We start from the raw sequence: 72,089 nt of genomic DNA, 5'->3' as shown, positions 1-72,089 counted from the left end.
ACTGAATAGACAACTTTTTTTTTTTACACCTAGAACATTATTTGATGATATACCTTGTAAAGGATCCTACAATAAAGTAGGAAAATATAATGGGTTCTATAAAATTTTGAGGTGGTTACACAACTGGCTGATGAGTGGTTGAGATAATGGTTTTCAGTGAATCAGTGTCAGTCTAGGAAGACATAATAAATAGTCCTTGCCAGGGTCATTTCTGGATTCAATGTTACTAATATTTTCATTTATGCACCAATGGAAAGATTAGTGAAGAAAAATCTCATTAGATTTCCAGATGATACAAGATATATAGGTAGGAGGAATCCTGGAAAACAGGATCAGCATAAAAAATAGTTACAGTGCTGTCTTGGGCTGGATTCTCTAGAGAAGCAAAACCAGTGAAGCGTGTATACACACACACACACATACATATGGAGCCCTGGTGGCGCAGTGGTTAAGAGCTATGGCTGCTAACCAAAAGGTTGGCAGTTCGAATCCATCAGTCGCTCCTTGGAAACTCTATGGGGCGGCTGTACTCTGTCTTATAGGGTCACTATGAGTTGGAATCAACTTTATGACAATGGGTTTGGTTTTGGTTTGGTATATGTATATATACAGAGAGAGAGAGAGAGAGAGAGAGAGATTTATATCAAGGAAATGGTTGATGTGGTTGTAGAGGCTGGAAAATCACAAGTCCATGGGTGGTGGCCTCTCCTGACTCTCGTAGCTGCAGGGGCTGGCAAAGTCAAGATTGGCAGGCCAGACAGCAGGCCTCCAGCTCACAGGCTCCAGAGGCCAATGAATCCCAACATCAGCAGTTAAGCTTCTAGCTCAAGTCCCAAGAACCAGAGGTCAGAGGAACCAGAGCCAGATGAAGGATCACGAGATAGCAAAAGCCCACGAGCTTTGACAGAAAGTCCACCTATATTGGATGCAGGTTACATTCCCAAAGAAACTGCCTTTCAACTGACTGGCTGATCATAACAGAGCTCACCATGGAGATGATTACATTACATCAGATCTCATTATGGAGGTGATTACATAATTACATAGCTGCCAAACTACATCATAACTGAGAATCATGATCCCTCCAAGTTGACACACAACCTTAACCATCATGAGTATATAAGAGAGGTATTCTGGAACAAAGAGAATAAAATTTAGGTAATATAAATATTAGAACATATATAGAGATGGCAGAGCAGAGGAACTATATATGCAAATTCAAGGTGAATGAATGGATCACGTATATGTAAGTAATATGATCCAAGGGTCACAATGAACACAAGGTGATGATAAAGAAAACTGAGCATAATTAATTGCATACATTAGAGTGGAACACAGAAATTACATAAGAAAACCATTCTCTTATGATTAGCAATAGTCAGAGCTTTAAAGAAGTTCTAGATCTAATTCTGGAGAGCAAAACTACAAGTTAAAACACTGAAAATGGAGCCATAAAGGCAACTAAGTAGTTATAAAAAACAAAAACCCGCTGCCGTTGATTCCGACTCATAGTGACCCTATAGGACAGAGTAGAACTGCCCCATAGGGTTTCCAAGGAGCACCTGGTGGATTTGAACTGCCGACCCTTTGGTTAGCAGCTGTAGTACTAAACCACTACAGTAAAGGTTAATTAAAAGAACTATGGTTATTTAATCTGGAGAAGAGAGGTCTGAGGGATGGTTTACTGATCTTACAAAGCGGGAAGGGAAGGGGAGGGGAGGGGAGGGGAGGGGAGGGGAGGGGAGGGGAGGGGAGGGGAGGGGAGGGGAGGGGAGGGGAGGGGAGGGTAGTAAAAAGAGCATAGCTTCTGGAATCATTCATTCATTCATCAAAAACTGATCTCAATAAATATCTGTCTTCTAGTGGTTATTTTGTTACCATCTCTTTCTCTATTTCCTCACCTATAAATAGAGATATTAGTATGTATCCTTTCATGTTATTAGGATAAAATGAAATAAGATATGAAAAGTGGCCAACACAGTATTGCCTCAAGTAGGCCATGAGTTACACCTTCAAATACTACAGTACCCAAGAAAATACCATAAATAAGGAGTACAAACTTGGTATAATATAATAGGAAACCGCAGGAATTGTGGCAAACTAAAGAACCCATGCTCCGTTCTTAAGGGGGCAGGCATTATTCCAATGGATTGTTGCCATGTAAGATTCCAGTGCTTCCAGTTATCCTGATTTTGCAAAAGGAGCTAGATATCCAGAGGTGGATGAAGATTTTCCTCATTTATAAATTTTGACAACTAACTATGAGTAAAGGAGCCCTGGTGGTGCAGTGGTTAAGCACTTGGCTGCTAACCAAAAGGTCAGCTGTTCAAACCCACTAGCTGCTCCAATGGAAAAGATGTGGCAGTCTTTTGTAAAGATTACAGCCTTAGAAACCATATGGGGCAGATGAACCCTGTCCTATAAGGTCACTATAAGTCAGAATAGCTTTGATGGCAATGAGTTTTTGGGAATTATGGGTACGTGTGGCCAAGAGATTATCAAACTACAAATTCTGAAGTAGGCATTCTACACAAATCCACTGTGACTGGTCAAAATCTTCCAAAATCATTTGAAAATAGACTGGGTTTAGTCTATCTAGACTATTTGACCTATCTCGTATTTTCAATTAAAGCCTCATTCATATATGGGTTTTCATCAGCAAAGACCTTAAAGAATTTACTTCTCATTTTCCTACCTTAATAATCACCTTGAGTAAGGACAACTCCAGATTATCAAACTGTGTTCACCCTTTTCATTCTGCTGTGTTCCATGCTGATAAAAAAAAAGTATATACTAATTCAGGAACAGATTGGGGTCTAAAGTGATACGGAGCTATCATAAAATAATTATGTCTAACTCTACATTGTAGCTAAAGTTAGTGTCTAAGTAATGGCACACTCACTGAGAATATCATCTATGCCAGTTGAAACAAATATTAAACAATATTTTTTCTTTAATATGCTTTACTCTGATTTCCTTCTACACATACATTTAAGAAATCTCTTCCATTCCTTTCACTGGACACTGATTCCTTTATTTACTCTAGACTTCTAGAAAGGAAAATAGATTAGTATTTTTCTTCATTAAATTGCAAGGAATGGACAATAGAATCTTAATATTCTATTTGCATTGTTGGAAAATTAATTATAATATAGATTCTGCCAGACCCTGTCCTTAAACATTAATAACTCTAACAGACACAACTCCCCCAAGATTCTATTTTCCAACTTACAGTAAAATAATTAAGTTATGGGTTGAGTTTTTAGAGATAAAATGTTGTAAATCTCAACACAGAAGGCAGGTATATGCTCATGGCTATTTTACTTTCTGGCCACTGGTAGGCAAGAAAATGTCTTGTATTGAGGCTGTCCAGAGTCCTTGTAATTCCACTTCAATATTGTTACACTGGGAAAAGCTAGGTTTATTATGTAGCACAACATACTAATGGGTACAATATTCCTTCAAATGCTTTGGTCAACTAAAATAGATAATTTTCAGTACAGAAATTTTATACTTATCACCATCCCTTATGCTTGTATAGCACTTTACATATTTTTTTACAATGTTTTCACATACATAATCACATTCAATATTAACCCCCAAAACTATGTGGTGAGTAGAATAGTTATCATTCTCACCATCTCACAGAGGAGGCACCTAAGGGGGAAAAATGATTTAGTTGAATGATTTTTCTGAAATCAAACACTGAGTTAGTTTGTTCAAGAGTCAGGACCATGGTCTTAACTCGTGATTGACTGCTATTTCCACTGTAATGCCTGAAATTATTTGTAACAATCTACAGACCAGTGAAGGAACCCTGGTGGTACAATGGTTAAAGCACTTGGCTTCTAACCAAAAGGTCGGCAGTTTGAACTCACTAGCCACTCCAAGGGAGCAAGATGTGGCAGTCTGCTTCCGTAAATATTTACAGCCTCAGAAACCCTATGGGGCAGTTCAATTCTGTCCTATAGTGTTGCTATCAGTCAGAATCTATTTGATGGCAGTGGGTTTGGTTTTTTTGGTTTGGTACTAATCAGTGAATAATTTGGCAACTATTTATGTTTAGATTTTTCAAATCACTCTCTTAGATTGGTGAAGAACAGAACCAAGTCCTTTCCTTACCAATCAGTGAATAATTTGGCAACTATTTATGTTTAGATTTTTCAAATCACTCTCTTAGATTCGTGAAGAACAGAACAAAGTCCTTTCTCTGAAAGAGGTTAAATCTGGTTAACAAAGCAGTATCTCTACGTAAAAGATAATTAAAAATACAAAGTAGTGTGGAATTCTAGAAAGATGGCAGAATAAACAGACCATTGTTCTCACCCCTCCCCACAAATACAACAAGAAATACAACAAGGAAATAGTGCTTTGCCTTGAGGGACTCTGAACTGGGGAGCAGAGGACAGCAGAGGGGAACTGCAGATAGGCAAGAATGAAGGAATCAACAAGTTGCATATGGAAGGAAAATTGTTTCTCCCACAATCCCTGCCACTCCCCCAGCCATGCAGCTGCCAGCTGCTGAGAACTGAGGAAACAGCTGCAGCAAAAGAGCCTGCTTATCTAACCACCACACCTGACTGTACAAAGGCACAGAACCTCAAGCTTCTGCTCTGAAATCAACAAGGCAGACCTCCTCGAAAGTCCATTCAGAGCATGCCAGCACCTCCCCTACCTGGACACCTTCGGCTGCAAGACTGCTGTGAATTGCTACAGAAGGAACCTGAAGTGGAGTCGGCTACCATAGTTAACACTTGATCTGCCTCCCTTCACACCACACAGCTCAGGTCTCTGTAAAGAAAAGGGCAGAACTCTTTGCAGGTCAGTTTGGATCTGTCTGATCCCCCTTCCAGTTGGTGCTGAGGACTACTGACTGAGGCTGCTCTGTGTTAGGAAGCAGGCATCTTAAGTGGACACACAACACCCAAAACCAACATACTATAGGGTGGGGGACTGTGATAGCAACAAGGCAGAACTCCCTGGAGGTCTGTTCAGAATGTGACAACCCTTCGCCCACCTGGCAACTGTCAGCTGCTGGACTGATACACACTCCTACAAGAGGTTCCCTACAGTAGAGCCAGGAGGTGAGCTACGTATGTGGAAACAAGGCAGACCTCTTGGAGGCCCTTCTGGGGAGTGACAGCCCTTCCTCCTCCTGAAATGGAGGAAAGTCTGTGTGTGCTTTCCCTGAATTCCAGCTCAGACATAAACAGCCACACAGAGCAGGAAAGGAAGCCTCAGGCAAATACGGAGGCAATACCCAGCCTCAAAGAGGGCTCTCTGGGTATGTTTTCCAACTGAAAATGTGGTTGCAGAAACAGAGAAGGGAACAGGGTAATAATCAGACAGAGGGGACTGGGCTTCTGGTGGACAGATTGATTAGTATTCAATATCTTACCTGAGTGCCAGTGCTTGAGGGAGGATAACTTGACCACAGTGTGCTGTCTGGTGTGTTTGGGAGACAGTGAGAGTTGAAAACCATGATCTGTAACTTTTGAATTCTAATTAAATCAAAAGAGAGAAGAAGCTATCACAGAGAGGGAGAGGGAGCAGTAAACAAAGGCTGAAGGTTCTGCCCACCTAAGAGTTTTTTTTTTTTTTTTTTTTTGCAGAAAGTAGTGTGGGCAAAAACACCAAATACTGAGGAGAACTGAGAAAAGTTAATACCCTCAAAAACTTCAATACTCCCCCAAAACTCAGAAGATGCACAAAGAAAAGAGAAATGATGACCCATCCAAAGGGACATGATAAAGGGAGGAAAAGTCCATCTAGGGAAGACTGAATAATGAAAAGAATACAATACAACAATGTGAAACATAATTAAAGAGTTAAGGGAAAGCACAGACATAGTTCTAAATTAAATAAAGAAAACAATGCAAGAACAAAATGAGGATTTTGAAAAAGAGGTAAAAGGAAAACAAACAGAAATACTGCAACCGAAAGGGACAATAACTGAAAGGAGAAACACAATGGAATGATTTAACAATAGATTAATCAGGCAGAAGAAAGAATCAATGAATTAGATGATAAGATAGTCAAAATTTCAGAGGCTGAAGAGCAACAAGAATGGAGGCTTAAGAAGGTTGAGTATAGTTTAATGGAATTATAAGACAACATCAAGAGACCTAATATATGCATCATGGGAATTTCAGAAGGAGAGGAGATAGAAAGAATATTTGAAGAAATGACAGAAAATTTCCTTAATCTGACGAAAATCATGAATCTACAAATCAAAGAAGCTCAAAGAACCCTAAGCAGGATAAATCCAAAGAGATGTACACTGAGATGCATCATAGTCAAGCTCTCAAAATGTAAGGATAAAGAGAAAATCCTGAAAGTAGTGAGAAAGAAGCAAAGAGTCACATACAAAGAATCCCCAATAAGATTAAGTGCCAGTTTCTCCTCAGAAAATTTGGAGGCCATAAGGCAATAGAATGACATATATGAAGTGCAGAAAAAAACAAACAAAAAATTGTCAAACAAGAATATAATACCAAGTGAAACTGTCCTTCAAGAATAAGGATGAAATTAAAACATTCCCAGACAAGCAGACACTGAAAGAGTTCCTATCCACCAAACAGGTCCTACAAAAAATACTAATGGGAGTTCTGTAGATGAAAGGGAAAATACATCAGAAAAGTAATTCAAAAACATACATAAAAAGAAAGATCCCTAATAAAGTTAACTGTATGGACAAGTATAAGGGATAGTAATAAGGTATTCATGCTTGATAATTCTGTTTTGTCCTTCAAGCTTTTTAATAATGAATGTATGAAAAGCAAGGATAAAATTATGTTATAGGGCACATGAAATAAATATAAATTTGTTATTAGTGATAACAACAACAAAATGGTGGGAGGGGTAGTAACGGTACACGTATAGAATTTCTTGTATGTTACTGAAGTGAAATGTGCCCAATACGTCTCATTTTGTTTTATGGGCCTGTCTAATCTTTGGCTGAAGGGTGAACCTAAGGAGTGACTTCAGTACTGAGTTAAAAGGGTGCCAGGGGACATACTGTCAGAGTTTCTCCAGTCTCTGTCAGACCAGTAAAGTCTGGTTGTTTTTTGTGAGTTGGAATTTTGTTCTACATTTTTCTCCAGTGCTGTCTGGAAACCTATATTGTGATCCTGGTTAAAGCAGTCAATGATGGTAGCCGGGCACCATCCAGTTGTGACGGACTCAGTCTGGTGGAGGCTGTGGTAGTTGTGGTCTATTAGTCCTTGGGACTAATCTTGCCCTTGTGTCTTTGGTTTTCTTCATTCTTCCTTGCTCCAGATGGTGTGGGACCAGTGGAGTATCTTAGATGGCCCCTCACAAGCTTTTAAGACCCCAGATGCAACTCACCAAAGTAGGATGTAGAACAGTTTCTTTATAAACGATGTTATGCCAGTTGAGCTAGATGTCCCCCAAGACCATGGTACAGAGTCCTCAGCCCAGTAATTCAATCCCTCAGGGAGTTTGGATGTATCTATGAAGCTTCCATGACCTTGCTTTGGTCAAGTTGTGCTGACTCCCCAGTCTTGTGTAATGTCTTATACTTCGCAAAAGTTGTTGTTATTGTTAGGTACAGTGGAGTCAGTTCTCACTTACAGTGACCCTAGGTACAACAGAACAAAACACTGCCCAGTCCTCTGCCATCCTCACAATCATTGTTATGCTTGAGACCATTGTTGCAGCCACTGTGTCAATCCATCTCCTTGAGGGTCTTCCTCTTTTTTGCTGACCCTCTACTTTATCAAGCATGATGTCCTTCTCCGGGTACTGGTCCCTCCTGATAACAAGTCCAAAGTATGTGAGATGAAGTCTCGCCATCTTGTTTCTAAGGGATTTCTGGTGTACTTCCTCCAAGACAGATTTGTTCATTCTTTTGGCAATCCATGGTACAGTCAATATTCTTTGCCAACACCATAACTCAAACACATCAATTCTTCTTTAGTCTTCCTTATTCATTGTCCAGCTTTCACATGCATATGGGATGACTGAAAACACCATGGCTTTGGTCAGGTGCACCTTAGTCTTGGTTCCTATTTCTCCAGGATACATTCCTAGGAGTGGGATTGCTGGATCCAATAGTATTTGTATTTCTAGCTTTTTAAGGAAGCACTATATCATTTTCCAAATTGGTTGTGCCATTTTGCATTCCCACGAGCAGTACATAAGAATTCCAATTTCTCCACAGCCTCTCCAACATTTGTTATTTTCTGCTTTTTGCCAGTAATGTCGGGGTGAGATGGTACCTTATTGTAGTTTTGATCTGCATTTCTCTAATAGCTAGTGATCATGAGCATTACCCATGTGTCTGTTAGTCTTCTGAATATCTTCTTTGGTTAAGTGTCTGTTCATATCTTTTGCCCATTTTTTTTAATTGGATTATTTGCCTTTCTGTTGTAGTGGTGTTGGATTTTCCTGTAGATTTTAGAGATTCAACCTTTGTGGGATTTGTAATAGCCAATTTTTTTTTCCCCAGTCTATAGGTTCTCTTTTTACTCTTTAGCTGAAGTCTTTCAATGAGCATAAATGTTTAATTTTTAGAAGGCCCCAATTAACTAGCTTATCTTTTGGTTTTTGTGAATTGTTAGTTACGGTTTGTATCATATTTATGCTGTGTATTAGGGTCTCTAGCATTGATCCTATTTTTTCTTCTATGATCTCTATAGTTTTTTTGTTTTATTTTTAGGCCTTTGATTCATTCTGAATTAGTTTTTGTGTACAGTGTCAGGTATGGTTCCTGTTTTATTTTTTTGCAGATGGACATCCAGTTTTGCCAGCACCATTTGTAAATAAGACTGTCTTTTCCCCATTTAAGGGACTTCGGGCCTTTGTCAAAGATCAGGTGACCATACATGGATGGATTTACGTCTGGATTCTCGATTCTGTTCCATTGGTCAATGTGTCTGTCATTTTACCAGTACCAGGCTATTTTCACTCAAGCAGCTGTATAGTAGGTTCTGAGGTCAGGTAGTGTGAGTCCTCCTACTTTATTCTTCTTTAATAGCGCCTTACTTATCTTCCCTTTCCATATAAATTTAATGAATACTTTTACCATCTCTTTAAAGAATGCTGTTGGTATTTGGATCAGAATTGCATTGCATTTGTAGATTGCTTTGAGTAAAATTGACATTTTCACAATGTTCAGTCTACCTATCCTTGAGCATGGTATGTTTTTCTATTTATGTAGGTCTCTGGTTTCTTACAGTAGTGTTTTGTAGTTTTCTTTGTATAGGTCTTTTACATCCCTGGTTAGATTTATTTCTAAATATTTTTTAGGGGCTATTTTTATTGTAAGTGTTATTACTTTCCTGATTTCCTTTTCATAGTTCTCTTTATTGGTGTACAGGAATCCAAAAGATTTTTTGTATTTTTATCTTGCATCCTAGTACTCTGCTGAATCTTTCTATTGGTTCCAATAGTTTTCTTGTGGAGTCTTCTGGGTTCTCTATGTATAGTATCATATCATCAGCAAATTGGTATTGTTTTACTTCTTCCTTACCATTTTGGATGCTCTTTATTTCTTTTTCTTGCCTTGATGCTGTAGCTAGGACTTTCAACGCAGTGAACAAGAGTGGTGATAAAGGGCATCCTTCTCTTGTTGCTGTTCTCAAGGGGAATGTTTTCAGCTTCTGTCCTTTGAAAATGATGTTGCTCTGCTGGTTTTGTATATAAAAAAAAAAAAAAAGCAGGTTTTGTATAGATGCCCTTTATTCTGTTGAGTAATTTCCCTTCTATAACTACTTTATTGAGATTTTTATCAGGAATGGATATTGGACTTTATCAAATGCATTTTCTGCATTGAGATGATCATTAGATTCTTTTCTTATTTTTTTATTTATGTGGTGGATTATGTTGATTGATTTTCTAATGTTGAACCATCCTTGCATACCCAATATGAATCCCACTTGGTTGTAGTGTATTTTTTTTTGATATGATGCTGAATTTTATTGGCTAGAATTTCATCGAGAATTTTTGTATCTATATTCATGAGACCAATATGGTCTGTCATTTTCTTTTTTCATGGTGTCTTTGATTTTGGTTTCAGGATTATGCTGGCTTCATGGAATGAATTTGAAAGTATCCCTTCCTTTTCTATGCTCTGAAATAGTTTGAGTAGTACTGGTTCAAGCTCTTTTGTGAATGTTTGGTAGAATTCCCCAATGAAGCCATCCGGGCCAGGGCTTTTTTTTGATGGGGGAGGGTTTATTATCTTTTCAATCTCTACTCTTTTTATGGGTCTGTTCAGATTTTCAACCTCATTTTCTATTAGTTTAGGTAGGTAGTGTGTTTCTAGAAATTTGTTCATCTCCTCTATGTTTTCAAAATTGTTGGAGTATACTTTTGCATAATACTCTGTTATGATGCTTTTTATTTCAGTTGGATCTGTTGTAATGTTCCCTGTTTCAGCTCTTATGTAGGTTATTTGCATACTCTCCTGTTTTTCTTTTGTCAATTTGGCCAATGGTTTGTCGATTTTGTGGAGACTTTCAAAAAACCAACTTTTGGTTTTATCGATTCTTTCTATTGTTTTTCTATTCTTCGTTTCATTTATTTCTGCTCTGATCTTTATTATTTTCTTTCTTCTGGTGGCTATGGGCTTCCTTTGCTGTTCTCTTTCTATTTGTTTGAATTGTATAGCTAACATTTTGATTTTCTCCTTTTTTGATGTGTATCTATTGCTATAAATTGACGTCTAAGCACTGCCTTTGCTGTGTCCCAAAAGTTTTCATTCTTGTTTGATTCTAGCAAATTTTTGCTTTATCTCTGATTTCTTCTATTACCCAGTAGTCTTAAAGCAAAGCATTATTCAGTTTCCATGTATTTGGCTTTTTTCCTTGCTCTCTGTTATTAATTTCTACTTTGATGGTGTTGTGATCAGAGAAGATGCTTTGTATTACCTCAATGTTTTGGATTTTGTTGAAGGTTGCTTTGTGGCCTAAGATGTGGTCTATTTTGGAGAACATTCCACATGCATTGGAAAAGAATGTATACTTTCCTGTGTTGGATGGAGTGTTCTATATGTGTCTATGAGATCAAGTTGGTTGACTGTGTCCTTTAGATCTTCTGTATCTTTGTTGAGTTTCTTTCTAGATGTTCTGCCCTTTAATGATAGTGGTGTGTTGAAGTCTCCTAATATTATTGCGGAAGTGTCAATTTCTCTTTTCAGTACCATTAGTTTCTTTTATGTATTTTGGAACCATTTTTTATCATTGGGTACATAGATATTTACTATGGTTACGTCCTTATGGTGGATTGTCCTTTTAATCATTATATAATGTCCTTCCTTGTCTTTTATGGTGGTGGATTTTGTTCTAAAATCTATTTTATCTGTGATTAGTATTACCAGTCTTGCTCTTTTTTGTTTGCTGTTTACTTGATATATTTTTTCCCATTCTTTGATTTTTAATATATTTATTTCTTTGTTTCTAAGGTGTGCCTGTTGTAGACAGCATATTGATGGGTTCTTTTTTTTTTAATTCATTCTGTCACTCTCTGTCTCTTTATGGGTACATTTAAGCCATTTGTGTTCAGTGTGACTATTGATAGGTGTGAGTTTATTGCTGTCATTTTGTAGTGGTTTTTTTTTTTTTCGCTCTTACTCTCCTGTGCTGAATTCCTTTTGTTCGTGGATTTTTTGTTTATTTCATTTTTGTAGATTTTGCATTTATGAAGATGTTATGTTTTTCCTATTTTGATGAGTAGGTTTTGTAACTTTCTTTGCTTTTACCTTGAAGTTTACCCCAGTCTTCCTAAGTCTAGACTTTTTCTCCATTTGAAAGTTCTGTACTGACATCATTTATTCCCTCTTTTATTGTTCTGACATTGCTGTCATTTATAGATTGATCTCTCTGGTTCCCTGTTGTAAATATTTTAGTTTTTTTATTTATCCTTGCATTCATTACCTAGGTTGGTATCTGGCTGATGCTGTCCTGTATCCTAGATTCAGGCTGTTGTCTGTTTTCTAACCAAAGGTCTTTCTTCAATAGTTCTTGTAAGTTTTCTTTGGTTTTTACATAATCCCTTAATTTCTGTTTATCTGGAAATGTCTTAATTTTGCCAACATATTTGAGCAAGAGTTTTGCAGGTTATATTATTCTTGGTTGGGAATTTTTTTCTTCCAAGGTTTTATATATCTCATTCCATTGCCACCTTGCCTGCATGGTTTCTGCCTAGCAATCAGAGCTTAGTCTTATTGTTTCCTCTTTGTATGTACTTTTCATTTTTCTTGAGCTGCTCTCAGGGTTCTTTATTTTTGGTTTTAGCAAGTGTGATTATGATATGTCTTGGTTATTTTCTTTTGGGGTGTACCCTCTATGGGGTTCGCTGAACTTCTTGGATGGTCAGCTTTTCATATTTCATGATATTAGGGAAGTTTTCTGGCAGCATATCTTCAATGATCCTGTGTTTTCTGTTTTCTCGCCCATTCTGGAATTCTGATCACACATAAATTTTTGCTTTTGATCGATTCCCACATCGTTTTCTGGCCTTCTTCATTTGCTTCATTCTTTTCTCTGATTTTTCCTCAAACAAAGTAGTATCTAAGGATTTGTCTTCAATTTCACTGATCCTGTCTTCTGTTGTTTCAAATTTGCTCTTAAAACTTGCTATTGTACTGTCCATTTCTGAAATCTTGTTTGTCTTTTGAATTCCATATTGCTGTTTTTGTTTGATTTCTAGTTGTTTGTTTATTTTGACATTTTGCTTCTGTATTGTTTTCCTGAATTCTTTGATTGCTTTGTCTGTGTTATCCCTGATTTTGTTTATATTTTCTATGGTTTTGTCTATTATTTCCTTATTTTTATTTGTGTTTTCTTTCATCTCTTGGAGATCCCTGAATATTAGAGTTCTGAATTCCCTATCAGGTAGTTCCAGTGCCTTTTCTTTTACTGGAAGGTCAACTGGTGTTTAATTTGGTCACTTTTTGGAGCCATGCTGTCCTTTTTTAAAATATGTTTTGATATTGTCTGCTGTCTTTGGGACATTCAGGAATTATTTTCTTCATTTATTGATTGTTTATGTCCTGCTTTTTTGTTTTATTTGGTTATGTTTGGGCAGGCAGGCTGGGCGTATTTTGCTGCTTGCTTGTCTGTGGGCACTATATTTCTCACCACCTTGTCCAGGTCGGCAGGGCTGGTCTTTTGGCTATGGCACAACAGGCAGGCAGGTCCAGCAGTGGGGGGTGGTGAGGGGTGGGGATGGGTCATTGGAGGCATACTGGATTTGACAGGGTGGTGCTGGGGGCATCACAGGGCAGGGTCCAGTGGTCCGTGCTGGTGTCACTTGTGGGAACAGCTCTCAGCTTGCAGTGCAGATAGGCAGATGGGGAGGGGGAAGGAAAGGGGAAAAGGGGAAAAAACAAAAAATATAAAGTATGGCAATGAGGGAGCAGTCCTGTGGGTGTGGCAGAGATCTGAGGTGGCCATGTGCCAGAGGCTCTCTACACAGCACTGCCCATCGAGAAGGGTGGGGTGGTGGTGCACAGGGCTAGGTAGGTGGGAGAAGAAAAGGAAGGAGGGAGAGAGAGAGAAGAAGAAACAGCAAAAGAGGAAAAAAGCAAAAACAAAGAAAAACACAAAAAATGGCCTGCGGGAGCCTGCCAGTGGAGGAGGTGCAGACCCAAGGAGACTGTGTGCCGGTGGCTGTCTAGCCAAGTGGTATGGCACAGCCCATCAAGAAGGGGTGGGGATGGCACATGCGGCTAGCTGGGTGGGAGAAAGGAAAGGAAGGAAGGGAGAGAAAGAGAAGAAACAAAAAAAGCCCCCCCCCCAAAAAAATAACCAAAAAAATAGCCCTGAAGGAGCCAGCCAGTGGGGCAGGGCCAAATGAGGCAGCAGTGAGCTGGTGTCTCTCCAGCCAGGTGACCACAGTCTATTGGAAAATGGCAGAGGCTGTGTAGAGGGAAGAAGGGTGGGGGTTGGGAAAGCATGTATCCATGGTTACCAGGTGCTCTGCCTCCTGTTGGGAGTTCTGTGAAGTTGCCTTCCCATACTTCCTGTCCACTGTTCTTGGTGACTGAGGTCCAAGATGGTAAATCCATGCCACATTAGCTAGCAGGGGACCTCTACTCTTTAGCTCTCTCCTCATTCTCTGTTCTCTGTCATTTTCTTACTCCATTCAGTGCTTGATTGAGTTCTATATCCCTTCATTTGATCCTTAGGGTTCCAGGATTGACTTATATCTGTTTTACTTAGTTTTTCGGGTCTTTGCTGTAGAGGGACAGCATGGTGCTTCTGTCTATAGAGCCATGCTGGATCCGCCAAAAGGTAAAAATTTTTGTTCACCAAAAGGCTTTACCAAAAAAAATGAAAAGACAAGCTACAGACTGGGAGAATATCTGCAGAAGGATAAGAATCTAATAATCAATATATATATAAAGCTTCAACAACTTAACAACAAAAAGACAAATAACCCAATCATAAAATGAGCAAAGGACTTAAATAGGGATTTCAACAAAGAGGACATTCAAAAAGCCTCCAAACCAGAGCTTAGAACCAGTTCATTTTGGTTCAAACCCCTGTTGAGAATTTGCATTTCCACCTCAGATATACTGAATTAGAATCTACATTTTAACAAGATCTCCAGGTGATTTTTATGTATAATAAATTTTGAGAAACACTGCTCTACCAGTGGTTCTCAGGATTTGTCCCTAACCAACAGCATTAGCACCTCCTGTAAACTTGTTAGAAATGCAAATTCTCAGCAGAGGTTTGAAACGGAATGAACTGGTTTGAAGCCCTGCACCAAACATAAAAAGATGCTCAATGTCATTAGCCATCAGAGAGATGCAAATTGAAACCACAATGAGATACCATTTTGCTCCTGCTAGGATAGCTAAGATTAAAAAACAAACAACAACAACAAAAGATAAAGTAACAAATGTTGGCTAGGATGTGGTGATATTGGAACCTTTATTTATTGCTGGTGGGGATGCAAAATGGTACAGCTGTTGTGGAAAACAGTGGGGTGGTTCCCCAAAACACTAAAAATAGAACTACCATATGACCCAGAAATTCCACTCCTAGGTATATTCCCAAAAGACTTGAAAGCAGAGACTCAGAGACTTGTACACCTATATTCATTGCAGCACTATTCACAATAGCCAAAAGGTGGAAACAAACTAAATGTCCATTAACGGATGAATGGATAAACAAAATGATGTACATACATACAATGGATGACTACTCAGCCAGTAAGAGAAATAGAGTCTTGATACCCTATACAATATGGATGAAGCTTGAAGACATTATGCTGAGGGAAATAAGTCAATTACAAAAGGACAGATATTGTCTGACTTCTCTTATATATAAAGACAGAAAATGTGGAGATCAAAGTTTCTTAGTGGTAACTAGTGACAGGAGGAAAGGGGAAAGGGGGGTTACATTTAGGGTGATGGAAAATTTGCATTATTTAAGGGCAGAGTTGCACAGCTGATTAATGTAGAGGCTATCAATATGCTGCACACCTGTATAAAACTGAATTGGCAAGAGTTGTGTGACAGATATATTTACAGTGATGACAAAATAAAAAAAAAGGGTAGCTGCTAAGGCTGATTATGAATAACTAAACACCTCATGGGATTTGGTTCCTCAGTTTGGAGGTTTAGGGTCATGGTTTCATGGAATATCCCAGTTAAATGGCCTAACAACAGGTTCAGTGCTTCTGTTCTATCTCGTAGTTCATTGCATAGTGCCTGGGGTCTTAAAAGCTTACAACAGGCCATTCGAGGTACAACAATTGGTCTCTGTTTGCCTGGAGCAACAGAGAAGGGGAGTCAGGGATAGGAGGAGGAAATGGATGTGTGACTAATTGCCTCCATGAACAACTTCCTTCTCTGCCATGAGACCAGAAGAACTGGATGGTGTCTGACTACCATTACTGAACATTTGGTCAAATATTTTATATAAGAATCCTGATCAAAAGGGGAGAAATGCAGAGCAGAATTTCAAATTCTTATGGAATCCAGATTTTCCGTAGCAATGAAGACTGGTTGAATCCCTGAAACCACTGCCCTGAGATAATCTTTAAACCTTAAGCCTTAAACCAAAAATATCCCCTGAAGTCTTCTTAAAACCACATAATAATTTAGCTTAACTAGTAAAGGGAAACCCTGGTGACGTAGTGGTTAAGTGCTACGGCTGCTAACCAAGAGGTCAGCAGTTCAAATCTGCCAGGCGCTCCTTGGAAACTCTATAGGGCAGTTCTACTCTGTCCTTTAGGGTCGCTATGAGTCGGTTTTTTTTATGAGTCGGAATTGACTCGACGGCAGTGGGTTTGGTTTGGGTTTTGGTAACTAGTAAAGAATGTCTGCCTTGAATATTATTCTGTTTTAAGATCTATCTATACAGGATCAAAATGAGAAGAGAAACTAAAGGTTAGATAAGAAACTTAGCAGGCAGTGAGTTTAGGTTAATGGGGGAGAAAGAAAACAGAAAAGGAGGGTGAGAATGATTGCATAACTTAAAGAATGTAATCAACGTCACTGAATTGTACATGTACAAATTGTTTAATTGGTGTATGTTCTGGTATGCATATTCTCAGCAACAATAACAAAATAAAACAAATTATAAAAAAAGTAAAGTAGTATCCCTGGTGGTACAGTGATTAAGAGCTACAGCTGCTAGCCAAAAGGTCAGCAGTTCAAATCCACCAGCTGCTCCTTGGAAACCCTATGGGACAGTTCTATTCTTCTCTATAGGGTAGCTATGAGTCAGAATTGACTTGACGGCACACAACAACATAAAAACAAAGTTGTATGATAGTCTATACAGATCCTTGGTGACACAGTGGTTAAAAACTCGGCTGCTAACCAAAAGGTCTGCAGCTTGAATCCACCAGCCACTCCTTAAAAATCCTTTCGGATGGTTCTACTCTGTCCTATAGGATTGCTATGAGTCTCGATTGAGAGGAGGAGAAACAGAAAAATCGTCATGGAGAAGGAAGGGATCTATTTTGGAGGGTGAGCAAAATTCAGATGATCAGAGAGAAGACAGTTTGGCATTTTTCAAGAAAGAAATGATTTGAGCAAAGGCAGACAGCTGACAGCTAGGAATTTATATGGTGAATTCTGAGAGTAAGAAAACCAACAACAATGAAACTTGGTTTGCTAGCAAAGGCAGATTCACACTCAATGGAGAGTAGATTCTGAACGCTCAACTAAGCTATAATACCTAGCCCACTGCCGTTGAGTGGATTCCGACTCATAGTGACCCTATAGGACAGAGCCCCATAGACGATGTAAATTTGTCTTCAGAGTAAAAAAGACACATATATATATAGTAGGATTTATAGTTATTCTACCAACATATGGGCAAGAGAAATCTGTGAAAGTGTTGATGTTTAAAATAAAAACAAAACACTTGAGAATCATTGATTGTGTTTGGTAAGATGTCTTCTATCTTTCATGCTGTTTTTCAGCACCAGTAATGTTGCTTGTTATTTTTCTATGTAATTGAAAATTTATGCATTCATAAAGCAAAGACAGATTTTTCAATTAGCACTACAATGATGAATAATGATATACCCTAATAAAAAATTATGACAATTCTCTTATCAGGATGAAGTGCAAAGTGTAGTTAAGATTTCAAGGCCATTTTTTTCAGTGAAGAGACCATGCAACCTTTCTCAATTCAAATACTCTTAAAAATAGGCAATTAATATTTAACCACTATATTGCAATCATCCAAAAGTCTGACTAACTCTACCACGACCAATAACCCTACAGCCTCACTTTGTTTTAAGATAGTCCAATTTCTGTATGCCTTTCTGGAAAGAGAGGGGGAAACCGAGTAGAATTCTGTTTTGTAATGAGATCATTGTAACAGTTCTGTTGGCAGATACTAGGCAATATAGAAACAGTGTAGCATACTAAATAAGAGCATGAGCTCTGGGGTCAAATTGCCTCTCACTTGGTAACTATGTGACTTTGGACAGTTATTTAGACGCTATATAGTCAGTTTCCTCATTTGTAAAATGAAAAAAAAGTGATACAAGGATGGTACAAAGATTAAACAAATCAACACTTATAAAATGTGTAGCATAGTGTCTACAAAAAAAAAATTTTTTTAAGCCTATACTCCACTGACTGTTTACTGGCAAAAGCACCGATGACAGTCCATGTAACTACACTCAAAAGGTGTGTGAAATAGGGACTTTGACTATTTCTGAAAAATAATAATTTCTTCCATTGTTCTAGTGATAGACTTAGTGATTAGATCATTATTTCTCTTCATAAACTCTTAGGATTACATCTCCTGTGAAGATACTGTAAACAGACAATTGACTGAGGCATCATTATCCCACTTCCATGGGTTTTTTCCTTCATATGTCATATTTCAGTTCCTGGTACCCTGTATTTGAATGAAAGCGAGAAATTTCTGGATATCTTTCTGTGAAGTTATTGCTACTGAAGCAGCTAAATTATTTTATTTTTCCTGTGCTTATATATTGCTTGATAAAAATGTTTCCAAAATGGTTAAATGAGTATTCTGATCAGTGAATTCATATATTAAAGTGGGAAATTCACTTTGTGAATGTGGGAGAAGGGGTTGGAGGAATTTGATTACTTATCATCTGGGTAGAAGGACTAGGGGCATTGAAAGATGTAGTCCCTATGCCCTTGTCTCCTGGAAGAGTAAATGATGCCATCTTATTAGGAATGGACTCTGAAGTCCCCTTTCCTTGTTGATATAGATGAATAAAAACACCAGAACTCATTTTGCTTGGACTTTTGCTATCCTATTCTCTAAACCCAGTGGACAAAACAGTGCTTTTGTTTTACTCACACTGGTGTGTGGTTTTCTGGCATGGCCTCACTCTGGGACTTTGGTCATCAATCCATCCATCCAAACATTAATTTTCTGCTATGTACAAGTTACTATGTTATTTGCTGGAGTTGCAAAGATCAATAAGAAGACATGGCACTGACTGACTAGAACACTGTGCAATGAGTTATTTGACGGAATTATTTTCAATGTACTACATGACCATGAAGAATAAATTGATTAATTCTACCTGAAGGTGTCAGGGAAGACATCACAAAGGAAGTGACAATTAAGCTGAATATTGAAGAATGAGTAGGAATTACCCAAGCAGAGAAGAAAGGTGAGGAAAATCTAAGAACAGAGAAAAATATGAACAAAAGGAGCAGTCTGGTATGGCTAGTAGACTCAAGGACAGGGAGTCACATGAGATAAGGAAAATTTGTTGAGATCAAATTATTAAGGGCTGTGTATACCATGCTAGGAAATGAAAGTCAGTAAAAGAAACTAAGAATCAGAGAAGTTGGAAAAACAAATTTACAGAAAAAAAAATGTTATAGAAAGTTTCAAGGAAGGGTCAACGAGAGTGAATGTCAAAAATTAGCTAATGTCTACTTGGGAAGGATGAGCACAGGTAGTCATCAATAGTATTTAGCCTGTCTGAAACTGTCCTGGTGCCTAGTTTCTGAATCATACTGAGTGGAAGTAAGCTTGTTAATTCTTTACCCAAGTTTCAGACTACCTTATGATACTAATATGGTGCTTAATATATCAATTCCACTTTATTGATGATACTCACTTGCCTCTGGCAGACTGGTTTTCCACTTTGCTAACTCTGTGTTTCTTAGTTCTAGATCCTGGATAAAACCTTCTCCCTGATCTGGGTTTATTTGTTGGATTCCTATATTCAACTGTAAGTACCTTGAGGCTAGAAATCATTTCTTGTTCATCTTTATGTCCCCAGTATTAACTCACAGCCCGGCACAAAGTAGATGCTCAATCAATGTTTGTCCAAGAAATTATTGAATGAATGAATCTTCAAATATTATTGTAAAACTCCTGAAAGGGAAGCTTAACTATAGTCTATGGTAGCAGAATTCTATTTAAGTCCAAGTAATATTGTAAGGAAACAAATTCTATTTAGGTCCCTGAATTGAAGCTACAGTGGAACATTTCTTAAGTGGTGATGTTTACGTGTGTCTTCCCCAATAGTGAACATCTCAACGTTCACCATGGGGTAGTTCAACGTACTTACCATTGATGGACGTTGAGTTGGAGGAATATAGTCAGGTACGTATTCCATCGAAAAACTCTTTACTTCAGTTTCAGTGATAATTGGCTAAAAGTAAAATTGAAAAGCTCATTAAATATGGCAGTTGAAGTGCTAAAAAAAGGAAAGAATGATTGTTTATAAAAAGATCAGGCATCTTAATTAGCATTTAAATATTTTCATGAAAAATGTTAGATCACAAACCGTTCACATGCAAAATGGTGATTACGTAAATAGCTAGTATTTATTTAGTACCTCCTAGGCCAGGCATTATTCTAACAGCTTTACACACATTAATTCTTTTAATCCTCAAAACTAATTTATGAGCTAGGCACTATTATTATGCCCATTCATATATGGCAAAACTAAGGTCTAGAGAAGTGAATTAACTTGCACAAATGGGATTTGAATTCAAGTAGTCTGGAGATAGATTCCACACTTTTAATAACTAAACCAAACTAATAAATATTGTTTTAAAAAATCCAAAAACCAAATCCATTATTGTCAAGTTGATTCCAATTTATGGTGACCCCATGTGTTACAGAATACAATTGCTCCTTAGGGTTCTTGGCTATAATCTTTACAGAAGCATATTACCAGACATTTCTTCCCCAGCACCACTGGGTGGGTTTGAACTGCCAAGCTTTAGGTTAGTAATCAAGTGCAAACCATTTGTGTCATCCAGGGACCTTGTAGTAAATATTGAAGTCTAAATTTAGCTTTTATAATGATATGAGTGGATTTTCTTAATAATCTTTATATAGTAATTACTATATGCCAGACTTTGTTTTTAGTACTTCATAAATATCAATTCACTTTAATATGACTTAGTGCTATATTAATGTCAACTCAATTAATATGGACATTTGGAGAAATATACCATGCAAAAAATACACTGGGTCATCTTAAATTCCCTCAATTTCTGGAAAAAATGCAAGGTTAGTACATGTCAAGAAGGAGATATAAATAGAAGTAAGATTGTCAAATACGGTGTATTTATATGTGTGTGCTGTAAAAACCAACTGGAAGTTATAGAGTTTGATTAGATTATTTCTATTATTACTTCAAAGGTGAGTCTAAGATATCAGCACATGGCATTATATGAAAAACATTGACCTTAAAACAGTATATGTAGATCAGTTCATATCAGAACTAACAGCACTAGGAGCGATCAATGATATTATGAAGCAAGTGTTTCTCTCAAGTGCTTTCAAAGTAATTTTTTAATTCACTTTCTCCAGTACTAAGTTCCTATTTCTCTTAGCCTTCCTTAATGTCAATTCTACCACAACTGTGATTTCTTTCATGTCACAAAAAGTGATCTGATACATTTATTATTATGCTATATCTTCCAAGATGATTTTAAAAGGGATTTAATATAGGAACAGGGCATTGATTAAGCAAGTAAATACATTCTTAATAGTAGGGGAGATACTTTTATCGAGCCTACTTCACCTTCAGTCATAGAGAGCAAATAGGTGAGTGGATAGGAAAAATAGTTGCTCTTTGTTACAGAAATGTGAACCACTATTTTACTATCTGAGAGGCTGTTTGTATAATGGTTAACTGCACAGGATTTGGAGCCAGTAGTTTTGAATCCTAACTCTGACGTCTACAAGCTGTGTGCCTTCTCGGGAATTGGACTCCCTAGACCTCAGTTTCCTCATTGACAAAAACAGGGATACTATCAACATCTTCCTCACATGACTGTTGTGTAGATTGAATGAGATAATGTGAATAAAGAGTTTTCCACATATTAGGTACCACAAACTATTAGTTTGTCTGCAGAATATGAAAAATACCCAAATTAATGAATTTAAACATCAATTGTGATGGATATTTTTTCTTTAGGGAAGGCCATAAACATTTTGACAAATTCCATGCTATGAAGAATTATGATGGAATCCTCACTGTGAAAAATGAGGGGTAAAATTCAAACATGTTTTTGGGAACTCAAGTCTATTTTCCTTGATGGGTCAGTACCCATGACGTTAATTAGAGTATTTTGATTAAGATCAATGCAGTCTTAAGCCCCACAGAGTTTCCAAGGAGTGTCTGGTGGATTTGAACTGCCAACCTCTTGGTTAGCAGCCGTAGCTCTTAACCACTATGTCACCAGGGTTTCCGCAGTCTTAATATATGTGTAAAAAATAATTCATGATACTACCTAAGAACATTAGCTAGTATTGTGCTGTCTTTCAGCCTGTATATTAAAATTATTTTCACCAATTTAGCATAATTACAGTTAAATGCAGTCATACTTGTTGACTTTGACACTAACAGTGATTGGATATCACCTTTTCAGTTAGCATCAGGGTTTCTCAAGAGAAAGTCCAAGTTTTGATTAATTAGAGATAATTTGACAGGTAAAAAAAAAAAAAGCTCCCCTTTAATTAGCTGAAATTCAAAATGAGGGGTTATATCTTTTGACAGAGAGAGAATTTCACCTATTCCTTTATCAATTTTAATAAAAGGGAAAGAAAATTCATGAACTAATTACTTCACCAAAATATAGCGGAAGAGCTAAAAGAGCATTTACAACCTTAGTCTCTCACCTCCAAAGCCAAGTACTGAAGAGTACAAGTGAGACTGACCTTAAAGATGCAGGTGGATGCAATAAAGGAATGACACCTTTTAATGTTAGAGTGGGCAACATTCAACTTATTCCAGGTATGTACGAAAAGGTCTTTATGCCCTTTCCTTATTTTCCTAACTTATCTCATGCTGAAATAAATAATATGGCTTGAAATTAAATATCAGGTCTGTGAAAGAATTGTAAAAACTAAGGAAGGCTATGCACTAAATAGTTAACAGTGATTATATCTGTGGGAGAGAATTTCTTTTTTTACTTCATATAATTTAAACAATGTAGTGGTAATACAAATAAATCAATATATCAATGGGAAATAAACTACAGAAAATTTTATTTGAAAAAAATAATTAATATTCAGGCTGGAAATAAAACATTTTAAATCTTGTTTAGTGCACCATATATAACTGTATATTATTATATATTATGTGACTTTTTTTCCCCTTATATTAGCAGCACAATTTCAATAGTACACATTAGTGTTTAAAAGATTTACAGTTTTCACTTGGTTGGCTAAAAATTTTTCCTTTTTTAAAAAGATGTATAAACACTTTAAAAAAAAAGATTTTTTCTTTGTTTTAACATACTATGCTATCCATAACAAAATAGTCAACAGAATTCAGCAACTTTCTTTCTTAAAGGCTTGTCACAGGTTAGTTTCTGAAACTCTATAGACATGGATAAGGTAATCAGCTGCTTAAAAGAGACACTTAGGAAGCTAATTTGTATTGGATGATATATATCATAAATAAAGAGACAGTAAAATTTCTTAAAGGAATAAACAGTTTTTTGAGTTGAGGCACTGGCCAAGTTTCACAGACCAAACACTAATTAGATTTCCAGCACTTTGAGGGCAGAAATTGTGTCTTATTTATTTTTGTTCCATATTCCTAAAATATGGTAGGGGTTCCATAAATATTTGTTGAAATAAAGTGAATAAAAAAGTCAAAGAACTGAAGAAGCCTCCATGAGAAAACTACTGGAACTAATAGAAAGATTCAGCAGAGTAGCAGGACACAAGATAAACATACAAAACTCAGTTGGATTCCTATACACCAATAAAGAGAATGATGGAAAGGAAATCAGGAAAACAATAACATTTATAATAGGCCCCTAAAAAAAAATCCTGGTTAGGAATAAATCTAACCAGGGATGTTAAAGACCTACACAAAGGAAACCACAAAAAACTACTGCAAGAAGCCAAAAGAGAACTACATAAACAGATAGGTTTATGGATAGGTAGACTCAACATTGTGAAAATGACAATTGTATCCAAAAAAATCCACAAATATAATGCAATCCTGATCCAAATACCAACAACATTCTTCAAAGAGATGGAAAAACTAATCATTAACTTTATATGGAAAGAGAAGAGGCCCCGGATAAGTACGGCACTATTGAAGAAGAATAAAGCAGGAAGACTTCTACTACCTGACCTCAGAACCTACTATACAGCTACGGTAGTAAAAATAGACTGGTACTGGTACAATGACAAATACACTGACCAAGGGAACAGAATCGAGAACCCAGATGTAAATCCATTCACATATGGTCACCTGATCTTTGGCAAGGGCCCAAAGTCCCTCGAATGGGGAAAAGACAGTCTTTTTAACAAATGGTGATGGTAAAACTGGATGTCCACCTGCAAAATTATGAAACAGGAACCATACCTCACATCATACACAAAAACTAATTCAAAATGGATCAAAGACCTAAATATAAAGCCAAAAAATATAAAGATCATAGGGAAAAAAAAAGTAAAATCAACACTAGAGGCCCTAATACATGGCATTAACAGGATACAAGCCATAATTAACAACACACAAACTCCAGAAGATAAGCTAGATAACTGGGATCTTCTAAAAATTAAACACTTATGTTCATCAAAAGACTTCACCAAAAGAGTAAAAAGAGAACTCACAGACTGGGAAAAAATTTTGGCTAAGACAAATCCAACAAAGGTTTAATCTCTAAAATGTATAGGAAAATCCAACACCTCTACAACAAAAAGACAAAAAATTCAATTAAAAAATGGCCTAAGGAAATGAACAGACACTTCACCAAAGAAAACATGCAAGTGTCTAACAGACAAATGAAGAAATGCTTGTGATCACTAGCCATTGGAGAAATGCACATCAAAACTACAATGAGATACCATCACACCCAGGTATTACTGGCATGAATCAAAAAAACAGGCAATAACAAATGCAAAACAGTACAACCATTTTGGAAATGATATGGTGCTTCCTTAAAAAGCTAGAAATAGAAATACCACTCTTAGGAATATATCCTAGGGAAATAAGGGCTGTCACAAGAATAGATATATGCACATCCATGTTCATTGCAGCATTGTTCACAATAGCAAAAAGATGGAAACAACCTAAGTGCCCATCAACAGATGAATAGATAAGCAAACTACGGTACGTACACACAATGAAGTACTACACACTGATAAAGGTGAATCTGCGAAGCATCTCACAACATGGATGAATCTAGAGGGCATTATGCTGATTGAAATAAGTCAATCACAAAAGGCCAAACATTGTATGAGACCACTACTATAAAAACTCATGAGAAGGGTTACACTCAAAAAGAAACAATCTGATGGTCACAAGGGAGGGGAGGGGTGGGGATGGAAAAACACTAAATAGGCAATAGATAAGTGGTAACTTTGGGGGCACGGCAAGATAATACACAATACTGGAGAAGGCAGCACAACTAGTACAAGGCAAGGTCATAAAAGCTCCATGGACACATCCAAACTCCTTGACGGACTGAATTGCTGGGCTGAGGGCTGTAGAGACCATGGTCTCAGGGAACATCTAGCTCAATTGGCATAACATAGTCTATAAAGAAAATGTTCTACATTCTACTTTGGCAAGTAGCGTCTGGAGTCTTAAAAGCTTGTGAGTGGCCATTTAATATACTCCACTGGTCTCGCTCCTTCTGGAGCAAGTAAGAATGAAGAAAACTAAAGACAGAAGGGAAAGCTTAATTCAAAGAACTAATGGGTCACAACTATCCTGGTCTCCACCAGTCTGAGTTGAGTACAACTAGAGTTTCCCGGTACCACCACTGACTGCTCTAACAGGGATCACAATAGAGACAAAATTCTATCTAACTCATGAAAAAAAAAAAAAAAAAGACCAGACTTGCTGGCCTGACAGAGACTGGAGAAACCCTGAGAATATGGCCCTGGACACCCTTTCAGCTCAGTAATTAAGTCACTCCTGAGGTTCACCCTTCAGCCAAAGATTAGACAGGCCCATAAAATAAAATGAGACTAAAAGTGCACACCAGCCCAGGGGAAGGCAGGATGGAACAGGAAAGCTAGTAATAGGGAACCCAAGGTCAAGAAGGCAGAGTGCTGACATGTCATGTGGTTGTTAACCAGTGTCATAAAACAATATGTGTACTATATGTTTAATGAGAAGCTAGTTTGTTCTATAAACCTTCACCTAAAGTACAATAAAAAAAAGAAGTATAGGCTGGTCCAAAAGCTAGGGGTTTACTGTGTACATGGAGAGTGGGCATCCAGATATAAAGCTACTTCTAGAATAAAAAAAAAAAGAACTGAAGAAGCACCGATGTAGAAGAAATGCATCTTATGTTTCAGCAATACTGAAAGAAGTATGCTAATAAAGGGAACATAAAAAGAACTAATCCTTTAATAAAATTTTGAACAGGATGTTAGTGTTAGTTTCTCACATGCTATATGGGCCCACAGAAAGTACCACATTTTAGTATATATGAATACGACTACGAAGCCCCAGCAGCCCTGGTGGTGTAGTGGTTAAGAGCTCAGTTGCTAACCAGAAGGTTGGCAGCTCAAATCCACCAGCCGCTCCTTGGAAACCCTATGGGGCATTTCTACTCTACCCCAAAAGGTTGTTATGAGTCAGAATGGATTCGATGGTGAGTTTGGTTTTGGTTTGGATGAGACCCTAACCAAACTTAGGAGGTGGGAGACACTGGAGATGACATTGTAAATATTTCTCTGTGCAGATAAGAAGATTAAGACACAGATAGTAATCAAATCACTCCGGATCACGCAGTAAAATATATTACAGGGATAAATCTTTCGTTATTATATTTTCTGAACCAAATTGCAATATGATCTGCATGACAGTTAATTTTATGTGTCAGTGTGGCTAGGCTGTGGTGCTCAGTTTTTTGATTAAACACTAGTCTAGATGCTATGAAGGTATTTATATGTGATTAACATTTACAATCAGTTGATTTTAAGTAAAACAGATTACACTCCATATTGTGGGTGAACTTCATCCAGTTGACAGTCTTAAGAGCAATAACAGGCTTCCTGAAGGAGAAGGAATTGTTTCAAGACTGTAACATAGATATCCTGCAGGAGTGTCCAGTGTGCCTCCTAAACTACTGATTTCAGACTCAGGAATGCTGGGTTTCCAGCCTACCACCTGACCTACGGGTTTTGGACTTGTCAGTACTCATAACTGTATGAGTCAATTTCTTAAAATCAATCTCTCTCTCTCTCTGTATATATATTCTGTTTTTCTGGAGAACTTTGACTAATATAGATTTGGTACTTAAGAGTGGCTGAGGAGGATGACAATCTTAAGGATGAGTTCTCTGAATTGGTTCTGAGGTTTCAGAAATTGCTTCACCAATAGGATTAGATTTAAAGGCAGTAATGACTCTATTTCTAATAGTGAAGAGGGTATTGATAGTCCATAGTGTGATGTGACAATAGAGATATATAATATATCACCATTGGATAATATTATAAGAGACAAGATTCTTGGTGACCATGTACTTGATAACTTAGAACATTTCTGTCAAGTTGATGAGTATAATAAAGTTGACTGGTTGCTCCTAATTTTGCTGGACAAAGTGGGGAAAGAGAAAGATAAGCTCAGGGGTTCAAATTCCCGGCTAAAGTACTGCATAAAAGACCTAAAAATTTCTATGTGTTCCTTGAAAGAAAACCTTATCTCCTGTAGTCACACAGTTGAGATTACTGAAAACTAAACCCAAAGTCTCATCCTATGAATGAATGAATTACAGTGTAAATTTAATTCCTAACCTTGTAGAGTGTCTGCCTTTAAAGGGAGGGCATTGGTTAGGAAGTATTGGGATCATAAAAATTAGAATGGAGACATATGGGAAGATTCTGATGAAATTAGGGACACTTAACCTGAAATTCTTCTTAGTTTTCTTTGTCAGTAAAAGCAGCCCTTCCACCACCGTCTAAAGAGATAAACCCTATTCTGACTAGGGACCTTTAATGATCTAAGTTACTGTTAGGTAAGCACCTTATAAGACACTTATAATTCTCTTAGGACCCATCCCTACCACCTCTCTTTGCTTCTAGACCTATAACTAGACTTAAGTTCCAGCAGGTCCCACAAGGTGAGATAGAAGGTGTGACCCATAAGGAGGTATGATGCACTCCAAAAGCACTAATTTCCAAATTTACATAGATGGAAATCTGGGGAATATGTGTGGGAATGGATATTAAAAGTGTGGGAAAATGGTGAAAGAAACAAAAGTAGGATCAGGCCAAACTTACTGATATGGAGCCATTAAGCAGGAATTCTGGATTAATGTTATAACTTGAGGGGTTACAAAGTGCTCTACAAAAGGTGGCCTATACTAACTGAATTTGAAATGTATGAACTGTCATGCTATAGCATTAACAAACAGTTTGATTTATGCAAAGCAGATTACCATCCATAATGTGGATGGGTCTCTTTCAATGGCTAAAGGCCTTAAGAACAAAAACTGAGGCGTTCTGAAGAAGGAATTCTCCCTCAAGACTGTTACATAGATATCCTGCTAGAGTCTCTAGACAGCTTCCTGGCTTATGCATTTTGAACTCAGGAGTGCTGGAGTTTCCAGACACCAGGTCTATGGATTTCCAACTTGTTAGCCCCCACAATCATGTAACTGTGTTAGCCAATTCCTTCAAATATCTCTCTCTCCATATATATATATGTGGCCCTGGTGGTGCAGTGGTTAAGTGCTACCGCTGCTAACCAAAAGGTTGGCAGTTTGAATCTGCCAGCTGCTCCTTGGAAACCATATGGAGCAGTTTTACTCTGCCTACAGGGTCACTATGAGTTGGAATTGACTCGATGGCAACTGGTGGTATATGCATATCTCTATATATCTATATAGAGATATAGGTATATGGAATGGTGTCACATTCACCATCAAAAAGAACATTTCAAGATCTATCCTGAAGTACAATGCTGTCAGTGATAGGATAATATTCATATGCCTAACAAAAATTTTTTTTTTACTAGGAAGACGAGTTAGTACGACTATTATTCAAATTTACGCACCAACCACTAATGCCAAAGATAAAGAAATTGAAGATATTTACCAACTTCTGCAGTCTGAAATTGAATAAATAAGTAATCAAGATGCATTGATAATTACTAGTGATTGGAATGTGAAAGTTGGAAAGAAAGAAGAAGGATCGGTAGTTGAAAATATGTCCTTGGTAATAGAAATGACACTGGAGATCACGTGATAAAATTTTGCAATAGCAATGACTTATTCATTGCAAATCTATTTTCAAAACATAAATGTGAGTATACATGTGGACCTCACCAGATAGAATACACAGAAATCAAATCGACTACATCTGTGGAAAGAGATGATGGAGAAGCTCAATATCTTCAGTCAGAGGAAGGCCAGGGGCCGACTGCGGAACACACCATCAATTGCTCATACGCAAGTTCACATTGAAGATGAAGAAAATTAAAACAATTCCCCGAGAGCTGAAGTACGACTTTGAGTACATCCCACCTGAATTTAGAGACCATCTCAAGAACAGGTTTTATGCACTGAACACTAATGAACGAAGACCAGATGAGTCATAGGATGACATCAAAAACATCATACATACATAAACAAAAGGTCATGAGAAAGACAGGAAAGAAAGAAAGGACCAAAATGGCTGTCAGAAGAGATTCTGTAACTTTCTCTTGAACACTGAATAGCTAAAGTAAATGGAAGAAATGACAAAGTAAAAGAGCTGAATAGAAGATTTCAAAGGGAGGCTATAGAAGACAAAATATTATAATGAAATATGCAAAGATCTGGAGTTAGAAAACCAAAAGGGAAGAACATGATCGACAGTTCTCAAGCTGAAAGAAGCCAAGAAAAAATTCAAGCCTCGAGTTGCAATAGTGAAGGATTCTATGGGCAAAATACTGAAAGACACAGGAAGCATCAAAAGAAGATGGAAGGAATATGAAGAGACACTGTACCAAAAAGAATTGCTTGAGGTTCAACCATTTAAGGAGGTAGTATATGATTAAGAACCGATGCCACTGAAGGAAGAATTTCCAGCTGCACTGAAGGCATTGATAAAAACAATGATCCAGGAACTGATAGAATACCAACTGAGATGTTTCAACAAACAGATGCAACACTGGAAGTGGTTACTGGTCTATGCCAAGAAATTTGGAAAACAGTATCTGGCCAACTGACTGGAAGAGATCCATATTTGTGCCCATTACAAATAAAGGTGATAGAACAGAATGGGGAATTATTGAACAATATCATCAATATCACATGCAAGTAAAATTTTGCTGAAGATGATTCAAAAAGGGTTGCAGTAGTACCAGAAATTAAAGACAGATTCAGAAGAGGATGTGGAAATGAGGGATATCATTGCTGATGTCAGATGGATCTTGGTTGAAAGCAGAATGTCTTAGTTATCTAGTGCTGTTGTAACAGAAATACCTCAGGAGGATGGTTTTAACAAACAGAAATTTATTCTTTTACAGTCTAGGAGGCTAGTGTCATCTCCAGGTGAAGACTTTCTTTTTTTGTTGGCTCTTGGGGAAGGTACTCGTCATCAATCTTCCCCTGATCTAGGAGCTTCTCAGGGCGGGCACCCAGGGTCCAATGCATGCACTCTATTCTCGTTGCTTCTTTCTGTGATTTGAGGTCCCTCTCTCTCTGCTAGCTTTTCTCACCTTTTATCTCTTATAAAATAAAAGGTAAAGCAGGCCACACCCGAGGGAATCTCCCCTTACAAGGGATCATGGCTGTGATGTGAGTAAGGTGTTGCATCCCACCTAATCCTCTTTAACATAACCTAATATTGCCTCTTTAACCACAGGCAGAGATTAGGATTTACAACACATAGGAAAAGTATATCAAATCACAAAATGGAGGACAACCACACAATACTGGGAATCACAGCCTAGCCAAATTGACACGCATTTTGGGGAGACACAATTCAATCCATAACATAGAGAATAACAGAAAGATGTTTAGCTGTGTTTTATTGATTATGCAAAGGCATTTCACTGTGTGGATCATAACAAATTGTGCCTAACATTGTGAAGAATGGGAATTCCAGCACACTTAATTGTGCTCATGAGTAACCTGTACATAGATCAAGAGGCAGTCATTTGAACAGAACAAGGGGGCCCTGCGTGGTTTAAAATCAGGAAAGGTGTTCATTAGGGTTGCCTCCTTTCACCATACTTATTTGATCTGTATGTTGAGCAAATATTGTGAGAAAATGAACTATATGAAGAAGAACGCAGTTTCAGGATTGGTGGAAGACTCATTCACAACCTGCATTTTGCAGATGACAAAACCTTCCTTGCTGAAAGTGAAGAGGAATTGAATCACTTACTGATGAATACCAAAGGCTACTGCCTTCAGTATGGATTACACCTAAACATAAAGAAAACAAAAATCCTCACAACTGGACCAATAAGCAACATCATGATAAATGGAGAAATGATTGAAATTGTCAAGGGTTTCATTTTACTTGGATCCACAATCAACATCCATGGAAGCAGCAGTCAAGAAATCAAATGACACATTGCATTGGGCAAATCTGCTGCAAAAGACCTCCTTAAAGTGATCAAAAGCAAAGATGTCACTTTGAGAACTAAGGTGAGCCTGACCCAAATATTTTCAATTGCTTCATATGCATGTGAAAGTTGGACAATGAATAAGGAAAACTGAAGAATAATTGATGCCTTTGAATTATGGTGTTGATAAGAATATTGAATATATCATGGACTGCCAGAAGAACAAACATATCTGTCTTGGGAGAAGTACAGCCAGATGCTCTTCAGAAGCAAGGATGGCCAGACTTCATCTCACATACTTTAGACACGTTATCAGGAGAGTCCAGTCTCAGAGAAGGACATCACGCTTGATAAAGTAGAGGGTCAGTGAAAAAGAGGAAGCCCGTTAACAAGATGGATTGAAACAGTGGCCCCAATGATGGGCTCCAACATACAATGGTTGTGTGGATGGCTCAGGGCTGGTCAGTGTTTCATTCTTCTGTACATGGGATTGCTATGAGCAGGAGCCTACTCGTTAGCACATAACAACAACAACATAGAATAGCTGATTTCTTACCAGAAACCATTGAGGCCAGAAGGCAGTGGGATGACATACTCAAAATGCTGAAGGGAAAAGACTGTCAACCAAGAATCCTGTATCTAGCAAAACTCTCCTTCAAAAATGAAGAAGAAATTAAGACATATCCAGATAAACAAAAACTGAGATAATTCTTTTCTAGCAGACCTGTCTTACAAGAAATAACACTAAAGGGAGTCCCTGAGGCTGAATAAAACACCACTAGACAGTGACAGTAACTCAAATTCACATAAGGAAATAAAGAACACCATTCATGGTAATTACATAGGTAAACAATAAGAGACAGTATAAATGCACTTTTGTTCTTAATTAATTTTTTAACTCTTCTCATTTAAAAGCTCACTGTATAAAGTATAAATTATAAATCTGACGGGCACACAATATATAAAGATGTAATTTGTGACAACAACAGCACCAGGAAACAGGTAGGAAATAAATATATAGTAACAAAGTTTTTACATACTATCAAAATTAAGTTGGTATTTAGCCCCATCTGGATTGTTTGATTGTGGGTAGATTGTTATATGTTAAAATGTTAAATGCAATTGCCAGAGAAATAATGAAGACAATAACTTTTAAAATATTGCAGAATAAGCAATGACAGAATTAAATCTATATCCTAGAAAATATTTATTTAACAGAAAAGAAGCCAGTAATGAAGAAATAGAGGAACAAAAAACACGTAAGACATATAGAAAACAAACAGCAAAATGGCAGACATAAACTTTATCAGTAATTGGAGCCCTGGTGGCACAGTGGTTAAGAGTTCAGCTGCTATCCAAAAGGTTGGCAGTCCGAAACCACCAGCTGGTTCTTGGAAACCCTCTGGGGCAGTTCTACTCTGTCCTATAGGGTCGCTATGAGTTGGAATCAACTTGACACCAGTGGGTTTGGTTTTTATTGGTAATTACATTAAATGTAAATGGATTAAATACTGCAATTAAAAGGTGGAGACTGCCAGAATGGGCAAAATTAAAAACATTATCTGACTATATTCAGTCTACAAGGGACAGAGTTTAGGTTTAAAGACACAAATAGGTTGAGAGCAAAAATATGGAAAAAGAGATGCCACAGAAACAGCAACAAAAAAGATAGGGAGTCGCTATAATAATATCAAACAAAATAGACTTTAAGGCAGGAAATGCTATTAGATACATAGATGGGCATGTGATAATGATAAAAGGGTCAATAAATCAAGAAGATGTAGTAATTATAAAAATACATGCCCCTAACACCAGAAAAAACACCAGAGCCCCCAAAACATAATGAATATGGATGACAGGTGATTAATCACACCAACTTATGAGAAATTTCATTACACAGCAAAAGAAAATATCCCTCATAACAAAGGCAAATTCTCTGTAAGACTCCTCTAGAATGAGGTACTAAAAGATGGTGCAAATTCATCCTGTTAATGCACTATTTAAATCTGGAAATAAGAGAAAATATATTTGTCACAAATATTTAATAAAAGCAAAGAAAGAGCGGTTTGGCACTGCTATCTGCATATGCAGCCCCGTTTATGCTTGGGGGCTCAATAGGGGAGAAGGGCCCTGGGGAGTTGTTCTTTGTTAAATTTTTCTTAGGGTTCAAATAATAAAACACATTGACTCCAGAAACAAGAGACAAGAGCATTCTGATGTAAACACAGACACCATATATACGACTTATTGATCCAGAACTTCAAAGCATATCTTCTCTCATTTAAATAAAAGCAGAGATATTGACATAATAGTAGATTTGAATGATTTTCTGTACTATTTCATTTTTTATAGAAAGGGTGAGTGATCATGACTATTTTACCTACACTCTCCTTCAAACAGAACACTAAAAAATTTAAGCCATTCATATTTAAACCCCTGCAGGGAATCAGCAAACTGTGAACAATTTGTCTTTCCGAGTGATCATGACTATTTTACCTACACTCTCCTTCAAACAGAACACTAAAAAATTTAAGCCATTCATATTTAAACCCCTGCAGGGAATCAGCGAACTGTGAACAATTTGTCTTTCCCATCCAAAAATAATTTCATTAAATATATGCAGAAACCACTATTCACTTTCTACACTGCACAGAAATGTATTTCACTTGTAGCAGACAATGGCATAGTGAGGAGTAAAAATTTTTTACTTTCCCTTTTTGATCTTCACAGAACTAAATTATTTCCACTCACCTCTGCGACCCTCATGACCCTATTCTCCCTGCCTCGTGACATATTAGGTTCTTTAGGATATCAAAGGGGTTTTCTTGCTAAGACTGCTCTATAAAAAAAAAATAGTCCTTTCCTAATCCTGGAGGTCCTCTCAATCTAACCTCTTTTCCATTCACCTCTGGATTCCTTCATTGACTGTGCATACCCGTAACTCCACAATCTATGCTTTCCAGAAATTTAGTCTCCTTCTGTTGGAGTTAGGAATAGAGTGGCTAAGGAATTGACTAGACGACTGTAGGTAACAGCATTGATCTACAATGTCTCTCTTACTACTCTAGCCTCCAGATCACTGAATTCAAGGATTTCAGTTTTGTAAAATGAGTCAGCTCTCTATGAAATTAATGGCGACAATCTAAAACCTGAATATTTATTTTATTTGAAAAGGAAACAAGAAAAAACTATGGGAAAAGACCAGCTGATTCATTTCAGTCACTATTAAAACACACACACACACAAATAGATATTATTTTAAAAAGGAATTAGAAACAACTTATGCTCATTTGTTACCAAACCCATTTGTGTATCCACCATCTTCAACTTCCATAAGTAAAACAAAAACAAAACTTTTTATTTAAAATTGAGTCAAATGTATTGGTGGACATTTCAAGAAATCAATTCAAAATGACCAAGACTGAAACAATAAATGTCTAAAAACTCCACTCTACCATAATTAAGTCATTTTACTTTTCAGAGCCTTGTTTGCTTTTTTGTTTGTTTTTTCCTACATAAAATGAGAGAGTTGGAAGAGATGGTCCCTTTCATTGCCAACAATAATCTAGTGATTTGTTACCTCTGATAATTCCCCATGCTAATCGGCCCAGCCCCACTAGTGTTCTCCATAGTATTATATGAAATACTTTTATTTGTTCAAAAATCTCTGATAGCTGAAAAATGATGCATAGAGGTTGCCTCAAAATTACGAGAATAATTGACATGTTGGTAAATCCTAAGAGAAAATATTTTTAAGAAAACTAATCATTGCTTGCATCATGTGCTCCAGAAACAGGGAAGGTTCTGAGAATGCACAACTGGGATTATAAATTCTAATATATGCTTAAAATTGAAATGAAAAGGTTCACTTACTTTGAAATGCCATCTAAAGTGAGTGGCCATTATATAATTTGTAAAAAAAAATTCTTGATAGCATGGACCACCCACCCTTTCTCACATTCTCATCTGACCCAAAACCCTAGGGAAAATAAGTTTTAGGGGGAAAATGGTAGTCAATGGCATTTTTAAAAAAATTCCCTTGGGTTTTCACGCATGTGGAAGAAACAATCAAATGTGGAAAAGACTTAGACTTTAATATTTTAAATAATAATAATATGCTTAACTAAAAGAAAAAAATGATAAAAATTAAGCAATCATTGTTTTAGATTCAGAAAGGAAATAAAATCGTATTTACCCATTTTTCTGTTTTGTTTGGTTTTCTAAACTCTTCATGTGATTGAGAAGTTAACCAGATAAAATCAATGGAAGTATTCACGTTAGTTCTGAGAAAACAGTATGATTTCTCCTAGTTCATTATTGCCCACAACATGTAAAATCATCATTTGTTTTATTTTGGACCAGGGAGACAGTTACACTCTCCCCACTTCTCACAACCCCAAGTTGAAAATGACTAAGGATTATTAAACATCTGTTGATTTTATTTACAATCAGGTTATCAGACAAAACAAAATAATTGTTTGGAGATCAACTACTTAAATATCTCTGCTTTTGACTAGAACGGTTTTTGGAAATTTTATTGAAGAGAAAGACACATAGCTTCATTATTGAGTTTTACTGAAATTTCTTGGTTGTATTTTGGTAAATATTTATTTTTGTTGAACACAGTGGAGCTATCACAATGCCATATCATCAAATTGATGGGTACTCATTTGTACCCACTACAGTGAAAATCTCTATGGGGCAGTTATACTCTGTCCTATAGCGTCACTATGAGTCGGAATCTACTCGACAGCACTGGTTTTTTTTTTTTTACCCTGAAAATACTTTCATTGCTTGTTATGATTTTTACTGTCCATGAAAGATCCATAAGGGATTCATTTAGAATGACCTCACGATCAAGGAATTAAATTAAAGGGTGACTTTTTTTCCAAGTTAAAACAACAATTCCTTTACTTCACAATCCTTTACTAACTTGTAAACTCCTTGAGAGGTGGGCCACATCTCTATTACCAAGCAAAGCGCCTGGCACATAGTATATGCTGAAAACAGGATCATTGAGTAAATCAGTGAATCAATGAATGGAAAAGCTGTTCTATTCATTCTGTGGGGTACACTAATTTAAGGCAAATGTTTCTTAATTTTTAATTCTACCTCACAATTCTTTTTACTTGTATACAAGCTCATATTTATTTATCAAACATAAATATTTGTGGATTTACGGTGAATTTCAATTTCAAATCACACTTAATTCTTTACATTTTTCATTAGAAAGAATAATTATTCTCTCAGAATAATTGCACATATTTCTATCAATTTTGAAGACTATCACTTTTTACTTACCTAATTTCATTTATATTTCTACCTTTTGATGGAAAAGTAAGAATATAAATAATTTGTTGGAATGCACAATAAACAATAGCCTATTAAGAGATAGATAATTAGAATATTCCTTAGGATTCTCTCTATAACAGTAACTAATAGTACCATTTCTCATTTTTATTGAGAACTTGCTATATACTAATCATATTTCTACTTATCCTTAAAAATTTTTTTTTTTAAATAACCTTATTGGATAAGTATTATTCATTCAATTATACATCTGAGGAAACTAAAATAAAAGCAGTCAAATAACTTTTCCTATGTTATCTGGATTATAGTTCATCTATTCTAACCACTTCATTGTTACAAATGGTCATTTGAAGTTGTGTGAGGTTCAGTAAATCGACAAGGTCACATAGCTAGTAAATGACAGAACCAAGGCTACAATCTAAATGTAATTTTAGAAAAGTTTTATTTCTACACCTAGTGCAATACTCTTTGCAATTTGAAATACTAGGTATATTTTACACTATTCATATACTTTAGAAAATCATTTTGACAAATCATGTCTCTGCCTTCTTTCTCTAGACAGAGTTGTTTAATCATAATTGAATTTCGACTCGGGAAGAAGTCCAGGTGGAGGTATAAATTTATTAGCATTTAAATAATAGTTAAAAACAATGGGCATTTCCTTAGAGTGAAACTACCTAAGGAAAAGTGGTGCTTCTCAAACATAGCTCGGCATCAGAATCAGCTGGGGAGTTAAAAAAAAACTGTACACTACTGGGCCTACCCCTGCAGATTCTGATGCAGATGGTGTGGGAGTACTGCTCAAGAAAATGCATTTTAACAAGTAATTTTAAGTGATTCTGATGTCCATAGTAAAAAGATCATACCTTGAGGAACACTGATGCAGAGAGAGAAAAGAAAACTCATTACAAAATACTGAAGAATGCCAACATTTATGGAATAAAGTGGACCTAATCAAGGATACTGAGAAAAAAAATGACCAGGTAATTGGGAGAAGAATCCAGAGAGTGCAGTGCCATAAAGCCAGTGGAAAAAAAAAAAAAGAATTTCAAAGAAGCAGTGATAACTGCTTGAAGTGTCACAGATAAATAAGATGAGGACAGAAGTTTCAGTAGAGCAGTAGTGCCAGAAGCTTGTTTTCAGTGGGTTGAGCAACAGATGTAAGGAGGTGAGGGAATCACAACATATATCGTCCTTCTAGGAATCTTGGCTTAGAAGTGAAGAAGTAAGGCAGTGAAATTGCTAAGAGAGGAGAGAGAATCAAGGATATTTTATTTTGGGGAGTGGGAGAGACTTGAGTGCATCTACAGACTGAGGAGAAGATAGGTGACTGAGAATAAAGGTCAAGAGGTAAAGCAAGAAGGAAAAGAAAAGAAAGTGCTGGAGGATATGAGAGGATAAGAGGATTATACCTAAAAAGTAGGAGAAACATGTCCTCTTATGAGTCTGGAGGGAAGGAAATGAGGTTTCCTGCGGATAAGAATCAGTTTGTAGGTGGGAGTGCAGGAAGCTGAGGAGGTTCACACTGTTCGCTTTATTTATTTTGAGACTGTGCTATTATTATTATTATTAGATACATATAAATTTAAAATTGTTTTACCTTTCCCGTGAAACCAACCTTCTGTTTCATGAAATATTCATCTTTATCTCTAGTAAGGCTTATCTACTTAGTCTGATATACAAGATTTATTTTAGTAATTGTTTGCATGGCATATATTTTTCCATCATTTTATTTTCAAACATTTCCTGTATTTATTTTTTTGGCTTGGTTCTTGCAAGCAGCCTATAATTGGATTTTGTTTTTCTACCAACTCTGAGTTCTTTTTCTTTAAATTGAAGCCTTAAGTCTGTTTACATTTCATGACATTGTTGACATATTTGGGTTTGAATCTACCACCTTACTACTTGAATTCTACTTTTCTTGCCTGCTTTTTCTTCCTTTCTCTCTCCTTCCTTGCCTTCTTTTAGACTACTTTTCCAATTTTCTTCTCTAGTTCTTGATGGTTATACATTATTTAGTGGTTCAGTGAACCGGATAATGTAAGGACCTTATAACTTTAACTTCATTGATGCTTCTTCCTCTTTATTTGCTAGTTGGAATGATTTTAAACACTACATGTCTTAAACCCCATATTATATCACCATCATCATCATCATTTTACACAGTTAATATTCATTTAGATTTACGTACATATTTACCATTTTTTTTTGTTGCTCTTCATTCCTTCCTGCATACTCGCGCTGCCATCCTGGATTATTTTCCTTCTGCTGAAGAACAATCTTTAATAGGTCTTTTAGTGTGGGTACACTGGTAACAAATTCCCAACTTTCGATTGTCCACAAAGTCTTTATTTCATCTTCATATTTGAAGGTCATTTTTAATGGGAATAGAATTGTAAATTGACAGTTATTCTCTTTCAGCACTTTCAGTTCACTGTTTGAAAATGATATTCCATTGTCTTCTGGCTTCTATTGCTATAGAGTCTGGGTTTTCTTATTCTCCCATATCTTGGCTTCGTATTTTTTCACTGCTGTTGGATCTCTGATGCCATTAGAAATTTGTTTTTTTAGTTTGTCAAGCTTTTCTTTTTGTTTTCAGCTAGAATGTTGACACAAAATACCAAGTCCTCCATTACTGGAGGTACTTCCAAGAAGTTCATAACTGACCGGCCCAATATTTTTGCTGAAGCGAAAGGTGAGGACATAAGGTGAGATATAAAAGGGGCTAGAGTTGGATAGGTGAGCTTTTTTGGATAGTGGTGAAATTTTAGGTTAGCCTCTGAAAAAAGACAGCTGATCACAGATAACTGAATGGATAACTAAGTGATATAGACAGTGCAACTGAATTATATTTCAGTGACAAGCAGGGGTAGAGAGTGGTATGAAGTATCTCAGCCTCCATTTCTCAATTTTTAAAATGAGTATGATAATAATTCCTGCCCTGTATATCACAGAGTCATTTTGAGGATCGAATAATATGATGGTATGAATTTCAAAGGAAATGATGCATGTGAAAGTGCTTTGTAAACTATAAGGTGATATAAATATTGGTTATGCATATTCAGATTTTAAAAAAAATCAATTAAATATACTAAATTTGAAATGATCTTCTCTTACTCAAAAAACAAAATATATGGAATTGTGTCTTCCAAGGTTTACTTTTTGGGATCATGGACATTCTTTAAATTTTCATTCACAGAACTGACACTCACTTCCACATTTCCACAGCACTGGGGAAAGCATTCATGTAATGAAGGATGGGGGTAGGCAACGAAAGAGAGGAAGAAAAGAAGGACGATGGAGTAGGAGAAAGGAGGGGAGCAAACAGACTGGAGCAGGCACTCTGTGAGTTTCAAATCTATTCCTTCTTTAACTCTTAGCTATTGCAAAGCATCTTCCAGATGAAGATAATTTATCACATCTATCTCACCTAGATTTTTTTTTTAATCTCATCTAGATTAGCTACTGCTGAAAATTTATCAAGGTCATTGGTCAAAGGGTTACTGCAGGAATGCACATGGAGAACACACAGCAATCTTAGTGTCCAATTGTGGGTTCCTGATTCATCTTCTGGGTCCTACCACTTGAATGGAAAGAAGGTATCAATCAAGTGGTGCTAGGTATCTCCTCCTGAGCAGAAATGGACCATTTAAGCAGACAATTTTGTAAAATATTTTATTACGAGCTGTTGTCACATGGGAATAGATAGAATCTGAAACCTAGTTTCTAAGGATACAAGGTTAGAGCCACATGTTTTGGAGCCAAGTGACAGATTTTCAGAATGTATTGTAATGACACATTTTGGTGACACGAAACACGTCTTTTAGATGATGCATCATTACAATGAAAATATCATGCAGCCATGCAATATTTCAACATACAAATACATATTTTATAATTCTTTTTAAAGTTTCCTTGTACTTGGAACTACATGTAGTTCCACTATTGGCTTATTTTAAAATAGGAAAGCCCACAAAAACCTATTGTATCTGTAAATATTTAAAAAATTCTGGATAAACTTTTCATTGACTTTGATAAATAAGTTACTTTCTAGGATTTTGCCCTTTGTAGAACACTAAGGTTGACTTTCCTGCCATGTAATTATTACCGGGTAGCTTTCTTCTACTGTTAGTCAGTTTTTTCAACAAGGCATATTGTTTTATATCCATATCTGTTGATTAGAATATTGTATATTATATTACAAAGATAAAATTAAATTTTGTGTGTCTTTAATTTCTGTTTTTGATTGCTGATGTTGATAATCTCCTGTAATATGATAGATATCATAATTGAATGTAGTATTATTGACTACTGAAAACATTTCAAATTTTCAAACACTGTTTTAGACAGCTGCCCAAAACAGTGGAAACTGTGATTAAACACCACAGAAGACAATACAACTCTCAGATTGTGCAAGAATTTATGAACAGTGACAATGAAAACATATGGAAATATAGAGTCTTTACAATCCTTGATCAAATTAGTGATCTTAATTATCCACACACCAAGTTTACAAAAAGCACATGGAGCCAGACATCTTAGATGAAAGATGAATGCGACAAAATGTTGGTAGAAAAAAATGATATTAATGTGCCAGTACACTTCCCTGGACATGAAATAATGGTTCCAGATGGGAAACATTAGTTGTTCTGATTGTATTTGGGATAGAACCACATTTTCATGTAGACTTCTTTAGCTATATAAATGAAAGGATCCCCTAAACTTTTTACCCCATCCCAAAAAGGTTTCAACTTTGTGGTCAGTCTTTAATGAGATACAGCCAGAATTATTCAGGCAGTTGAGGCAGAGGGAAGCATACTGGCTTGGTACACTCCTTGCTGACACAAAAGCCATATCTATATAGTATTTACTGTTTGACCTCCAATGTTGTCTTCTTCTTTCACATAACCTGTGTCCACGGAGTTAGAAGAACTGTTAAAGATAAGGGGTGGAGCCAGAGAGAAGTACACGTAGAAAAAACATGCCAGATCTCAGAGACAGATTTACCATGAAGCCAATGAAGCTTATGTTTTAGAACCCCTCACTTGCACAGGCCATTTTCAAGGCCTCAGTATTTTATGTTTACAATATTTGTCAGTATTTCAAAATTTATAATTTTTCTTGTTTCTTTTTTCTCATTCTAAATAAAAAAAATTTTTATATTATTTTATATTCAAAAAATTTTATATTTTCTTAAAGAGGGGCTCTTCAAACTCTTCTTTAAAAGGCGGTCGTCTTTAAAGTATGGATTCTCCCCTGTTGAGTGTGCCTCATTAATAGTCAGCTGGGAGAATTCCTTCCCCCTCCAAAATCTTCCTCCCCCACCAACCCCCAATACATCAGAACCCATGGCTATAAAACAAACATTTTAACGAAAATCAATAATACTCACTCCATTTCCATGCTAGAAATTAATTAACAACTAGGAAGAACATGTAGACTTGTTAATGATTTCTCTGCTAGGTCACTATAGGAAGAGATGAAATTGTAGGTTTGTGAAGCCACATTATATTCATAGACATATAAGCGACTTCAATTGTCACCCACCCAACCCCTGTACTTTACATATGAGAAAGTGAAGCTGAGAAAGGAGGCATGACTTACTCAAGTTTACATCTAAGTAATTAGTGGTAAAGTAGGAATTTCAAGAAAAATATTTTATTCTTATACTAATTTCTACTATTGTTCCAATTTCTTTGCTTCTGTGTTTATGGAGATTTATTTCCTAACACGTTTTAGATTTGGACATTTTACTTAAGAAGATTAAAATCCTACTCGACTCCTTACAACTGAAAGCCAAATTACTATTCAATATTTTAAATCATTACTTTTATACTTCATCATCAGCATATAATAGCATATTCTTTTTGCATGCCATTTACTGTTTAATGACATCCTTGATCCAATGCAGCAATAAGACAACAGCTTGTATTTCAAAGGCTTATCTGTTTTTTCTGTTCTTTTAACTCTCAGTATTTCAACCCAAATGATTCTGTATTTAAAATCTCTACCTTCTCTCTTTCATTAAATTATCATGCTAAAATTAGGTCTTCCATGCAACTGTAATGATTTTGTTAGGTTTATATGGGTTACAATAAACTAAAATTTAGCAATAGATAAAAATTATTCTGAAAATGCAAGCAAAACATGTGGAGGGTTATTTCAAATTACACTCTGAAAAAAATTCACATTGTTATTCTTTTGTTAGAGTAAGTTAGAAGGTTATTTTGCCCTTCATTTATAGATATGCAAGTCATAACTACATTGCTTTTAAAAAATACTGGAAAGTCACATAAATACAAAGACAGATGCAATCATATAGCTATGGCTAAAATAGTGCACCTTACAGAGTACAAGCTGATCGCATTGGAAATTAATCCCAGGCTTCTTATTTCTGAACTTAAAAATTCCTAATCTCAGTGTAATGGGAACATATTTACAATAAATTTGGCACACACACATACAAATAATGTAAAAATCTGTGTAAAGTTACAACAAAGATCCTAGTAATTTAATGGGAAAAGATTATGAATAAATAATTCGGACAAGAGATAATACAAATGGCTAATACAAATAAGGAAAATATTTAACCTCATTAATTAAAAAAGAGACATAAAATATTGCTAGGACTAAGATTATGACTATTTTTCACCTAAATAATTCTATTTGTATAAATGACAAAGCATAATGAATAGGTATATAGGTGTGTTGCTGCTAGAAGGGTACACTGATGAAACATCTTGGGAAATCAATTTTTCAGTATAGATTAGGAAACTTAAAATGTTCATAGCCCTTGGACCAGTAATTTCATGACAAGTAACTAATTCTGAAAGCAAAGCTTTATGCATGAAGATGCACAACTGTGTGTATCAGAGCAGTATTTCTAAGACTAACATAACAAAAATTGGAACTGATTTGAATGCCAACAATAAAGGAAATATCAAGTGAATTATGTATATATATACATATTTTGCAACTGTATAAGTAAATATCAGTTGAAGAAAGAATGGAAGAAAATATACAAATACTGTTAGTAATTAAAACAAAACAAATGCTTTTCTATATTTTCTACATTTTACATAATGAGCAGTTTATTGATTTTATAATATAAGAAATCAATTTTGATAATGCAGCTAAAGAAATGGAGAAAATAGAGATAGAAAACATGAAAAGTGTATAAACAATTAAATACATACTAAAACAACGAGGTTTCATTTTACTATTCTAGCAGAAATAAAGAAACGAGCACCCAATATTGGTGAGAATACAGGATTAATCTTAAAATAACTGTACAGTCACAATAATCAGAATCTTGGAAATACATTCAAGAAAATTATTCAAATGGTTAAAAATGCATTATACTTACAAAGATAATTATATCAGCTTTACTTTTACCAACTAAAAAATTGCAGCAACCTAAATAATCCAACAATAATGGAATGATTAAACAAAACTATGGTATGTAAATACAGTGATATACAATGTAGTCACTTAAAATTCATATAGTGGTTATATGTTATATACTGTATATATTGAGAAATACTAGAAGGAAACAAATCAAAAAGAAAAAACCCATAAACAACTGCTGTGTTAAAGGGGATTTGAGTGAAATTTAAAAATCTTTTTTAAACACTTTATATTAATGGCAAATCCTTTTTTTTTTTTTAATTGCTTACCACTTGCACTCTAGGTGGCCTCTCTTCAGGGGTAATATATTCTAGGGCTTGTGTTTCTGGTTCTGGAGAATCAGGTGGGAGAGAAATTATGTAGTGACAGATTTTAGTCACACCCTTGCACTAGAAAAGAAAACAAAGAAAACGATACATTAAATTCACATCAAAATCATTAACTCAGTGTTAATATGTAATGTTCATAATTTTCATTAAAAAAATAAACAATGAAAGTAAGAAAAACATGGAAAACTAGTATTCTACAGCTGTTGAACTGTCAAATATAAGTTGAGGCAAAAAAATCGGTTCCTCCTAAATACTCTTCTAATTATATTCCATGTGGCACAGGTGAATTATTTAATACTGCGAGAGTGTGTCTATATTTAAATTTCTATATTTATATTATGCAGAGATTTTTTCAAACAAATCTGCTTATAGTGCTCATTTTAACCAATTGTAGCATAATTTTGTATTGGTTACAGTGCTATAATTCAGTGATGATTGGTGATATATATATTTATATATATATATACACACACACACAAACAAACAACAAAAGAAAAACACAGTTGCCCTCAAGTGGGTTTGACTCATGGTGACCCCATGTGTGTCAGAGTAGAACTTCACTCCATGGGGTTTTCAATGGCTGGTTTTTGAGAAGTAGACTTCCACGCCTTTTTTCCAAGACTCCTACCTCTGGATGGGCTTGAAACTCCAACCTTTTGGTTAGCAGCCGAGCATGTTAACCTCTGCATTTGCTCCATCTAGCTCTCTCTCCCTCTCTCTATATAATCAGGGAAGATACCACATGGCTTACTACATTTTAGCACGAAGAAAAATATTTTTGTTTGGCCAAAAAATAAGAAAAGCTTTCCATACTGAGTTGAGTGTGTAGTATCAAAGTATAAATTTGGACCTAATTCTGAAAGTTCTCTTAGTGGTGTTTGAGGTAACATACAGGTGACTGAGAAGTGGTGAAAATATATTTTAAATGTTAAGTTTCTTTGGAATATACATATATATCGTTATCATCATCATCATCACCGTGGAAATTTTAGAAAAGGCCCAAAACCCACTGCCATTGAGTCGATTCCGACTCATAGCTACCCTATAGCGCAGAGAAGCCTAAACAGAATTCCATCCACAGGAAGCAGGCTAAGTATTAAATTTACTTATAGTGACATCTATAAATATTTATTTATTGCTGTTTATTTCAAAACGTATGTTTAGCAGACTCCTTAAAGGAAATTTAAACTGTGAATTTTAAAATCATGACAAATCATTTTTAATATAAATCAAACCCGTTGCCATATAATGCATACAAATTGATTCTAAAACGTTTAGGAAAAGAAATGCAAACTTTAAGTAAAGAGTTATAAATAATGGCCCAATAAATAACCTTAAACTCAAAAACCCATTGCCATCGAGTTGATTCTGACTCACAGGGAACCTATAGTGACCCTATAGAACAGAGTCTCAGTCAGACCATCAAGTCTGGTCTTTTTACGAGAACTTGGGATCTGCATCCCACTGCTCTCCTGCTCCCTCAGGGGTTCTCTGTTGTGTTCCCTGTCAGCGCAGTCATGGGTTGTAGCCGGGCACCATCTAGTTCTTCTGGTCTCAGGCTGATGTAGTCTCTGGTTTATGCGGCCCTTTCTGTCTCTTGGGCTCATAATTACCTTGTGCCCTTGGTGTTCTTCATTCTCCTTTGATCCAGGTGGGTTGAGACCAATTGATGCATCTTAGATGGTCACTTGCTAGCGTTTAAGACTCCAGACGCCTCTCTCCAAGGTGGGATGCAGAATGTTTTCTTAATAGATTTTATTATGCCAATTCACTTAGATGTCCCCTGGAACCATGGTCCTCAACCCCCCACCCTGCTATGCTGGCCTTCAAAGCATTCAATTTATTCTGGAAACTTCTTTGCTTTTTGTTTAGTCCAGTTGTGCTGACCTTGCCTGTATTGTGTGTTGTCTTTCTCATCACCTAAAGTAGTTCTTATCTACTATGTAATTAGTGAATAGCCCCTCCCACCTTCCCTCCCTCCCCTGTCTTGTAACTATCAAAGAATATATTCTTCTCTGTTTATTTCTTGAGTTCTTACAATAGTGGTCTTATACAATATTCATCCTTTTGCAATGTACTAATTTCACTCAGCATAATGCCTTCCAGATTCCTCCATGTTATGAAATATTTCACAGATTCGTCATTGTTCTTTATCGATGTGTAATATTCCATTGTGTGATTATCCCATAATTTATTTATCCATTCATCTGCTGATGGGCAACTTGGTTGCTTCCATCTTTTTGCTATTGTAAACAGTTCAGCAGTACATTCTTAATGACTTGATAAAGCCCATGGGCTCAGCTCTTTTACTTTGTCATTTCCTCCATTCACTTCAGCTACTCTATGTTAAAGAGCAAATTTCAGTTTCTTCTGCCATCCATTTTGGTTGTTTTTTTCCTTTTCTGTCTTTTTAATGACCCTTTGCTTCCTTCATGTATCCTTGATATCATCCTACAACTCATCTAGCCTTCCATCATTACGGCTCAATGCATCAAATTTAGTCTTGAGATGGTCTCTAAATTCAGGTGGGATATACTCAAGGTGATATTGTGGCTCTAGTGGACTTGTTTTAATTTGCTTCATCTTCAACTTGAACTTGCACATGAGCAATTGATGGTCTGTTCTGCAGTTGACCCCTGGCCTTATTCTGTCTGATGATATTGAGCTTCTCCATTGTCTCTTTCCACAGATGCAGTTGATTTGATTCCTGTGTATTCCATCCGGTGATGTCCATGTATATACTTGCCATACATATTGTTAAAAAGTTATTTGCAATGAAGAAGTCATTGGTCAGAGTCTGAAGAAATCCCTAGGCAGGCTTCCTTATGCTGTCTCCCTGCTATGAGGGGTCACAGATCACATTTTTTCCTCTAGCAATGAAAGTGCAGCAACGCGTGTGTTGTTTCTGCCTAGGGAAGCTTATTACACACTTAATGCCTAGGTTCTTTAATGGGGGATGGTAAGAGCTTGGCTACTAACCAAAAGGTCAGCAGTTTGAATCCACCAGCTGCTCCTTGGAAACCCTATAGAGGCAGTTCTACTCTCTCCTATGGGGTCACTATGAGTCGAAATAGACTCAATGGCAACAGGTTTAGTTTTTTTGGTCATGCAGAAGGAATCTCTGGGTGGCACAAATGATTAAGTGACTACTAACCAAAAGGTAGTGCTTGGAATCCACTCAGAGACACCTTGGAAGAAAGGCTTGGTGATTTGCTTCCAAGAGGTCACAGCCCTGAAAACCCCTATGGAGCACAGTTCTACTCTGCAACACATAGGCTCACAATGAGTTGGAATCAATTCGATGGCAACTGCTTTTTTTTTTTTGTCATGTAGGCCCTCTCTGGCTAAAACATACCAAAATTCCAGACTCTCAGATGGAATTCAAGTGTTCAGTATAAACAACATTGTTTGTACAGTTTAGGAAACGTAGGAAAGCTGATTCCCAGATAACAGCCAAGGCCCAACCTTGCAAGCAGGCTATTCCAAGAATAGCAGTTTCAGTCCTGGTATGTTAACTCTTTTCTGAATACCACCACTGCCCAAATGGTGCTTTTTATAAAGCAGTAATGAAATCAATTTTAAGTGCATTTTCAGTATCATCAAAGAATTAAATATCTTCCCTGTGGCACCTGAATAGCCAGTGGGAGGTTTGGAATTGTTGACAACACTTAGGACAGGAATCTATGCTGAAGGATGATTTTCTTTGCAGTTAACAATATTTGAGGAATTTAATATCATATTATTTAGTACTATTAGGCTCAGATATGCAAAGTGCCTACTATTTTAAGTCTCATGCTAAATTATGTCTCTGTATGTTTTACTTTTAATCAGTATAGGAAACTATGTCAGAAGCATGCACATCAAACAATTAAGAATAGTTACTTCTGGGGAGTGGGATTTTGTTGAGAGAGTAGAGAGGGATGAGTGACTTGCATTTTTACACTTCTGTGTTGTCTGAATTTTTTCACAACAGATATGTATTACTGTTGTTATTCAAACTAAAGAAAAATAACTATTAAAACTCAAAAAAAGGAAAGATAAAGATGTGAGTAGGCACATATTAAAAATAACTAACGCAAGTTCTGGCCTGTAAAAACACACACACACACACACACACGCATGCACACAAGACAGAAAACACAAACTCACACGAAGACAAAGTGCACTCTAAAGCTACCAATTTTTGTAACATTTTCTGCATCGCCACTAAAACTCCGTTCTTATTTAAAGTAATGCATCAACATAACCATGACTCCGCACTTCATATTATGCACATATATGTATTAAAATTCCTAACACTGCGAAGAATAGGAATTCCAGAACACTTAATTGTGTTCATGAGGAACCTTTACATAGATCAAGAGGCAGTTGTTCAGACAGAACAAGGGGATACTGATTGGTTTAAAGTCAGGAAAGGTGTGTGTCAGGGTTGCCTTCTTTCACCATACCTATTTAATCTGTATGCTGAGCAAATAATATATGAGAAGGTGGACTATATGAAGAAAAACAGGGCATCAGGATTGGAGGAAGATTCATTAACAACCTGCGTTATGCAGATGACACAACCTTGCTTGCTGAAAGTGAAGAGGACTTGAAGCACTTACTGATGAAGATCAAAGACCACGGCCTTCAGTATGGATTGTATCTCAACATAAAGCAAACAAAAATCCTCACAACTGGACCAATAAGCAACATCATGATAAATGGATAAAAGATCGAGGTTGTCAAGGATTTCATTTTACTTGGGTCCGCAATCAACAGCCATGGAAACATCAGTCAAGAAATCAAAAGATGCATTGCATTGGGCAAATCTGCTGCAAAGGACCTTTTCAAAGTGTTGAAGAGCAAAGATGTCACCTTGAAGACTAAGGTGTGCCTGACCCAAGCCATGGTATTTTCAATCACATCATATGCATGTGAAAGCTGGACAATGAATAAGGAAGACCGAAGAAGAATTGATGCCTTTGAATTGTAGTGTTGGCGAAGAATATTGAATATACCATGGACTGCCAAAAGAATGAACAAATCTGTCTTAGAAGAAGTACAACCAGAATGCTCCTTAGAAGCAAGGATGGTGAGACTGTGTCTTACATACTTTGGACACGTTGTCAGGAGGGATCAGTCCCTGGAGAAGGACATCATGCTTGGCAGAGTAGAGGGTCAGCGGAAAAGAGGAAGGACCTCAACGAAGTGGATTAATACAGTGGCTGCAACAATGAGCTCAAGCATAACAACGATTGTAAGGATGGCTCAGGACCAGGCAGTGTTTCGTTCTGTTGTGCATAGGGTCGCTATGAGTTGGAACCGACTCGACAGCACCTAACAACAACAACAACATTGAAAATCCTCATACAAGAAGCAGAACTGAAAATACTTTCTCAGTAAAAGATCTGGGAAAACCAGGCCACCTTTCTCAACAAAATAACTCACATATTTCCCCTATCAAGCATTTATTCCTGCACATTATCTTCCATGCTAAAATACAGAACCAATGCTCTTCATTTTACTAACAAAACCAAGAAAACACACTAAAGAAAAGTACTCAGAAAAAGAAAACTTCTTTGCAAATGTACAACGTAATTCTAACCAAAATCAAATCACAGTAAAGAAAAGCTATGCCCTCTTAACTGCAAAGAAGGTAGTTCACATTGTAAACCCATTACAAAATACAGGGTCATTCCAACCTTTTTCTTGTTTTTCTCCATTTTGAATATCGTTTTATCACATCAAGTATGACATAGGGTTCAAAAAGGCAGTCTTGACTCAAGATTCTTAGTATATTTCAGATACTAAAGTATATCATTAAACGTAGTGCTCTTTTTTTGCAAATCATCATTTTGATCCAGCTATACTTCATGCACTTTAAAATCCAGTTTTTTTTGGAAAAATTTGGTGAAAAAAGGTTTTGTTGTAAATCTCTGACTTTTCTTCTTGAGAAATTATTTTGAAGCACACTTCATACACGCAATGTGTAATTTAAAGGCTGCAGAAATAATCTTATGTTAAGATTAGATGGTCAGTATAACCTATAAAGTTATTTTTCTTTGACAAGTCATTATAAATACTAAGATGCCTTTTCTTGACCGAATTAATATTTAATGGAGGGAGGGGAGGGGTTATAGAGAGGGGTGAGACATCCATTTTTTAGAGAGGTGGTGTAATCATTTTTTTAAAAGAATGGTTTGGCAAAATGGAATTTTTGAGGATAAAAATTGAAGGATAAAAAGTAACACAGTAAAAACAAGTAACAGATACATGCCAGACTGATTGTTTACATCATTTGTTCAACTTGTCTTACCAGGTGCATGATCACGTAAATGAAAATCTTCAATGAAACCACAGAAAATACACATATAATACCATTATTTTATTCTTACTATTTTTACCCCCATCATATATGCAAATAGGAGCCCTGATTGCACAATGGTTAAGCACTTGGTTGCTAACCTAAAGGTTGGTGGTTCAAGCACACCAGATGCTTCTTGGGAGAAAGATATGGCAGTCTGCTTCTATAAAGATTTACAGCCTTGGAAACCATATGGGCAGTTCTATTCTGTCGTATAGGGCTGCTATGAGTCAGAATCGACACGAGGGCAAAGGGTTTTCTGTTTGTTTGTCGATCTGTATTTTACATCATGCTCTTTTGGTCAAGCCATAATTTATGCCATTAGGTAACACTTCCTCTTGTTGGTTACATAAAGTGTTAAAAGTATTAAACATTAGAGATAAGAAGGAAACATAATCTTCATTGCCTGACCGATGCAGCAAATATAAGAATAAGGACAGGATGGTGGAAGAGAAAGGGGTATCGAGTAGAGAGAGAAATGTGCGGCAAAAAGGACACAAACTATTTTTTGTACCTAAGGCTATGCCCCTAAAGCTAGACTTAAGAATCAAAATGAGAGTGTTTACACAAGTCTCCTTTAGCAAAAGGGCAACATTTACTATTTCAATGGTGTTCCTTTTGTAAATGAGTTTTGGAAACGATACAGAATAAGAGCTCACTACATTGCAAATCACTATCATTTAGAGGAATTACAGGGAAAGGAGGAGAAGCATGTCGTCAGTTGTTTTAAGATTATATAAAGCAAAAAAACCAAATCTATTGTCAAGTTGATTCTGACTCACAGTGACGCTACAGAACAAGGTAGAACTGCCCAATAGAGTGTCCAAGGCTGTAATCTTTATTAAAGCACATTACTGCATCTTTCTCCTGTGGAGTGGCTGGTGGATTCAAACCACTGACCTTTTGGTAAGCAACCGAGCGCTTAGCCATTGTGCAACCAGGGCACCTTTAAGATTATATATTTCATGCTTAATATGTCATTTTTTACCTTTTTATGTAGTAATAATCTAAATTCTGGGAAATCATGTTTCTAAGATATTTTGACTATGTTGATCTTAAAAGTAATGGTCTTCATTCTATGGTGATTATATAGTTAGGTAGCTTTATGACCAAGGGAAGGTATCACAACAAAGTCCAATGAAACACTAGTGTCATTCTGTAAGTTTTCAACACACAGGGAAATTTTATCATCTCAAGAATATGAACATTACTGAACCAAGAGGCAAGGACAAAAATGGACAGACTTTATTTGCTGAAACCAAATGTTAGTTTTTTTTTAGCCTTTAAAATTTTATTTTTCTTCTTTTATTGTACTTGTTTTATTTTTTATTGTTGTACTTGAGATGAAGATTTACAGAACAAACAAGCTTCTCATTGAACAATTAATACACATACTGTTTTGTGACATTGGTTATCGACGCCACATGTAAACACTCTCCCTTCTTGACCTTGAGTTCCCTACTACCAGCTTTCCTGTCCCCTCCTACCTTCTTGTCCTTGATTTTGGACTGGTGTGCCCCTTTAGTCTTGTTTTTTTTCATGATCTGTCTAATCTGCTGAAGGTTGAACCTCAGGAGTGACTTCAGTACTGAGCTAAAAGGACGTCCAAGGGCCATACTCTCAGGGTTTCTCCAGTCTGTCAGGGCAGTAAGTCTGGTCTTTTTTTGTGAGTTAGAATTTTTTTCCTACACTTTTCTCCAGCTCTGTCCAGAACCCTCTACTATGATCCCTGTCAGGGCAGTTGGTGGTGGTAGCCGGGCACTATCTAGCTGTGCTGGACTCATTCTGGTGGAGGCTGCGGTAGTTGTGGTCCATTAGTCCTTTGGACTAATCTTTCCCTGTGTCTTTGGTGTTCTCCATTCTCCCTTGCTCCAGATGGGGTGAGACCAGTGGAGTATCTTAGATGGCCGCTCATAAGCTTTTAAGACCTCAGATTCTACTGATCAAAGTAGAATGTAGAACATTTTCTTTATAAACTGTCTTATACAAATTGAGCTACATGTTCCCTGAGACCAATGTCCCCACAGTCCTCAGCAAGGTAGTTTGGTCCCTCAGGGAGTTGGGATATGTCTATGCGGCTTCCACGACTTTGCCTTACAAAAGTTGTGCTGGCTTCCGCAGCATTGTGTACTGTCTTACTCTTCACCAAAGTTACCATTTATCTAGCGTCTATTTAACGTTTTTCCCTCTCAAGCCTCCCTTCCCTTGTAACCACCAAAGATTGTTTTGTGTGTAAACCTTTTCATGAGTTTTTTAGTAGTGATCTCATACAGTATTTGTCCTTTTGCGGTTGACTTATTTAAAAATCAGCATAATGCCCTCCAGATTCATTGTTGTGAGATGCTTCACAGATTCATCATTGTTCTTTATCATTGCCTAGTATTCCATTGTGTGTACATACTGTAGTTCGTTTATCCATTCATCTGTTGATGGGCACCTAGGTTGTTTCCATCATTTTGCTATTGTGAACAATGCTGCAATTAACATGGGTGAGCGTATGTCTATTCGTGCCACGGCTCTTATTTCTCTAGGATATATTCCTAGGGGTGGGATTGGTAGATCATACGGTATCTCTATTTTTAGCTTTTTAAGGAAGCACCATACATTTTCCAAAATGGTTGTACAATTTTGCATTCCCACCAGCAGTGCATAAGAGTTCCAATCTCCCCACAGCCTCTCCAACATTTATTATTTTCTGTTTTTTGATTTGTGCTAGTAATGTCGGGGTGAGATGGTATCTCATTGTAATTTTGATTTGCATTTCTCTAATTTTTTTTAATGGCTAGGGATCTCAAGCATTTCCTCATGTATCTGTTAGCCACTTGAATGTCTTCGTTGGTGAAGTGTCTGTTCATATCCTTTGCTGATTTTTTAATTGATTTTTTTCTTTTTTTTTAGAAGTGTTGCATTTTTTCCTGTGGATTTTAAAGATTAGACCTGTGTTGGGTTTGTCACAGGCAATTTTTTTTTTCCCAAACTGTGGGTACTCAAGTATTTTGATGAGCATAAGTATTTAATTTTTAGAAGATCCCAGTTATCTAGTTTAATCTTCTGGTGTTTGTGAATTATTAGTTATAGTTTGTATCCTGTTAAGGCTGTGTATTAGGGCCTCTAGAGGTGACCCTATTTTTTATTCTATGATCTTTATAGTTTTTGGTTTTATGTTTAGGTCTTTGATCCATTTTGAATCAGTTTTTGTGTCTGGTGTGAAGTATGGGTGCTATTTTTTTTTTTTTTTGCAGATGGGCATCCAATTATGCCAGCACCATTTGTTAAGAAGACTGTCTTTTTTTCCGTGTGATGGACTTTGGGACTTTGTCAAAGTTCAGGTGACCACAGATGGATGGATTTACATCTGGGCTCTCGATTTTGTTCCATTGGTCAATGTGTCTGTTGTTGTACCAGTTCCAGGCTGTTTTGAATACCATAACTGTGTAGTAGGTTCTGAGTCAGGTAGTGTGAGTCCGCCTACTTTATTATTCTCCTTAAATAGCACTTTACTTATCTGGGCCTCTTCCCTTTCCAAATAAAATTAATGATTTTTTTTCTTCCCTTTCCATATAAAATTAATGATTAGTTTTGAGCATGGTATGTTTTTTCCATTTATGTAGGTCTCTTTTGGTTTCTTGCTGTAGTGTTTTGTAGTTTTCTCTGTATAGGTCTTTTATATCCCTTATAGATTTATTCCTAAGTATTTGATTTTTTTAGGGGCTACTGTAAATGGTATAGTTTTCCTGATTTCTTTTTTATGATTCTCTTTATTGGTGTATAGGAATCCAGCTGATTTTGTATGTTTATCTTATGTCTTGCTACTCTGCTAACTCTTTCTACTAGTTCCAGTAGTTTTCTCGCAGCCTTTTGAGTTTTCTATGTATAGTATCTTATCCTATGCAAATAAGGACAGTTCCACTTCTTCCTTACCAGTCTGAATGCTTTTTTTTTTTGTCTTATTTCTCTAGGTAGCACTTCCAGCACAATGTTAAATAGGAGTGGTGATAAAGGGCATCCTTGTCTTGTTCCTGATCTCAAGGGGAATGTTTTCAGCCTCCTCCATAAGAATGATGTTGGCTGTTGGTTTTGTACAGCTGCCCTCTGTTACGCCAAGGAATTTCACTTCTATACTTATTTTATTGAGTGTTTTTATGAGGTATGAGTGTTGGACTTTGTCGAATGCCTTTTCTGTGCTGATTGAGATAATCATGTGATTCTTTTTTTTTTTTTTAACGTACGTAGTGGATTACATTGATTTTCTAATGTTGAACCATCCTTGCACACCTGGTGTGAATCCCACTTGGTCCTGGTGTATTATTTTTTTCATATGATGCTATTGGCTAGTATTTTGTTGAGAATTTTTGCATTTATATTAATGAGAGATATTGGTCTGTAATTTTCTTTTTTTGTGGTGTCTTTGCCTGGTTTTCAAATCAGGGTTATGCTGGCATCATAGAATGAATGTGGAAGTATCCCTTCCTTTTCTGTATTCTGAAATAGTTTGAGTAGTACTGGTGTAAGCTCTTCTCTGAATGTTTGGTACAACTGTACAACTGTCCAGTGAAGCCATCTGGGCCTGGACTTTTTTTTTTTGTTGGGAGTTTTTTTTTTTTTTTTATTATTACCTTTTCAATGTCTTCTCTTGTTATGGGCCTGTTCATATTTTCAACATCATTTTGTGTTAGTTTGGGGAGGTAGTGTGTTTCTAGAAATTTGTCCATTTCCTCTAGGTTTTCTTATTCTTTGGAATATAGTTTTTCATAGTACTCTGTTATGATCCTTTTTTATTTCAGTTGGGTCTGTTGTAATGTCCTCCACTTCATTTCTTATTTGAGTTACTTGCATCCTCTCCTGTTTTCCTTTTGTCAGTTTGGCCAATGGTTCATTGATTTTGTTGACCCTTTCAAAGAACCAACTTTTGATTTTGTTGATTCTTTCTATTGTTTTTCTATACTCTATTTCATTTATTTCTGCTCTGATCTTTGTTATTTCCTTTCTTCTTCTGGTGGCTGTGGACTACTTTTGCTCTTCTTTTTTTTATTTGTTTGAGTTGTGTAGCTTATGTTTTGAATTTGTCCCTTCTTTCTTGATGTGTGCATCTATTGTTATACATTGATCTCTGAGCACTGCCTTGTCTGTGTCCCAAAGGTTTGGTATGACGTGTTTTTATTCTCTTTTGATTCTAAGAATTTTTTTATTCCATCTCTGATTTCTTCTATTACCCAGTGATTTTTAAGCAAGGTGTTATTCAGTTTCCATGTATTCGACTTTTTCCTTGCTCTTCCTGTTATTAATTTATATTTTGATGGTGTTGTGACCAGAGAAGATACTTTGTATTATCTCAGTATTTTGGATTTTGTAGAGGGTTGCGTTGTGGCTTAAGATGTAGTCTATTTTTCTGTGGGGTGGAGTGTTCTATATATGTATATGAGGGCAAGTTGGTTGATTGTGGCCTTTAGATCTTCTGTATCTTTGCTGAGTTTCTTTCTAGATGTTCTGTCCTTTACTGAGAGTCATGTGTTGAAGTCTCCTGCTATTATTGTGGAACTGTCATTTTCTCTTTTCAGTGCTGTTAGAGTTTGTTTTATGTATTTTGGAGTCCTGTCATTGGGTGCTTAGATATTATGGTTATGTCTTCATGGTGGCTTTCCCCTTTTATCAATATATAATGTCCTTCTTTGTCTTTTATGGGGGATTTTGTTTTAAATTCTATTTTATCTGAGATTAGTATTGCCACTCCTGCTCTTTTTTGGTAACTGTTTTCTTGATATATATTTTTTCCATCCTTTGATTTTTCAGTACATTTATGTCATTATCTCTAAGGTGTGTCTCTTCTAGACAGCATATTGATGGATCCTATTTTTTTTTTTTTAATCCATTCTATCACTCTCTGTCTATGGGAGCATTTAAGCTTTTACATTTATTGTGATTATTGATAGGTATGACTTTATTGCTGTCATTTTGTAGTGGTTTTTTTGTGGTGCTGATGTTTTCTTTGCTCATCTTATTCTTCTGTGCTGAATTCCTTTTGTTTGTGTACTTTTTTGCCATTTCTTTCATTTATGTAGATTTTGTTTTTACTAGGCTTTGTTTTTCTTTATTTTGTTTAGTATGTTTGTTAATTTTCTTTGTGGTTACCTTGAAATTTACCCCTATCTTCCTAAGTTTAAAACAGCCTTTTATTACTTGATAACACCTTGACTTACTCTCCATTGGAAGGTTCTACACCATTTATTTCCTCTTTTATTGTTCTGACGTTGTTGTCATTTACAGATTTACATCTCTGATTCCCTGTTGTAAATTTTTTAGTTTTGTTTATCCTTGAGAGTTCATTATTTAGGCTGGTATCTGGCTGATGCTGTTTTATGTGCTAGATTCTTGTTGTCTGATGTTGTTGGTTCTCTAACCAAAGAACTCTCTTTAATAATTCTCATAAGTTTGGTTACCTCCTTTTCTGTTCTCTGTCAGTTTCTTATCTCATTGGGTACTTGAATTTTTGCTCCTTCATTTGGTTCTTAGGGTTCCAGGACTGATGTTTGTATCTGTTTTAATTAGTTTTTTGGGTCTTTGCTGCAGAGGAACAGCATAGTGTTTCTATCTATAGCACCATGTTCTGCCTTTCCAAATATTAGATTTTTTAATAGACACTATGAAGGGCTCCTGATGGCATGATGGTTAACAGCTCAGCTGCTAACCAAAAGGTCAGTGGTTTGAACCCACCAACCTCTCCACAGGTGAAAAGATCTGGTTATCAGCTCCTATAGAGATTTCAGTCTAGGAAATCCTATAGGGCAATTATATTCTGTCTGGTGGGTCACTATGAGTCAGAATCAACTTGACAGCAAGCAGCAGCAGCAGCAGCAGCAACAGCAGCAGCAAAACAGAGGCATATTTTCTTACAACAATTTTAAAATTCAAATCAAACTAAAAAAATGTATTTTCCAAATCCAACACCTGTGATAGGAATTATTATTGAAAAAACAAAATATCATCTGATCCAATTTTCCATTCATCTTGCTACCCATTTCTGCTTCTCTCTCCCATATCAAGAGTTATTGAAGGCAAAACTACCAATCACCATATACCTATGAACATATCCACTATTATATGGAGGGTGGTTCAGAATATCTAATAATCACTCACCATGAGATACTAGAGATCTGCTTCTATTTAAAAATTCAAATGCCATTATCAACTGGGAGCCACAGATTTGGAAGCATCAAAGAATCTTTAAGCCAAAATGATTAGCCTCTATCATAAATGGAAAGTACAGAAGACCTGCTTATACTGCAGAATTCTCATTAGAAAATATTGTTTTTTATTTTTTATCGTGCTTTAGCTAAAGGTTTACAGAGCAAATTGGTTTCTCACTAAACAATTAACACGCATATTGTTTTGTGACACTGGTTGCCAATCTTGCAATGTGTCAACACTCTCCCCTTCTCAACTTTGGGTCTCCCATTTCCATTTGTCCAGCTTTCTACTCCCCTCCTGCCTTCTTGTTCTTGCTCCTGGGCTGGTGTGCCCATTTAGTCTCTTATACATGGTTGAAATATGTGTATTACTGTTTGTTTTATAGGCCTGTCTTACATTCGGCTGAAGGGTGAACCTCAGGAGTGACTTCAGTACTGAGTTAAAAGGGTGTATGGGGGTCATCCTCTCAGGGTTTCTCCAGTTTCTGTCAGATCAGTAAGTCTGTTCTTTTTTTGTGAGTGTGAACTTTGTTCTACATTTTTCTCTAGCTCTGTCCACCACCATCTACTGTGATGCCTGTCAGAGCAGTCAGTGGGTGGTGGAAGTCAATCACCATCTAGTTGTGCTGTACTAGACTGGTGGAGGCTGTGGTAGTTGTGGTCCACCAGTCCTTTAGACTAATCTTTCCCTTCAGTCTTTGGTTTTCTTATTCTCCCTTGCTCGACTGGTTGGAACAAGTAGAGTATCTCAGATGGCCACTCACATGCTTTTATGAACCCAGACACTACTAAACAAAGTAGGACATAGAATATTTTCTTTATAAACTATGCTATGCCAATTGAGCTAGGTGTTCCCAGAGACCATAGTCCCCAGCCCTCAGCCCAGTACCTAGGTTCCTCAGAGAGTTCGAATGTGTCTATGAAGCTTCTATGACTTTGCCTTGGTCACATCGTGCTGACTTCCCCAGTATTGTGCACTATCTTACCTTTCAGCAAAATTACCATTTATCTATTGTCTAATTAGTGATTTTCCCTCCCCTCACCTCCCTTCCCTTATAACCATCAAAAATTTTATCTTTTTGCATGTAAACCTTTTCGTGAGTGTTTTCAATAGTGGTCTCATGCAGTATTTGTCTTTTTTTGATTGACTTATTTCACTCAGCATAATGCCCTCCAGATTTATCCACATTGTGAAATTTTTCCCAGATTCATGATTGTTCTTTATCCTTGCATACTGTTCCATTGGGTGCATGTATCACAGTTTGTTTATCTATTCATCTGTTGATGGGCACTTAGGTGGTTTCCATCTTTTTGCTACTGTGAATAATGCTTCAGTGAACATAGGTATGCATATGTCTATTTGTGTGATGGCTCTTATTTCTCTAGGATATATTCCTGTTGTTGTTAGGTGCCATTGGGTCGATTTCGACTCATAGGAACCCTATGTACAACAGAACGAAACACTACCCAGTCCTGCACCATCCTCACAATCATTGTCATGCTTAAGCCCATTGTTGCAGCCACTGTGTCAAACCATCTCATTGAGGGTCTTCCTTTTTTGCTGATCCTCAACTTTACAGTCCTTCTCCAGGGACTGATCCCTGCTGACAATAGGTCCAAAGTATGTGAGACGAGGTCTCACCATCCTTGCTTCTAAGGAACATTCTGGTTGTATCTTCCAAGACATATTTGTTCATTCTTTTGGCAGTCCATGGTATACTCAGTATTCTTCCCCCACACTACAATTCAAAGGTGTCAATTCTTTTTCTGTCTTCTTTATTCATCGTCTAGCTTTCACATGCATGTGAGGCGACTGAAAACACCACAGCTTGGGTGAGGCGCACTTTAGTCTTCAGTGTGACATCTTTGATTTTCAACACTTTAAAGAGGTCTTTTGCAGAAGATTTGCCCAATGCAATGTTTTTTGATTTCTTGACTGCTGCTTCGATGGGTGTTGATTATGAATCCAAGTGAAACTAAATCCTTGACAACTTCAATCTTTTCTCCGTTTATCATGACGTTGCTTATCGGTCCAGTTGCGAGGATTTTTGTTTTCTTTATGTTGAGGTGTAATATGTACCGTGGTCTTTTATCTTCATCAGTAAGTGCTTCAAGTCCCCTACACTTCCGGCAAGCAAGGTTGTGTCATCTGCATAACACAGGTTGTTAATGAGTCTTCCTCCAATCCTCACGCCCCATTCTTCTTCATATAGTCCAGCTTCTCAGATTATTTGCTCACATACAGATTGAATACGTACAGTGAAAGGATACAACCCTGACACACACCTTTCTTGGCTTTAAAACATGCAGTATCCCTGTTTTGTTTGAACAACTGCCTCTTGATCTGTGTACAGGTTCCTCATGAGCACAATTAAGTGTTCTGGAATTCCCATTATTCACAATGTTATCCATAATTTGTTATGATTCACATAGTCGAATACCTTTGCATAGTCAGTAAAACAGAAGTAAATATCTTTCTGTGATTCTCTGGTTACAGCTAGGATCCATCTGACATCAGCAATGATATCCGTGGTTCTGAGTCCTCTTCTGAATCTGGCTTGAATTTTCAACACTTTAAAATGATCTTCAGCAAAATTTTACTTGTGTGTGATATTAATGATATTGTTCAATAATTTCTGTGTTCAGTGGGATCACCTTTCTTGGGAATAGGCATAAATATAGACCTCTTCCAGTAGGTTGGCCAGGTAGCTGTCTTCCAAATTTCTTGGCATAGACGAGTGAGTACATTCAGCACTGCATCCATTTGTTGAAGCATCTCAATTGGTATTCCGTCAATTCCTGAAGCCTTGTTTTTTGCCAATGCCTTCCATGCAGCTTGGACTCCTCCCTTCGGTACCATTGGTTCCTGCTCATGTGTATCTCCTGAAATGGCTGAACATCAATCTATTCTTTTTGGTATAGTGACTCTCTGTATTCCTTCTAACTTTTGATGCTTCCTGAGTTGCTTATTATTTTCCCCACAGAAGCCTCCAATATTGCAACTGGAGGCTTGAATTTTTTTTTTCAGTCCTTTCAGCTTGAGAAATGCAGAGTATGTTCCTCCCTTTTGGCTTTCCATCTCCAGGTCTTTGCACATGTCATTATAGTACTTTATTTTGTCTTCTCGAGCCACCCTTTCAAAGCTTCTATTCAACTCTTTTATGTCATCATTTCATCCATTAGCTTTAGCTACTCAACGTTCAAGGGCAAGTTTCAGAGTCTCTTCTGATGTCCATTTTGGTCTTTTCTTTCTCTCCTGTCTTTTTAACAACCTCTTGCTTTCTTCATGTATGACGTCCTTGATGTCATTTCACAATTCGTCTGGTCTTCAGTCATTAGTGTTCAACGCATCAAATCTATTCTTGAGATGGTCTCTAAATTCAGGTGGGATATACTCAGTTTGTTTTTTGACTTATGTCAACTTTTTCTAATTTTCTTCAGTTTCAACTTGAATTTGTATATGAGCAATTGACAGTCTGTCCTGCAATCAGCCCCTGGCCTTGTTCTGACTGACGAATGGTATTTGCTTTTCAATAGACTCTTCCCATAGTTGTAGTTGATTTGATTCCTGTTTTCCATCTGGTGAGGTCCACGTGTGTAGTCACTGTTCATGTTGGTGAAAAAAGGTGTTTGCAATGAAGAAGTCGTTGGTCTTGCAAAATTCTATCATGGGATTTCTGGCATCATTTCTATCACCAAGGCCATATTTTCCAACTACCGATCCTTCTTTGCTTCCAACTTTCACATTCCAACCTCTAGTAATTATCAATGCAACCTGATTGCATATTCGAGCAATTTCAGACTACAGGTGTTGGTAAAAATCTTCAATTTCTTCGTCTTTGGCCTTAGTGGTTGGTGCGTAAATTTGTAGGCATATGAATATTATCCTACTGTTGACAGCGCTGTACTTCAGGATAGATCTTGAAATGTTCTTTTTGACAATGAATGCAACGTCATTCCTCTTCAAGTTGTCATTCCCGGCATAGTAGACCATATGATTGTCCGATTCAGAATGGCCAATAGTAGTCCATTTCAGTTCACTAATGCCTAGGATACCAATGTTTATGCATTCCATTCCATTTTTGACTACTTCCAATTTTCCTAGATTCATACTTTGTACATATCATGCTCTGGTTATTAATGGATGTTTGCAGCTGTTGCTTCTCATTTTGAGTCATGCCACTTCATTCTGCAAATGAAGGTCCCAGAAGCTTGACTCTATCCACATCATTAAGGTTGACTCTATTTTGAGGAGGCAGCTCTTCCCCAGTAGTCTTTTGAGTGCCTTCCAACCTGAGGGGCTTATCTTCTGGCACTATATCAGACAATGATCCCCTGCAATTCATAAGTTTTTCTCTAGCTAAATCTTTTCAGAAGTAGGCTTCCGGATCCTTCTTCCTAGTCTGTCTTAGTTTGGAAACTCAGCTGAAATCTGTCTGCCATAGGTGACCCTGCTCATATTTGAATATCAGTGGCATAACTTCCAGCATCACAGCAACACACAAGCCCCCACAGTACGACAAACTGACTGACACGTGGGGGAGGATATATACCTAGGAGTGTATTTTGTGGATCGTACGGTATTTCTACTTCTAGCTTTTTATAGAAGGATCATATCATTTTCCAAAATGACTGCACTGTTTTGCATTCTCTCTAGCAGTGCGTAAGAGTTCTAATCTCCCCACAGCCTCTCCAACATTTGTTATTTTGTTTTTTTTTTTATTTTTGATTTGTGCTAGTAAAGTTGGGGTGAGATGGTATCTCATTGTAGTTTTGATTTGCATTTCTCTAGTGGCTAGTTCACAGGAGCATTTTCTCATGTTTTGGTTAGCTGCCTGAATGTCCTATTTGGTGATCATTAGAAAATATTTTATAGCCCAAGTGAGCCATGGACTTTGGCTCTGAAAGAATGATTGAACACTTTTGTGCATGATAAGACTCATAAGAAGCAGCACTACACACAAAATAATTCAAATGGCAGTTTACCATTATTTAATATAGCACTTTATGAAGCAATGGAAAATTCGCAATCCAGTAGCAGCACGTTGTTGTTGTTAGGTTCTGTTGAGTTGACTCAGGCTCACAGCCTTCCTATGTACAACAGAACTGCGCCATCCTAAGAATCATTTCTATGTGTGACTCCATTGCTGCAACCAGTACGTCAGTCCATCTCATTGACAATCTTCCCTTTTTTTGCTAAACCTTCACTTTACCAAGCATCATGTCCTTCTCCAGGGACTGGTCTCTCCTTTTAACATGCCCAAATTAAGGGAGGTGAAGTCTTACTATCCTTGCTTCTAAGGAGCATTCTGGGTGTACTCGTTCTAAGACAGATTTATTCGTTCTTCTGGCAGCCAGTGGTATATTCAATATTCTTCATCAACACCATAATTCAACTACATCAATTCTTCTTTGTTATTACTTGTTCATTATCCAGCTTTCGCATGCATATGAGATAATTGAAAATACCATGGCTTGGGTCAAGCTCACCTTAGTTCTGAAAGTGACATCTTTGCTTTTCAACACTTTAAAGAGGTCTTTTGCAACAGATTGCCCAATGCAACATATCATTTAATTTCTGACTGCTGCTTCCATCGTGGACCCAAGTAAAGTGAAATCCTTGACAACTTCAATGTTTTCTTCAGCATGATGTTGCTTATTTGTCCTGTTGTAAGGATTTTTGTTTTATTTATGTCATCGTGTAATCCATACTGTAGGCTGTAGTCTTTAATCTTCAGTAAATGCTTTAAGTTCTCTTCATTTTCAGTAAGCAATGTTGTATCATCTACATATCTCAGGTTGTTAGTGAGTCTTCCTCCAATCCTGATGCTGGGTTCTTCTTCATATAGTCCATCTTCTTAGATTATTTGCTCAGCATACAGATGGAATATGTATGGTGAAAGGATACAATCCTTTTGAACGACATTCCTGGTTTGAAACCATGCAGCATCCCCTTGTTCTGTTTCAACAACTGCCTATTGGTCTATGCACAGGTCCTAGGTGAGAACAATTACGTGTTCTAAACTACCCATTCATTGCAACGTTATCCATAGTTTGTTATGAATCACACAGTCAAATACCTTTGCACAGTCAATAAAATGCAGGTAAACATCTTTCTGGTATTCTCTGCTTTCAGCCAAGATCCATCTGATATCAGCAATGATATCCCTCCTTCTATGTTCTCTTGTGAATCCAGCTTGAATTTCTAGCAGTTCCCTTTTGATGTACTGCTGCCACTGCTTCTGAATGATTTTCAGCAAAATTTTACTTGCATATGATATTAATGATATTGTTTGATACTTTCCACATTCTGTTTCATCACCTTTCTTTGGAATGGGCTCAAATATGTATCTCTTTCAGTCAGTTGGCCAGGTAACTGTCTTCCAAATTTCTTGATATAAATGAGTAAGCGCTTCCAGTATTACATCTGTTTGTTGAAACATCTCAGCTGGTATTTCGTCAATTCCTGGAGTCTTGTTTTTTACCAGTACCAGCTTGGGCTTCTTCCTTCAATACCATTGGTTCTGATCATATGGTACCTTCTGAAATGGTTGACTGTTGACCAATTCTGTTTGGGCAGTGACTCTGTGTATTCCTTCCATCTTCTTTTCATGCTTCCTGCGTCATTTAGAAGAATTCTTCAATATTGCAACTTGAGGTTTGAATATTTTCTTCAGCTTTTTCATGTTGAGAAATGCCGAGTGTGTTCTTCCCTTTTGGTTTTCTAACGCCAGGTCTTTGCACATTCCATTACAATATTTTACTTTGTTCTCTTGAGCTACTCTTTGAAATCTGTTCAGCTCTCTTACTTTGTCTTTTTTTCCATTTGCTTTAGCTACTCTGTGTTCAAGAGCAAGTCTCAGAGTCTCCTCTGACATCCATTTTTTTTTCAGTCTTTTCAATGACCCTTTGCTTTCTTCATATATGATGTTCTTGATATCATCCCACAACTCATCTAGTTTTTGGTCATTAGTGTTTAATGCATCAATTCTATTCTTGAGATGGTCTCTAAATTCAAGTGGTATATGCTCAAGGTCATAATTTGGCTCGTCTTCAACTCAAACTTGCAGATGAGCAATTGTTGCTCTGTTCCGCATTTGGCCCCTGGCCTTATCCTGGCCTTATTCTGACTGATGATATTGAGCTTCTCCATTGTCTTGTTCCACCAATGTAGTTGACTTAATTCCTGTGTATTCATCTGGGGAGGTCAACGTGCGTAGACGCTGCATATGTTGTTGAAAAAAGGTATTTGCAATAGAGAATTTGTTGGTCCTTTAAAATTCTATTGTGCTATATCTGGTGTAGTTTCTATCGCCAAGGCCGTTTTCAAACTACCGATCCTTCTTCTTTGCTTCCAACTTTCATATGCCAATCACCAGTAATTACCAGTGCATTGTGATTGCATATTTGATCAAGTTGAGAGTGCAGAAGTTGTTAAAAATCTTCAATTTCTTCATCGTTGGCATTAGTGGTTGGTGCACAAATTTGAATAATAGTTGTATTAACTGGTCTTCCTTGTAGGTGTATGGATATTATCCTATTACTGACATCTTTGTACTTCAGAACTGATGTTGAAATCTTTTCGAGGAAGAATGCTATGCCATTCCTCTTCATTTTGTCATTCCCAGCATATTAGAGTATATGATTGCCTGATTCAAAATGGCCTATTCCAGTCCATTTCAGCTCGCTAATGCCTAGGATATTGATCTTTATGCATTTCATTTTGATGACTTCCAATTTTCCTAGATTCATACTGGAAGCTCCACTGAAACCTGTTCACCATGGGTAACCCTTGGTATTTGAAATACCAGTGGCATAGCTTCCACCATAACAGCAACACGCAAGCCACCACTGTAGGACAAACTGACAGATGACGGGTGGGGAAGCAGTGTAGTATGTTCAATTTATTATATAATCTTAGGAAGATAAATGAATCTTTCTTCATTGATTTCCTCATCTGTAAAATACAAATGACAACAGCTGTTCTCCCTATCTCACAGACTATTATATATTGAGTGTTTACTTTACATCAGACAGTGTGTGTATATGTGTGTGTTTGTGTATGTGTGTGTTCTAATTTAAGTTCATAATAACTCTGTGAGTTAGGTATTATTAGTTCCAATTACATGGTTAAGGAATAAATGCTTTATGAGGTTAAATTGTGTACTCAATTTACATATATGATAAGAGGTAGAGGCACAATTTTGGTACTGTATCTGTTGGACTTCAAATATTGTGCCTTGGCTATTATACAATAATGTCTGTCATTGTGTATAAAAAAGTGTCTTTAAAACTATAATAATCTGTTCCAATGCAAAGTGGTATTGCAATTATTATATTTATACCTCAGATAAATAAAAATGCAGATCAACCAGTTAGTGGAAAGGACTGGGCAGGGACACTCAATTGGATGATATCTCATGAGTCTCTCTGGCTCTGGAAATCTTTAGTTGGATGTGTAAAATGATCTGATTATCTACATGACTTGAAATTACAGTGTAGAAAGAATCTACCTTCCTGGTTTGTTATCAATGAATGAAGGCAAAGTTTATGTCCTTTATTTTTTTTTATCTATGACACACATCATATGGCCTCCTCTAAGGCTAACAGGACCAAACGTCAGAGGAGTTAATATTGACTCACTATATTAAAAATTGTAGAATTTCAGAATCTTACAGGTGTAAAGAATTGAGTTATCATCTGATTTTCTTTCTACCCAATCCAGAAATTTCTTTTCCAAAATTAAATATAAAATGGAGGACCATTGTTATATTTTTCAAAAAAGTTTTATTTGAAAATGACAAAAGCAATATTCTGCCTATCTTTCTTAGCATAACCAGGGAAAGTATGGCATCTCATTCTGTGATATATCTCTCAGGAAAATAAGTAACAAATCATGTTGATCTAAGAAGCAGCAGCAGCTTTTTTTGAGGTCCCCAAGACGCCACGTTCAGAGACTTGAAAGGACTCATGGGGCTCAGCATATAGATATACTCATGGCTAAGATTTATTTTAGCCATGTAACGTGCGAATGTTTGTGTAAATTATATACACACAGTAGGATCATAACAGTAAAAGACATAAGCGGAGTCTGAAGAAATCCCTGGGCAGGCTTCCTTATGCTGTCTCCCTGCTATGAGGGGTCACGGATCACATTCTACCCCTAGCAATGAAAGTGCGGAAAAATGTGTCATGTTTCTGCCTGGGGAAGCTTATTACAGAGTCAACACCTAGGTTTTTTATTGGGGGCTAGTAAGAACTTGGTGTGAACCAAAAAGTCAGCAGTTCGAATCCACCAGCTGCTCTTTGGAAGCCCTATGGGGCAGTTCTACTCTGTCCTGTAGGGTCGCTATGAGTGAAAATCGACTCAACAGCAACTGGCGTGGCTTTTTTTGGTCATGTATAAGGAATGCCTGGGTGACACAAATGATTAAGAGATAGACTACTAAGCAAAAATTGTCACTTCAAATCTACCCAGAGGCACCTTGGAAGAAAGGCTTGGTGATTTGCTTCCAAAAGGTCACACCCTTGAAAACCCCTATGGAGCACAGTTCTACTCTGCAACACATGGGCTCACCATGAGTTGGAATCAATTTGACAGCAACTGTTTTTTTTTTTTCTGGGGGACAGATCATGTAGGCACTCTTTACCTAGCACATATCGAAATTTCAGATTCCCAGAAGGAAATCGGGTGTTCAGTATAAACAACATTGTTTTACAAATAGTTTAGGAAATATAGAAAGCTAATTCCCAGATAACAGCCAAGGCCCAAACTTGCAAGCAGGCTAAGAATAGCAGTTTCAGTCCTGCTATGTTAACTCTTTTCTAAATACCACCATTGCCCAAATGGTGCTTCCTTCTAAGCAGTAGTGAAATCAATTTTTAAGTGAATTTTCAAAATCATCAAAGAACTAAATATCTTCCCTATGGCACCTGAATAGTGAGTGGGAGGTGTGGAATGGCTGACAACACTTGGGACACGAATCCAGTCTCTATGCTGAAGGATGATCTTTGCAGTTAACAATATTTGAGGAATTTAATATTATGTTATTTAGCAGTATTAGGTTCAGACATGCAAAGTGCCTGTTATTTTAAGTCTCAGACTAAATTCTGTCTGGAAACCATATTCACACTACTGATTGTAAGCCATGAAGTTCAAATTTGGTAGTGAACAAGGGAACAGCTGTCTCTTTTGCAAAAACCAGAATTATAAGTGAGAAAAATCTATCGTATTAATAAAATAAGCCAATACCAGAAATTTTACATATTCTTCCTACTTGTGTTTCTCAAACTTTGTTGACTTAAAGAGCATAAGGAACATTTGCTAAAAATAAAGATTTGCGGGGGCGGAGCCAAGATGGCGGAATAGACAGACGCTTCCGTCCAGCCCTCTTTACAACAAAGACCCAAAAAAACAAGCGAAACGAGTATACTTGTGACAAGATGGGATCCCTGAGCATCAAAGGCAAGCTTAGACAACAAACTGAGGGGTAGGGGGAGGAAGAGGCTGTTCAGAAGTGGAGAGGAGTTACCAGACCTGAATCACGGGGAGCACTCAGGCACCATTCCCAGAGCGGCAGTGGCGGCAGTGGCAGCAGGCTGGTACTAGTGTTCAGCCGCAGTTTCCTCAGGGAGAAGCAGCCAGCCACACAGCCCACTCACACCTCTGGAACCTGAGGAGAAGGGCGCTCTCGGCAAAAGCTAAGTACTTACGGATATTCGACCGAGCCCCCCCAACCCCCAAGCCGGCCTCAGTGGCTGAATCCCTGGGCCTGAGATAGACCCTGGTGAGCACCTAGAGCCATCCTCCTGGCCTTGGGGAAGGAAAAGATTTGCAACTGGGGGGGAAAGATAATTTGCTAGCTCCATTAACTGGGGGAGTTCAGGACAGAAGTGGCTCCTGTCCAGGCATAAACCGTCCCTCGACCGTGAGCACCTTTCCCTTCTGCATGGACCTGTGTGGGCCTATTACGGGAGAATAGGCCCTTGTTGGCAAACTGCAACCATTTCAACTGTGTGGTGGAGAGGTGGGTGTTTGATGTGTGACATTGCTTTGCCTATTAAACAAGATCCTCACCTACCCACAACAGGGGCCTAAGGAGTGGTAGCTCCACTCAGGTCACCCAGCCACCCGCGAAAGGGGTCGAAAGATAACCACTACCTCCCAGTCTTTACAACCAAAAACTTTGGGTGCCCATGGTCCCTCTGCAGAATCCACCCACAAGCACGCTCTAGGGAACAGAGATGTGTTTTCCTCAGAGACACTTGGGAGTCGGTTCTCAGCCCACTGGCTTGTTCAGAGTGTGACCCCCTGCTGCAATCAGATACAGGTATATACGCCAATCACCCTGCCCCTCTAAGGCTGTAGGACAGAGCCTGTACCACACACTAGATATCAGCTACCTGGAAACCTCAGCTGAATTCATACAAGAAAACGGAATGGACTCTTAGACTGATATACCTGATAACAGCTCTAGCCAGCTGGGGACAGGACACCAGAGCTCCAAAAGGTGAAAATAATCAAGCTAGCTCACTCAAGCAACCCATACGAGTATACCAAAACAAAACAAAGCAAGTAAGCAAGCATAAACTAATACAATAACTTATAGATGGCTCAGAGACAACAGTCAATATCAAGTCACATAAAGAAATAGACCATGATCACCTCAACAGGCTCTAAAAACAAAGAATCCAGGGATCTTCTAGATGAAAGTGCATTCCTGGAATTACCAGAGGCAGAATACAAAAGTTTAATATACAGAACCCTTCAAGACATCAGGAAGAAAATGAGGCAATGCACAGAACAAGCCAAGGAACACACAGATAAAGCAACTGAAGAAATTAAAAAGATTATTCAGGAACGTAATGAAAAGTATAATAAACTGGAAAAATCCATAGACAGCAAACTGCAATTCAGATTAACAATAAAATTACAGAATTAGATAACTCAATAGAAAGTCTGAGGAGCAGAAACGAGCAAGTAGAAGCTAGAATTTCTGAACTCGAAGATAAATCACTTGGCACTAATATATTTGAAGTACAAGCAGATAAAAGAATTAAAAAAAATGAAGAAACCTTAAGAATCATGTGGGAATCTATCAAGAGAAATAACCTAAGAGTGACTGGAGTCCCAGAACAGGGAGGGATAACAGAAAATACAGAAAAAATTGTTGAAGATTTGTTGGCAGAAAACTTCCCTGATATTGTGAAAGATGAGAAGATATCTATCCAAGATGCTCATCGAACTCCAGATAAGGTAGATCTTAAAAGAAAGTCACCATGATGTATTATAATCAAACTTCCCAAAACCAAAGATAAAGAGACAATTATAAGAGCAATGAGAGATAAAAGAAAAGTCACCTACAAAGGAGAGCCAATAAGAATGAGCTCGGACTACTCGGCAGAAACCATGCAGGCAAGAAGGCATGGCATGACATATTTAAAAACTGAAGCAAAAAAACTGCCTGCCAAGAATCATATATCCATCAAAACTGTCTCTTAAATATGAAAGTGAACTTAAGACACTTCCAGATAAACACAAGTTGAGAGAATACGTAAAAACCAAACCAAAACTACAAGAAATACTAAAGGGTGTTCTTCGGTTAGAAAATCAATAATATCAGGTATCAACCCAAGACTAGAACACCGGGCAGAGCAACCAGAAGTCAACCCAGATAGGGAAATCCAAAAAAACAAAGCAAGATTAAAAAATAAAATAAAACAAAAAAGCCCCAAACAGGGTGATGGTGATGTTATTACATAAAAGAAGATAAAATTAAAATAATAAAGACGGATTAAGAAGTGTAATCATACACCTTCCATATGGAGAGGAAGATATGGCGATACAAAGAAATAAAAGTTAGTTTTAAACTTAGAAAAATAGGGATAAATAATAAGGTAACCATAAAGGAGACAAAGTATCCTACTTATCAAAATAAAATACAAGGGAAAAATCTAGGCTCAACAGAAACAAAATCAACAGCAACAAATATGAGGAAAGGACAATATACAAAGAAAATCTACTCAGCACATAAAATTAAGTAGGAAAAAGAAACTGTCAACACACAAAAAAAGACATCAAAATGATAGCACTAAATTCATACCTATCCATAATTACCCTGAATGTAAATGGAATAAATGCACCAATAAAGACACAGAGAGTGGCAGAATGGATTAAAAAACAAGATCTGTCTATATGCTGCCTACAAGAGACACACCTTAGACTTAGAGACACAAACAAACTAAAACTCAAAGGATGGAAAAAAATATATCAAGCAAAAAACATTCAAAAAAGAGCAGGAGTGGCAATATTAATTTCTGACAAAATAGACTTTAAAGTTAAATCCATCAGAAAGGATAAGGAAGGACACTATATAATGATTAAAGGCACAATACACCAAGAAGATACAACCATATTAAATATTTATGCACCCAATGACAGGGTTGCAAGATACATAAAACAAACTCTATCAGCATTGGAAAGTAAGATAGACAGTGCCACAATAATAGTAGGAGACTTCAACACACCACTTTTGGTGAAGGACAGGACATCCAGAAAGAAGCTCAATAATGACACGGAAGATATAATGCCACAATTAACCAACTTGACCTCATAGACATATACAGAACACTCCACCCAACAGCAACCAACCATACTTTCTTTTCTAGTGCACATGGAACATTCTCTAGAACAGACCACATATTAGGTCATAAGGCAAGCCTTAGCAGAATCCAAAACATTGAAATATTACAAAGCATCTTTTCTGATCATAAGGCCATAAAAGTGGAAATCAATAACAGGAAAAGCAGGGAAAAGAAATCAAATACTTGGAAACTGCTCAAAAAAGACTGGGTTATAGAAGACATTAAGGATGGAATAAAGAAATTCAGAGAATCCAATGAGAATGAAAACACTTCCTATCAGAACCTTTGGGAAACAGCAAAAGCGGTGCTCAGAGGCCAATTTATATCAATAAATGCACACATCCAAAAAGAAGAAAGGGCCAAAATCAAAGAACTATCCCTACAACTTGAACAAATAGAGAGAGAGAGCAACAAAAGAAATCCACAGGCACCAGA

Source organism: Loxodonta africana, chromosome X, assembly GCF_030014295.1.
Source record: "Loxodonta africana isolate mLoxAfr1 chromosome X, mLoxAfr1.hap2, whole genome shotgun sequence".
Lineage (NCBI taxonomy): Eukaryota > Metazoa > Chordata > Mammalia > Proboscidea > Elephantidae > Loxodonta > Loxodonta africana.
Note: the sequence above shows the minus strand (reverse complement) of the source record.